At 42.6% G+C, this 71,911-nt stretch overlaps 3 protein-coding genes across 7 annotated transcripts in view; 2 read left to right on the top strand and 1 right to left on the bottom strand.

The window, feature by feature from the left end:
• Window positions 1-3,347: 3,347 nt before the first annotated feature.
• On the bottom strand, window positions 3,348-12,581 carry oxsm (3-oxoacyl-ACP synthase, mitochondrial). Of its 2 annotated transcripts, XM_084081440.1 has the most exons (6): window positions 12,462-12,581; window positions 10,850-11,142; window positions 9,486-9,737; window positions 7,768-8,098; window positions 7,461-7,655; window positions 3,348-3,813 (listed from the first exon to the last, which is right to left on the bottom strand). In XM_084081440.1, exons 2-6 carry the CDS (start codon window positions 11,097-11,099, stop codon window positions 3,369-3,371), a joined length of 1,473 nt encoding a protein of 490 aa, XP_083937566.1. In that variant the 5' UTR covers window positions 11,100-11,142; window positions 12,462-12,581; the 3' UTR covers window positions 3,348-3,368. The 2 variants fall into 2 exon arrangements, with proteins under 2 accessions (XP_083937566.1, XP_083937567.1); XM_084081441.1 differs by lacking the exon at window positions 12,462-12,581 and having other exon boundaries at window positions 10,850-11,157.
• Window positions 12,582-13,770: 1,189 nt separating this feature from the next.
• Window positions 13,771-41,166, top strand: ngly1 (N-glycanase 1). Of its 3 annotated transcripts, XM_084081433.1 has the most exons (13): window positions 13,771-13,979; window positions 17,082-17,196; window positions 19,247-19,441; window positions 20,392-20,451; window positions 21,285-21,447; window positions 23,502-23,721; window positions 27,413-27,534; window positions 30,144-30,289; window positions 32,379-32,489; window positions 33,365-33,550; window positions 36,517-36,702; window positions 37,143-37,320; window positions 39,185-41,166. In XM_084081433.1, the coding sequence occupies exons 1-13, from the start codon at window positions 13,879-13,881 to the stop codon at window positions 39,367-39,369; spliced, it is 1,968 nt and encodes a 655-aa protein (XP_083937559.1). In that variant the 5' UTR covers window positions 13,771-13,878; the 3' UTR covers window positions 39,370-41,166. The 3 variants fall into 3 exon arrangements, with proteins under 3 accessions (XP_083937559.1, XP_083937561.1, XP_083937560.1); XM_084081435.1 differs by lacking the exon at window positions 36,517-36,702; XM_084081434.1 differs by lacking the exon at window positions 20,392-20,451.
• Window positions 41,167-42,951: 1,785 nt separating this feature from the next.
• top2b (DNA topoisomerase II beta) overlaps window positions 42,952-71,911 on the top strand; it is a 70,861-nt gene continuing 41,901 nt past the window's right edge. The window contains exons 1-11 of one of the 2 annotated variants that reach the window (XM_084081419.1): window positions 42,952-43,520; window positions 49,568-49,771; window positions 51,491-51,584; window positions 55,965-56,028; window positions 58,859-59,004; window positions 60,466-60,563; window positions 63,046-63,258; window positions 65,216-65,389; window positions 67,851-67,952; window positions 68,811-68,948; window positions 69,669-69,807. In XM_084081419.1, coding sequence (XP_083937545.1) covers window positions 43,476-43,520; window positions 49,568-49,771; window positions 51,491-51,584; window positions 55,965-56,028; window positions 58,859-59,004; window positions 60,466-60,563; window positions 63,046-63,258; window positions 65,216-65,389; window positions 67,851-67,952; window positions 68,811-68,948; window positions 69,669-69,807 — 1,417 coding nt within the window. In that variant the 5' untranslated portion in view covers window positions 42,952-43,475. Of the gene's footprint in view, window positions 43,521-47,644; window positions 47,672-49,567; window positions 49,772-51,490; window positions 51,585-55,964; window positions 56,029-58,858; window positions 59,005-60,465; window positions 60,564-63,045; window positions 63,259-65,215; window positions 65,390-67,850; window positions 67,953-68,810; window positions 68,949-69,668; window positions 69,808-71,911 lie in introns of those variants that run through there. The other variant, XM_084081420.1, reaches the window with a different exon arrangement.

The raw sequence follows: 71,911 nt of genomic DNA on the forward strand, positions 1-71,911 counted from the left end.
TAGATCTATATTGTGATAGTAATCATTACTATAGAGTGTTTGTTCAGTAACAGTGTTAAATAGCTCTATATTGTGATAGTACTCATTAATATAGAGTGTTTGTTCAGTAACAGTGTTAAATAGCTCTATATTGTGATAGTAATCATTACTATAGAGTGTTTGTTCAGTAACAGTGTTAAATAGCTCTATATTGTGATAGTAAGCATTACTATAGAGTGTGTGTTCACTCAGTAACAGTGTTAAATAGCTCTATATTGTGATAGTATTCATTACTATAGAGTGTTTGTTCAGTAACAGGGGTCAAACTGTCTCTCCAGCTCTTTAATAAACAGAAAATATATTTTCATGTGGGTCTCCAATTGCATCCAGTCAGTACTAGTGAGAATCAATTTTCAGCTTTATAGTGTTGTATCTGCTGCTCATTTGCTTAGTTTTATTACTCTTCCAATTTCACTTGTTTACCCTGATGTCTCCTGTATCTCTCTCCTGACTGTCTGACTTATTGTTTTTCTAAATTTAGTGGTCAGATTGGCAGTTTACTGTCTATGTGACGCCAAATTATTTCACAGCAAGTGGGTATGGATATATATGGGTTATGGAGTTATGTGTATTAGATATATATTATATAAGATATATATAGATAGAGTATAGGAGTATATGTATATACATATCATAGGATTTATATGATATAAAGTTACTTTTGCAATTGTATAATGAATGTTAAATAAGAAGGGGGTAGGAGTAAATACGTTTTTGCTTCTTCCTATGTTGGGGATGATCAATGATCGCATTTAATTTTTTTGTTTACTTCATTTTAATTTTATTCTTTATATCGTGGCTTTCATTGTTATTGTTTGTTTTATTTTACCTGTCTGTTAAAAATAAAGATTGTCAAATCAAATCAAATCAAAATAAACATTGAGGATTTGACAGTTTAGTTCCCTGATAAGCTGATGTGAGGTTCTCTGGTCTACCTTAAGCACACTGAAGTCGAGGACCAAATCAAGATAAAATAGCATAAATATGCTATAAATTCAAATTAGAAGGTCACAGGCTATTGAATAAACTTTCTATCTAATCACCTCTTGAATTGCAGTACTGTCTGTCATCACCTCTGAACTACTTTCTGCTTATAAAGACTCTTCCTGTCCATAGAAACATACCAAGGTCTGGAAAGAATGCATGTTCTGCTCATTGTCTGCTTATTAGAAAAGAGACAGAAATACCACTCAACAGCACCGCCTGCTGGTGACATGTACTGTATACGCATACAGATTTCACACTATAAGCCCATGCAATAAAAACTGTGAATTAAGCAATTGTTTTGATATAATATAACAATATCCCAACTTAACTTACAGGCATAGAGACTGCATCTCATGTGTAAAACATGATAACATTTTCTTTATATTTAAACATTTTATTTTACATACAGACAGACTCATTCACACAAGGTAGCATTTTGCTGGTGGAAAATAGTTCTACATTTAACCTGCAGAAAAAGCAAATTCATCTCCGTCCTGTACCAGTTCTATATACAATATAAACATCATTAAAACGCATTTACATCATATTTAATGGTGGCATTGTGTCAGTTCTTGTAACGAGCATTCAGTCACCTCCTCAGGAATAAAAACATCTTAACATGCGATCAGACACAGAACTGGTACCTGGTAACATATTCTCACAACGTTTATCTGTGGAACCCAGTCAAACGCCTCAACCCCTACAATTACAAGTGTTTGTCAGGGTCGGGGGTCCCCAGTTCAAATACGATTATTTGAGCCTGAAAAGGTAGACATTTGATCAAATCATTTGATCAAATCATTTGATATATCTAGAGACATTAAGCCTTTACGACCGGGAAGGGAACGCATCTGTGTCATTTTACCATGTCTTTTTTGCCATTCAAAAATAGCAGATATACAAGCTCATAGTGCAGCACCGAGTGCCGCGCTATGAGCTTGTAGATCTGCTATTTTTTTTTTAGTCTTGAAAATTTGTGCAAATCTTTGGACATATATGTTTTTAAATCAAATCTTTGCTTCTGGGGGATTCCACAAATGTCTTATAAATCCTGAACAGTTTTTTTGAACACTTATGTTGCTATAATATCAGTGGTTCTCAAACTTTTTCATGTCAAGGACCCCCAACATTATATGTATTTGGCCGCGGACCCCCATCTCAAATTATTTAGTTCCAGGGACCCCCAGAAGCACAGATTTGAGTAAAAAATGTGTATATATTCAAATATTTGCACACATTTTCACGATTTCCCCCCAAAAATAGCCCAAAAAAAACTAAAACATACAGATGGATTCCCCGGTCTTAATGGTTTAAAGCTTTTTTCAAATGTGTGAAGTTAGTTTCTTTCCAGATGGATAATCATGCAGATAGAATATGTTAATTATCCAGAGTACGGTACTTCTTCTTTTTTTTCATATGTAATTTGAATGCAAAAAAAAAAGAAAAAGATAATTTCAAGCAACAGTGCTTAAAGTACTTAAAATGCAAAACAGGGAAACAATAAACACTTTATTTGTTTTAATGAAATGAATAAACATGTGTGTCTTCTAGACTCAAAGGCACATTGCCAATCTATCTTAGGTCACAGAGTTCACTACGTTAATTATGGATATCGGAATCTTTGAGAGAGAAAATACATCCGTTTATCAGCCTTCCTGTTCTCCATGATATCTCATATAGAATATACTGTGAAGCTGTTTACACAACGTTAGGTGGCAGCTACTGAGAAAAAATGCTTTTGGTGTATTTAATATACCAAGATTATATTATTATTTTATTCTCTTTTTGCTCTTTTTTGCACTCTCTTTTTTCAACCCATTAAGACGTAGAACGCATCTGTGTCACTTTATATTTCTTTGGCTATTCAAAAATAGCAGATCTACAAGCTCATAGCGCGGCACCGAGTGCCGCGCTATGAGCTTGTAGATCTGCTATTTTTAAAAAATCTTGAAAAAAAAAAAAGTTTGGATTAAAAAAAAAACAACCGTTAGGATTTAGAAAACATTTTTAAGAATCGCCTCAGGTCTTAATGGGTTAAAAATGTTTTTACGGTTTCTATCATCATTCTGTTATTATCTTGTCTGAAGGAAGCCAAACTAAAATAAGTTTTACTCTTATGTATGTATCTGTACACAAGATGTACAACCTTGAACCTTGAGCAAGACACTTAAAACCCCTAACTCAGTGGCTCTCAAAGTGGGGACCGGGGACCCCCAGGGGTCCTTGAAGGGGTTCCAGGAGGTTCCACCCCCCCCCCCCCCCCCCCCACGCCTGAGCGCTCATCAGAGCCATCTAAGCAGCCATCAGCTGGGTGAAGCAGATTCTTTTTTTCCCCTCCATCATCAGACACTGGCGAGACACAGAGAGGCGTTGGTGCCTCCAAACCCAAACGAGTTGCTGAGAGCGATCCTCCTCCTCCTCTGCTGGGGGTCCTGGGGGTCCTGGGGGGTCCTCCAGGGCTGGGCGGTGCAGGGGACGTAGTTCAGGTCAAAGTCGGGCCCCTCGGTGCGGTCCAGGTTGAGGGTGGGGGGCAGGACGGCGTGGTAACAGGCCAGAGCGGTGATGGCCGCCTCCAGGGCCCCCGCGGCCCCCAGGAGATGACCCGTGGCCCCCTTGGTGGACGACACGGCCAGAGACCCCCCTCCTCCTCCTCCTCCTGGGAGGAACAGTCTCCTGATAGCGGCGTTCTCCGCCGCGTCTCCCAGCGGCGTGGACGTGGCGTGTGCGTTCACGTACGACACGTCTGCCGGAGACACGCCCGCGTCTCTGAGCGCCGCAGACATGCACCTTTAAGAGAGACCAGATTTTGAAGTATTTTTGACTTTACTGGAGTATTTCCAAATTTCAGTACTTTTACTCCACTACATCTCAGAGGCAAATATTGTACTTTTTACTCCACTACAATTATTTGAAAACTTTAGTTACTAGTTACTTTGCAGATATAAATTATTATATAATGCAACATAAATTAACCACTTTAGCCCTATTTTATTCCTCGGCTATTTGAAAATAGCAGATCTACAAGCTCACAACGCGTCGCATCGCGGCGCGTTGTGAGCTTGTAGATCTGCTATTTTTAAACTTTTTAGTACTTTTAATTTTGGTACTTTAAGTACATTTTTGTACCAATACTTTTGTACTTTTACTCAAGTAAATTTAGAATTCCGGACTTTCACTTGTAACATAGTACTTCTACATTGCAGTATTATTGATACTTTTACTTAAGTAAAACATTTGAGTACTTTTTCCACCACTGTCAGACATGCACCTTTAAGAGAGACCAGAGGGTTTATATCAGGACAGAAACCTGTGTTTATTTTCATAAATTTACTTCCTACTTGATAGCGAAACACAGAACTAAAGCTAAGGGTGCAATGGTTGCTCCTACACTGTGGAACGCTCTACCTCTGCCCATAAAAAATGCTGAGTCAGTTGATTGTTCAAAACACATTTTCGTCTTATAATAATAATAATAATAAACTTTATTTGTATAGCACCTTTCATGACATGAAATGCAGCTCAAGGTGCTTTACAGAGCAACAATACAATTATAGTAAAAGTACAACTAATTTAACAATAAAGCAAAAAAAGAAAAAGAAAAGCAAAAGCATAAAACAACATTAAAATAATAGCAAAAGGCAGTGAATCAGGCTTAACAGTGAGGACATGGATAACAACACAGAGATTTAATAATCAACCAAATAAATCAGCTAAAAGTAAGAGTGAAGAAGTGCTACGCTGTCGGTCCGTAGAAGCAGAATGCTGCTTCACCGTATTTTTTATATGTCATTGTAGGCACCTCGAGCAGGTCAGCACTTGAAGACCTGAGGGGCCGGTTTGGAACATATCTCTCTAGGCAGTCATAGAGGTAGGAAGGTGCCAGACCATTTAAAGCTTTTATAAAACTATTAAAATAATTTTAAAATCAATCCTAAAAACAACCGGGAGCCAGTGTAGTGAAGCTAGAACAGGAGTTATGAAGTTTCATGTTGTGCTATTGCTCTTATGTGCCTTGTTGTAACTTGTCTTACTTGACACATGATGTGAACGTCTCCATCAGTAACATGATGTGAACGTCTCCATTCAGTAACATGATGTGAACGTCTCCATTCAGTAACACGATGTGAACGTCTCCATCAGTAACATGATGTGAACGTCTCCATCAGTAACATGATGTGAACGTCTCCATCAGTAACATGATGTGAACGTCTCCATCAGTAACATGATGTGAACGTCTCCATCAGTAACACGATGTGAACGTCTCCATTCAGTAACATGATGTGAACGTCTCCATTCAGTAACACGATGTGAACGTCTCCATCAGTAACATGATGTGAACGTCTCCATTCAGTAACACGATGTGAACGTCTCCATCAGTAACATGATGTGAACGTCTCCATCAGTAACATGATGTGAACGTCTCCATCAGTAACATGATGTGAACGTCTCCATTCAGTAACATGATGTGAACGTCTCCATCAGTAACATGATGTGAACGTCTCCATTCAGTAACACGATGTGAACGTCTCCATCAGTAACATGATGTGAACGTCTCCATCAGTAACATGATGTGAACGTCTCCATTCAGTAACACGATGTGAACGTCTCCATTCAGTAACATGATGTGAACGTCTCCATCAGTAACATGATGTGAACGTCTCCATCAGTAACACAATGTGAACGTCTCCATCAGTAACATGATGTGAACGTCTCCATCAGTAACATGATGTGAACGTCTCCATCAGTAACATGATGTGAACGTCTCCATTCAGTAACATGATGTGAACGTCTCCATTCAGTAACGTGATGTGAACGTCTCCATCAGTAACATGATGTGAACGTCTCCATCAGTAACATGATGTGAACGTCTCCATCAGTAACACGATGTGAACGTCTCCATCAGTAACATGATGTGAACGTCTCCATCAGTAACATGATGTGAACGTCTCCATCAGTAACATGATGTGAACGTCTCCATTCAGTAACATGATGTGAACGTCTCCATCAGTAACATGATGTGAACGTCTCCATCAGTAACATGATGTGAACGTCTCCATCAGTAACATGATGTGAACGTCTCCATCAGTAACACGATGTGAACGTCTCCATCAGTAACACGATGTGAACGTCTCCATCAGTAACATGATGTGAACGTCTCCATCAGTAACGTGATGTGAACGTCTCCATCAGTAACATGATGTGAACGTCTCCATCAGTAACACGATGTGAACGTCTCCATCAGTAACACGATGTGAACGTCTCCATCAGTAACACGATGTGAACGTCTCCATCAGTAACATGATGTGAACGTCTCCATCAGTAACACGATGTGAACGTCTCCATCAGTAACACGATGTGAACGTCTCCATCAGTAACGTGATGTGAACGTCTCCATCAGTAACATGATGTGAACGTCTCCATCAGTAACATGATGTGAACGTCTCCATCAGTAACACGATGTGAACGTCTCCATCAGTAACATGATGTGAACGTCTCCATCAGTAACATGATGTGAACGTCTCCATCAGTAACATGATGTGAACGTCTCCATCAGTAACATGATGTGAACGTCTCCATCAGTAACACGATGTGAACGTCTCCATCAGTAACATGATGTGAACGTCTCCATCAGTAACATGATGTGAACGTCTCCATCAGTAACACGATGTGAACGTCTCCATCAGTAACACGATGTGAACGTCTCCATCAGTAACACGATGTGAACGTCTCCATCAGTAACATGATGTGAACGTCTCCATCAGTAACATGATGTGAACGTCTCCATCAGTAACACAATGTGAACGTCTCCATCAGTAACATGATGTGAACGTCTCCATCAGTAACACGATGTGAACGTCTCCATCAGTAACATGATGTGAACGTCTCCATTCAGTGACATGATGTGAACGTCTCCATCAGTAACATGATGTGAACGTCTCCATCAGTAACACGATGTGAACGTCTCCATCAGTAACATGATGTGAACGTCTCCATCAGTAACATGATGTGAACGTCTCCATTCAGTAACGTGATGTGAACGTCTCCATCAGTAACATGATGTGAACGTCTCCATCAGTAACATGATGTGAACGTCTCCATCAGTAACATGATGTGAACGTCTCCATTCAGTAACGTGATGTGAACGTCTCCATCAGTAACATGATGTGAACGTCTCCATCAGTAACATGATGTGAACGTCTCCATTCAGTAACGTGATGTGAACGTCTCCATCAGTAACATGATGTGAACGTCTCCATCAGTAACATGATGTGAACGTCTCCATCAGTGACATGATGTGAACGTCTCCATTCAGTAACGTGATGTGAACGTACCTGAAGGCTCATCAGTAACATGATGTGAACGTACCTGAAGGCTGATCAGTAACGTGATGTGAACGTACCTGAAGGCTCATCAGTAACATGATGTGAACGTACCTGAAGGCTCCGTCTCCATCGGCGGTGGGGGCGGTGATGTGACTGGCGTCTCCAGACAGGCCGTAGCCCAGGACCTCGGCGTAGATCCTGGCTCCTCTCTGCAGGGCGTGGTCCATCTCCTCCAGGAGGACCACGGCCGCCCCCTCGCCCATCACAAAGCCCTCTCTGTCTGGGTGGAAGGGCCTGGAGGCCAGCCTGCATGGGGGGGGGGGACGGGGGGGGGACACACTCCATCATCATTGTTGTACAAATAATGAATCTATGAAAAACATGATCAGGCTATGATGTCATAAGGTGTGCCTAATACCTGGGGTTATGGTTCCACTTGGTGGCGAGCGCTCTGGCCCGGGCGAAGCCCGCCACGGCCAGCGGCCCCACGCAGGCCTCGGTGCCTCCGGCCACCATGAGGTCGGCGTCGCCGTGGGCGATGAAGCGGGCGGCGTCGCCCACGGCGTGGGCGCCCGTGGTGCAGGCGGTGGACACGGCGTGGTTGGGACCCTTCAGCTTGTGCTTGATGCTGATGTGGCCGGCCGCCATGTTCACCAGGATGCGCGGCACGAAGAACGGGCTGACCTTGTTGTAGCCGCGGCTCTGGAAGGCGGCCGCGGTGCGGGCGATCTCGTCCAGAGACACCATGCCTAGAGGGGTTTGAACCGTGATAAAACACCATGCCTAGAGGGGTTTGAACCGTGATAAAACACCATGTCTATGGGGGTGGGAACCGTGATACAACACCATGCCTAGAGGGGTTTGAACCGTGATAAAACACCATGCCTAGAGGGGTTTGAACCGTGATAAAACACCATGTCTATGGGGGTGTGAACCGTGATACAACACCATGCCTAGAGGGGTTTGAACCGTGATACAACACCATGCCTAGAGGGGTTTGAACCGTGATACAACACCATGCCTAGAGGGGTTTGAACCGTGATAAAACACCATGTCTATGGGGGTGTGAACCGTGATAAAACACCATTTTACCATTTATCTTAGTTGACCATTTAACCCATTAAGACCGGAAACGCATATGTCATTTTTAGATTTATTTGGGCTACTCAAACAAGAAAGAAAATGACTTGAAGTCATATTCTACCAGGTGCTGTGTGTGTGTGTGTGTGTGTTTGTTTTCATAGACCTGATTACTTGTTTTTCGGAATGCTTATTTCTCTCGCCAAACCTGGCAACATAATTTGCGACGCGAAACGCTAATAATGTTTTTTATATAAGTGGTGGCAACATTTTTAGACACCACACAGGTCTTCCCAACAATAGCGAAGATTGAAGTCAGTGTGAACATGGCCAAATAATAACTTAATAGCCAAACTAGGTCTAATGAAGCACGCTAGCATTTAGGCTAACTGTGTTAGCCTGAGGCTGCAGTACAACTTGCACTGTCTGCTCTGCAACTGTTGCAGTGTGAATGAGGGGAGCGGAGAGCGGAGGGCTGTTACTGTGGGGGGCGGGCCGTCTCCCCATTCGTGTGGCCATTGGCTTCAAGGAGTGAAGGACAGCCAGGACAGCCAATGACGCAAATGTGTCGAAAATATGTCTAATGCAAATCTGTAATATGTCGACCTCTGCTCTGACGATTCTTAGACTCAGGCGCTCTTCGAGCACCTGGTAAAAAGCAAATATATACAAGCTCATAGCGTGGCACTCGGTGCCACGCTATGAGCTTGTATATATTTGCTTTAGATCTTGTAGATCTGCTAATTTTAGAAACATTTAGAAATGTACTATGGTCATTGATCTTGATCATTTTATACTTAGATTTTTTTTTATGGTGTAAATAGCTACAACATTAATAATCTACAACAAGCTCACGACATGTCACATTGTGAGCCTGTAGATCTGATATTCCCCTAAAAAGGTTTGAACATTTGAAATGTATTGAAAACGTATGGGAATTCTTTCAACGGATGAATTAATGGGAAACGATTTGAACAATTATGCAAAAAAAAAAACAATATTGTGATTTTCTCAAATAATTGCGATCATCAGGCGATCGCCTTTAACCATACGTACCCATGCCCACTGCCACCCCGGTGGCCAGCTGCTCCTCGGGGGTCCGGGGGTACCAGCCCGAGTCGTCCAGGGCCAGCTGGGCGGCCCCCAGGGCCATGACGGTGGCGGGGGACATGCTGTTGACGTCCCCGCGAGAGACGAACCTGTCCTCCTTAAACTGGCCCTCCTCGTCCCCTCTGGGGACCAGCGCTGCCACCTTACAGGGGACCGCCTGGTACTGGTCTGGGTCAAGGGCCACGATGCCACTCTCTCCTAGAGGGGGTATTGTAAGGATGAGGATGGGACCAGTGGCGTGCACAGACATTTTGAGGGGCAGGTGCTCAAGTAAATTATACTTCTTTTTGTTTACTTGGTCTGCTCTTTTTTCCCTCTACACCTATACCTCTTTGCCAAAAATAGCCGATCTACAAGCCCACAACGCCTCGAAGCGCGAGGCGTTCTGGGCTTGTAGATCTGCTATTTTTGGCTGCTATTTAAAGATCTCCTCAGAAAAGGGATGCTAGGTTTCGAGTGGTTATGGTAAAAAGAAAAATCATATCACATAAAGATTTGGCGGACCCCCTGTAGTAACTCTGAGGACCCCCTAGGGGTCCCGGACCCCCTGTTGAAGACCCTGCTGTAAACTGAAAAAAAGGGCACTTCTGGTCAAGAGGGCAAAGGGCAGGTGCTCCAGCACCACCTAGAGTCTATCTGTGCACGTCCCTGGATGGGACCAGAATCCTTATTATCGTTTAAAAAAAAAACGCTCACAATAATCACATCGCAGAGATTTTAATTGATTTTTCATTCATTCAACCTTTATTTATTTTCTCGGGGATACATTGAGGGCAGAGCCCTCTTTTTCAATTTTTGCTATTGAACATAGGAACATAGAACATTTCTGTTTCCCTTTTTAGCCTTTGTGAACAAAACTTGACAAATCCTTCCTATATTAAAACTGCCTAATGGGAGGGACCTATGACTCACACATAACCCTGTCACATGCCCATATAAGGGCATATACTGATGACATCAGGGAGATAATATTTAATAGGCATAAAAAGGGACGAGGAATGACAGATACAGATATCTCCATATATGGGCATATCGGTCTGGTGGTGTGACGTAGGTGTGAGGATATGTTGAGTATTTTAAATATACAAAGAAATGACTGACAATGACCACTACCAATAATCTAAATAATGTACTATGGTCATAATATTTTTTTTTTTGCTTTTAAAAATGATCTACAAGCTCACAAAGCGTCACATTGCGACACTTGCAGCTTGTAGATCAGCTATTTCAGCTACAATATGTTTTCTGTGATTCTGATGATTGTGTAAAAATGTATTGGCATTGATCTGAAATAAGTGTAACCCTCTCACCCTGGATCAAACGGTTCCACGGAAGCTCGGTCCCCGTCCCAAGAGGGCTGACCAGGCCGATGCCGGTGATGACCACCCTTCTCCTTCTGCCGGGCGGTCCTCCAGAGGAACTGTAGCATCTTCTGGCCCCCAGGCATGAGGAGCCCCCCACACAGGGGGCCCCCTGGCTGCTGGTCAGAAGGGTCCTGATGCTGTGGGACCTCCTGAGCCGGAAGAACTTTGTCCAACGGGACAGAGACGGCGACGACATCTTTGTCACTAACGTCCACCTCTGTCTGGTTCCTGCTGTTCTACTGTAGGTCAGAGGGAGAGGTTCACCAGGTAAGGAGAAAATAATAGATTATTGTCTGGGATGTGTGTTTTCTGAAAAACCTATATTTCTATATCAGTGGTTTTCAAACGTTTTCATGTCAAGGACCCCCCCCAACATTATATGAATTTGGCCGCGAACCCCCATCTCAAAATATGTTGTTCCAGGGACCCCCAACAGAAGCAAAGATTTGAGTAAATGTTCACTTTAAAAGAAAAAAATATATTCAAAGATTTGCACACATTTTCACGATTTTTCAAAAATAGCAGATCTACAAGCTTGTATATCTGCTATTTTTGAATAGCCAAAGTGTAAAATAATGCTTTTTTATCTCAAATCTAATCTTTGTTAAATAGCTCTATATTGTGATAGTAATCATTGCTATAGTGTTTATTCAGTAACGGGGGTCTCTCTGTCTCTCCAGCTCTTAGTTAACACAACATATATACCGTAAATCCTCTAGTAGTGATCCTCTATTCCATTAAGAAACCGTCTCTCTGTAGGATTAAATGTTCCTCTAGTTACTTTGCACCATGTGAATAATAGTCCTGAAACTCAGAGACATGACATCATTTATAGACACTGCAGAGTGAAGGTGGATCTGTAAGTGTGAATGAGCTGCTTATAAAGCCCTCATTATTACACTGCTGGCTCTCCTCGTCATGATGACGTCACCATGATGTCAGTCATGCCCAAATATGGAATTTATATATTCTAGACACAAGCTGATGCAAATGCAGTACTACCTATTTAATGTAAGCACAACCTCAAAACTACACTACACCATTGGTTCTCAAAGTGGGGTACGGGGACCCCCAGGGGTACTTGAGGCGGTTCCAGGGGGTCCCCAGCTAAATGATGGACAGGAACCAAATGGACCCTTATGGGTCTGTAACTCTGAGAGTGTACAAATGGAACCAAATGGACCCTTATGGTTCTAACGGGTCCATTTGGTTCCATTTGTACACTCTCAGAGTTACACTAACATTGATTTTACAATGTGAATTGGGGTCCCAGAGGTATAAATGCCATTAAATGGGGGTCCATAGCCCTAATGCATGTTAAACTGGGGGTCCTTGAAATTAAAATGGTTGAGAATCACTGCTATAGAGCCGTAAAAATCTTCTCTTATGGGGGTCCCTGGCATATCTATTCAAATGGGGGTCCGCGGGCTAATAAGTGTCAATTTGGGGGTCCTTGACATGAACAAGTTTGAGAACCACTGGACTACACAACACTACACAAGTACACAACACAACCCCAGGAATACACAGAAACTGAAACAAATGCAGGACAACCTACCTATAACTCTAAAGTAATAAAAGCTCCATTGAGTTATGACTGTATAGAGTTGTTATGTTAGGAGAAGGTAAATAGAGTAATGAGTGAATAACAACATGAAGTCACATTGCAGCCTACCGGTGTCAGCCAATGATAGGTAGTAGATATGAATGCCTGATTCTTAACAACTTAAAATAAATTAAATCAAATCAATAAAATACACAAAATAAATGTAAAGACAATATATGAAATAAAACCAATGCCAAGATTGTAAATATTCCAAAACAGCATCACATATTGATATTATATTATATATAATTCAACATTACTATTTTATTGCATTGTATGTTATAGTTTAATAATTGTACTGTATTAAATTCATTCATTTATTTTATTTTATTTTAAAACATCGTATTAATTTCTGGTTAACATCGCGTTTCCCAGCCTTTTCGCAGAACCCGTGGAAAGACTGGTTTCTATTCCCAACTAAACAGTGTGATCGTGGCCAGAGCCCGCCTACTACATCCGGTCATTCCCTCGTTCAGATACACTTACGCGACTAATTCCGTATCCGCTCTAGAGCCCAGACCGGATCAGCAACCTGCAGAGTGAATCGGTCCCTGTCTGATAATACTTTCCGGTGTAATATGTGTTCAGGCTTTATGCAGGTCGGCTATGTAATGTTGAGGACCAGTGTTGCCATGTCTGCTTATTATAAGTGACGTTGGGCTTGTTTTTCTGCAAAGTCACTTGTAAATATTATTGTTGGTAGTTGTGGGTTTCTAAAGTGTAGATGTTTATTTGGTCTTGTTTCTAAAGTGTAGATGTTTATTTGGTCTTGTTTCTAAAGTGTAGTTGTTTATTTGGTCTTGTTTTGTTTATTTGGTCTTATGAGACAAACTGTTAATAAAGTCAAGTTAATCAATTAATCAAAATAGTTTTCCTAGACATGGAATCGGGGAACGCATCTCTAGATTTGAGCTATACCATCATTTGTATACTTTGGCTATTAGCATATCTACATTTGTGCAAATCTTTGAACATATATATATATTTTTTTTAAATAACATTTTTACTCAAATCTTTGCTTCTGGGGGGTCCCTGGAACAACATATTTTGATGGGGATCGGCAGCCAAAAACATAATTTCGGGTGGTCCTTGACAAGAAAAAGTTTGAGCACCATTGATATTATAGCACCAACAGTTTTTTGAGGAAAATTAAGACAATTTGTTGAGACATTTGACAGTTCCTAGACCCTGGCTGCTTATTTCTGTCCCACTTACTCCCGACAACCTGGCAACCCTGTCTGAGGACCCCTAAAGTTTTGCAGGCATCTTGCTGGACAGAAAAAGGAGGAAGTAACGATTGTGTCAGCACTAAATGTGATATTTGTCCAGATTAATTCACTCTAAAGTGATTAATTAAGGTTAATTAACCATGGTGGTGTCCCCAGGTGTGTCCATTCTGCTGTCTAACCCTAATGAAGAGTTCCTAGAGTCCTCCAAGCTGTTGATCACCTATGCTGACAACATCCTGAGGTAATAATCACCATGCTAACCATGCTAATGCTAACCAGTGGTGTGGAAAGTAACTAAGTAAGTAAGTAAGTACATTTACTCAAGTACTGTACTTAAGTAACATTTTGAGGTATTTGTACTTTACTTGAGTATTTACAATTTCCAGTACTTTTACTTCTACTCCACTATACATCTCAGAGGCAAATACTGTACTTTTACTCCACAGCATTTTTTTTGAAAACTCTAGTTACTAGTTACTTTGTAGCCCCATTTAGTACCTCTCCCTCCGCTATGTAGCTCCGAGATGAGGTCCTACGTGGATCGGTGCCGTATGGTTGAAAAATGTCCGCACGTTTTCCACTTTACATGTTTCTTACCCCTTTCTGCACATCGTATCCAAAAAGTAAAGGTATTCTGAAATGATCACAGATGTTTGAAATTTTAACTCACCATAAAATCCATCCAACGAGTTGAAAAAAGTGTTTAAATCGCTTCTCTCCTCAGCCGGTTCAATAATATTATGCATTAGAAGATGCAATTCAACATTTGACCAGTAGGGCAATCAGTAATGTTATCTCTATGGGCGCAACTCTTGCGCAATGTCTTAAAAACATGTAACCGGCGGAGGAGAGAGGCGAATAAAGTGCTTTTTTCAACTCGTTGGATAGATTTTATGGTGAGTTAAAATTTCAAACATCTGTGAGCATTTCAGAAAACCTTTACTTTTTGGATACGATGTGCAGAAAGAGTTAGAAAGATGTAAAGTGGAAAATGTGCGGACATTTTTCAACCATACGGCAGAGATAAACATGGAACCTCATCTCGGAGCTATACAGCGGAGGGTGAGGTTCCGATTGGAGCTACAGATACTCCAAACGTGTACACATTGAAAATAAAGGTGCTTACCCCCACGCCCCTAATGCTAACTACTTCTACGGGGTAGTAGTTTAATGTAATAATCCATATATTTCAATAAAGAAGTGTTTTAATGCCGTCTGTGGGCGATTCTGTCGGAAGTTCCCAATGGGCGGTAGTGACGGGTAGTGAGGAGGCGCATCCGGTGAAACCCGGAATTACACTCAATGTAAACTGGAAGTAAACGAGGGTATAAAAATGGCGTTCGGCCACATATGGCATTAAAACATTTCTTTCTTGAAAGATATGGATTATTACATTAAACTACTACCCCGCAGAGAGAGTTAACATTTGGGGCTTTGGGGTAAGCACCTTTATTTTCAATTTGTACATGTTTGGAGTGTCTACGGGGCATAGTGCAGAAATAGCTGTAGTTTACAACCCTCGTAGACGTATTTACGATTCTGACGTCTTCAATCTACGAGAGTTGTAGGGTGCTCGTCCCATGGAGGGGAGCACTTTCTGCACTTTACCCCGTAGACACTCCAAACATGTACAAATTGAAAATAAAAGGTGCTTACCGCAAAGCCCCAAATGTTAACGACCCCTGCGGGGTAGTAGTGATCCCCGTAGAGGTATATCTTTCAATAAAGAAGTCTTTTAATCCAGCTAGTGTCGGAATCTTCACTGTTCTTCTTTTGTTTTAAATGAGTTTGAACTGCGCAACAGCGATTTGGCGGTCGGGAGGTGTATTGATACATTGTGTGTTCAATGCGCAATACCTCCCGACCGCCAAATCTTGTATTTACTTAAATGTATTTACTCAAGTACTGTATTATTAGTTGTATTAGTTACTTTCCACCACTGGTCAAGATGCACTTGAATGTGAATGAAAGGAGGTTTCATGATATTTAGTAAGTTATTTATCTAAAGGGATTTGTGTAAAGCAGTGGTTCTCAAACTTTTTCATGTCAAGGACCCCCAAATTGACACTTATTATTAGCCCGCGGACCCCCATTTCAAACGATATGCCACGGACCCCCTTAAGAGAAGATTGTTTACGGCTCTAGCAGTGATTCTCAACTATTTTGACATGCATTAGGGCTACAGACCCCCATTTAATGGCATTTCTATCACTTGGACCGCGATTTATATTGTAAAATCTATGTCAATGTAACTCTGAGAGTGTACAAATGGAACCAAATGGACCCTAACGGGTCCATTTGGTTCCATTTGTACACTCTCAGAGTTACAGACCCATAAGGGTCCATTTGGTGCCTAATCTATCATTTAGCTGGGGACCCCCTGGAACCCCCCAAGTACCCCTGGGGGTCCGCGGACCCCACTTTGAGAACCAATGGTGTAAAGGAGGCTTAAGTTGTATTTTTTCGTTAAAACAATATCTCCAGATTAATTATTATTATTATTATTATTATTATTCAATAGCTCCAGATTGAGATGTAATAACAATACTTGCTTTGAGTGGGTCTCAAAGTGTGGTCCAGGGACCCTCAGGCCTTGTGGGGTTTCCAAATGGGCCCTTACAGGTCTGTAACTCTGAGAGTGTACACATGGGACCAAATGGACCCCTACGGGTCTGTACCTCTTGGTGCCGCGCTATGAGCTTGTAGATCTGCTATTTTTGAATAGCCCAAAGTATAAAAGAATGGTTATAGCTACAGTATACAAATCTAAAATGACACGGTATGCGTTCAACCGGATTGAATGGGATAAGACGATTGTGAGCCGTCATCATGATTAAACTAATTAATGTCCTCCTACAGACATGATGAGAAGTACAGATCTATTGTTATTGTTCCTACAGACACCCACATGATGAGAAGTACAGATCTATTGTTATTGTTCCTACAGACACCCACATGATGAGAAGTACAGATCTATTGTTATTGTTCCTACAGACACCCTCATGATGAGAAGTACAGATCTATTGTTATTGTTCCTACAGACACCCACATGATGAGAAGTACAGATCTATTGTTATTGTTCCTACAGACACCCTCATGATGAGAAGTACAGATCTATTGTTATTGTTCCTACAGACACCCACATGATGAGAAGTACAGATCTATTCTATTGTTATTGTTCCTACAGACACCCACATGATGAGAAGTACAGATCTATTCTATTGTTATTGTTCCTACAGACACCCACATGATGAGAAGTACAGATCTATTCTATTGTTATTGTTCCTACAGACACCCACATGATGAGAAGTACAGATCTATTCTATTGTTATTGTTCCTACAGACACCCACATGATGAGAAGTACAGATCCATTCGTATCAGCAACTCTACCTTCTCCACCAAACTGCTGCCCATCAGAGGAGCCGTGGAATGTCTCTTTGAGATGGGCTTTGAGGAGGTACAGTTACTGTTGTTTTTATATGAAATAAATGACACATTTCAATACAGGACAAGAGACCAGTGCTGAGGACAAATATTTAAAGGTGATGCAAGTGATTTTTTTTGTATTAAAATAAGTGTTAAATATCTCCATATCACATAGTAATCATTGCTATAGACCAGCGGTGATGATGCAGAGGGCCACTATATTTCCACACTCACTCCAGAGGAACACATTACATATACTGTCAGAGGGCAGACACCTCTTATCTCCGTATTTTAACTTTTTTCGTATATAAATGCCGTACTTCGCCATTCTGTCGCACAAAAGTAGCAAAAATAGCAGATCTACAAGCTCAAAACGCGTCGCACCGCGACGCGTTTTGAGCTTGTAGATCTGCTATTTTTGCAATTGTTTTTATTGGAATCCTGAAAGTAACATTTTAATTTGATTTCAAATGCATTTAGTTATACTTATGTTAACTTTATGAACTTAAATACAAATACATTGGACATAAGAAAGACAATAGAATGTTAATACTAGTCATTAAGCTACTAATATAGACTGAAGTAATTAAAGCGGGTCATGTTTGCATGTTTTTAATAATAACAGCTGAAATCAATAATATGTCACTATTCTGATATTAACCTGCGGGACGCGTTAAGGGAAGGTGGGGGCTGTTATATAGACCAGCCATGATTACTATCACAACATACAGGGGTGCACATAACGGGTGCGCATGCGGCGGGTCAAAATGCATGCTGCGCGGCACATCAGACGAAGGGAAGTGCTTTCGCGTGCCAACAGCTGGGACAGGAATTTACTTCCTGAAGCCACACTCACACTAAAGCACGCGTCGCCCCCATATACACGGCCATTAGGCGGAGGGGGAGGGGACGCATGCTGCACGTGATTGTGTGAGTGTGGCCTCGAATCCTGACACACAGTCAGTCGCGCGATTCGCTGGCTGTGTTACAGGCACTCGTCACCGATGATGAACGCACCGTGATGGTGCAAAATATGCCGTGAACGTCCCAATCTGACGGATAAAAGCAGCACAGGGCACCAACCTTGGGGCGGGCACTAAACGGCGTGAAGATAAAAAAAAACGGGGGAATTTAGAAGCAGGGCGCTACAACATTGAGACGCGTCGGTGAAGCGTCTCCCGTGCACCAAGTAACGTCTCCAGGTGCTCCTCTGAGAACTAGACCAAAAAGGTTATGTGCAACGCTGACAATAATAGATCTTTAACCGTTTAACAAAAATCGTTTTTTTTAACCAAAACTTTAATAACGATGGACGCTGAATATTTACAATGAGCTACTTAAGCTTGTTTTCAGTTGTAACAGTCTAACGGTCAGGACGGTTCATGACATGTTCTGATGCTGTGGATGTTTCAGTTGTAACAGTCTAACGGTCAGGACGGTTCATGACATGTTCTGATGCTGTGGATGTTTCAGTTATAACAGTCTAACGGTCAGGACGGTTCATGACATGTTCTGATGCTGTGGATGTTTCAGTTATAACAGTCTAACGGTCAGGACGGTTCATGACATGTTCTGATGCTGTGGATGTTTCAGTTATAACAGTCTAACGGTCAGGACGGTTCATGACATGTTCTGATGCTGTGGATGTTTCAGTTGTAACAGTCTAACGGTCAGGACGGTACATGACATGTTCTGATGCTGTGGATGTTTCAGTTATAACAGTCTAACGGTCAGGACGGTTCATGACATGTTCTGATGCTGTGGATGTTTCAGTTGTAACAGTCTAACGGTCAGGACGGTACATGACATGTTCTGATGCTGTGGATGTTTCAGTTATAACAGTCTAACGGTCAGGACGGTTCATGACATGTTCTGATGCTGTGGATGTTTCAGTTGTAACAGTCTAACGGTCAGGACGGTACATGACATGTTCTGATGCTGTGGATGCTTCAGTTGTAACAGTCTAAGTCAGGACGGTACATGACATGTTCTGATGCTGTGGATGTTTCAGTTGTAACAGTCTTAACGGTCAGGACGGTTCATGACGTGTTCTGCTGTCTGTGGATGTGTTTGTCTTCCAGGCAGAAACCCACCTGGTGTTCCCCCGGTCAGCCTCCGTAGACCAGCTGAGGCAGATCAGGGAGTCCATCGCAGCAGAGAGATACCAGAGGCTCCATGGAGGGAGGACCCTCCAGCAACGCTCCCCTGCCCAGACCAACCCCTCCCCCGCCGTGATGCCCCCCCCTCCTCCGTCTCCCTCACAAACACCCGCTCTGGTAAACACCCACCATGATATGTCATTGTTGTCTCCGCCAGGAGACTATGTTTTCACTTTCCGTCCCCCCCCCCTCGGCCAAGCTAACATTGGTCAAGCCTCACGTGACAATACGTTGAAAGAGTGTGCTCTGATTGGCTAGTGAGACGCATGACGTATAGCGGCCTATAAATAGATGTTCACTTCGGAGCGCTGCGGTGCGCGTTCCGAAGTGACATCAGTGCCATCAGCCAAGCTAACATTTAGTGGTTACATGTCGCCTTTCCGACAGACGGATAGGACACTTACACAGACAGGACAGATAGGACACTTACAAAGACAGGACGGATAGGACACTTACACAGACAGGACGGATAGGACACTTACACAGACAGGACGGATAGGACACTTACACAGACAGGACGGATAGGACTTAGAACATTCCCAACACAAGTCTGCTGGCGGAGACTTGTGCTCCGAGGAGCACTTTTTCTAGTTTACAGTGTGTTCTGTCTGTCGCTTATTGTTTCAGTTTTGGCTATTGCTGTGTTTGCCGTGTTATGAAGTTTAGGGCGGGGCGGCAGTGGCTCAGCGGTAGAGCAGCCGGCAGTTCGATCCCGGGCTCCCCCAGAGTTAGTGTTGAAGTGTCCTTGAGCAAGGAACCCCTAACATGAGAGAGAGAGTTAGATAGACAGTTAGATTGTTGAGAGAGAGAGAGAGAGAGAGAGAGAGAGAGAGAGAGAGAGAGAGAGAGAGAGAGAGAGAGAGAGAGAGAGAGAGAGAGAGAGAGAGAGAGAGAGAGAGAGAGAGAGAGAGAGAGAGAGAGAGAGAGAGAGAGAGAGAGAGAGAGAGAGAGAGAGAGAGAGAGAGAGAGAGAGAGAGAGAGAGAGAGAGAGAGAGAGAGAGAGAGAGAGAGAGCTGTGCATAATGAATGAAATGTTGATCACATTGAACACGAGCTCATGATTCCAGGAGCGGAGGCGAGCGAGGAGGAGATGGGGAGAGAGAGAGACAGAACAGGAGGTAGAGAAGGTACCACCATGCTTTTTCTGATTTTTGTTCCCTCATGTATCACTGTTGACCCGCCCCGCCCCCCGCCCCGTGATAATTAAAATCTTGACCCGTCCGCCCGCCCCAAGATTCAACCCGCGGGACCTGCGGGGTTGCAACGGCTCGGCCCGCACATCACTACCCAGGGGGGCTTGTTTCCATTGTCTAGATCGGCTATTTTCACTATTTATTGTTATGCAATTTCTTTAAAAAATACATATATATATTTCTGAAATTCTGTTGAATGGCTATTTGAAATGTATTTTCCATTTCTTTAAATATTTGATAATCCAATCCACTTTATTTGTATAGCACATTTCACAACCAGGGTTTACAAAGTGCTGTACAGAAAACCATGCAAAATACACTGTTAAAACATGCTAAAAAAACACAGAAAACACCAGCAAAAAACACACAGAAAACAAATAAGACATAGACCATAGAAACTCTCAAGCGGGGTTAAAATGCCAAGGTATAAAGGTGTGTGAGGCAATTCTTAAAAACGTTTTTCTAAATCCTAACAGTTTTTTGAAAAAAAAAAAAAAAAAAAAAAGTTTTCAAGATTTTTCAAAAATAGCAGATCTACAAGCTCATAGCGCGGCACTCGGTGCCGCGCTATGAGCTTGTAGATCTGCTATCTTTGAATAGCCAAAGAAATCTAAAGTGACAGAGATGCGTTCCAGGTCTTAATGGGTTAGACTTGCATGGTCTTTGAACGTTGAACCTCTTTGTTGCTTTTCATCGTGTTCATAATGGACGGTGTGTTGACCAGCCGTCGTCGTTGTTGTTGTTGTTGTTCCTCCTCTGTCCACCAGGAGAACAGCGTGAACTTCTATGTGAACATGCAGTCCAACTTCCAGCATGTGATGCTTTATGAGAACGCTGAGCTGCAGCAGAAGGCCAGGGAGCGTATCCCCCATCAGAGGCTGTGTGCCAACGCCAAAGAGAGGCTGCTGCAGGCCCAACAGGCTGATCCAGGTACAGCCTAGCCCCTCTCCGGACCCTGTTTACCTTTTTTCTATTTGGTTGCAGAGATTTCTCAAAGGTACCCAGAGCTGCAGTAGTAGCAGCGCCAGGAAGCTGCATTAATCCGCACTTATCGGCGATGCCGTTTAACATTTTGAATAATTTAGTAAAACTTAAGCTCCTCTCTCACACTCTGCTCCACTGCCCATGTCCGCGTTGTGACTGACAAGCTGCGTGTCCTACGTTACTGCCTCTGATTGGCCGAGCTCCTACATGCTTGCGTGACAATCAAAACGTGGGGAGGCGGGACATGGGCAGTGGAGGATAAGGATAAGGATAATTCCTTTTAACAGGTCGTTCATGAAAGTCCTTGCGGTCTTGTTTCCAATGAGAACCTGTGAGCAATTAGGGGTTAAGAGTCTTGCTCAGGGACACATTTCATTTCATCGACACATATGCTGGGCTGGCCTGGAATCGAACCTGTGGCAACCATGGCCTCTGGCTCCCTAGGCGGGCTCACTAACCACGGCATCGCCGATCCGTGCGGATTAATGCAGCTTTCTGGCGTGCTACCACTGCATCTCTGGGTACCTTTGAGAAAACTCTGCAACTTCTAAGCAACGAGATATTAGCCCGAGACCAGACAGTGGTAGCCGCGAGTACGAGAGAGAGTGGTTTGAGCATCAAGGGACCCTCGATACCGCCTTCACAAATATAAAAAAGGCACCTAAAGGGGCTAGGTACAGCCAACTACTTGTTTCTTCAGAATCAAGTCCTGCTACAGTTTGCCATTTTAGCTGGTTGTGTTGTAGACACAACAGCACACCTCTGGACTGACCCAGCATCACATTCCCTGTGCTCACTGCCAGCAGGTCACAGAAGTGCCTCCACTAATCATATGTTTTACACGTTTTAAAAACACTAAAATGAGCTTTAATTTGGTAATGTAAGGTTGAAGCTACTGGGGTTCATACTGGGCTGAACCCTTGCCCAAAGTTGGAGTTACATGTCACTAGACCATACCCGTAGGGGGATATGAGCACCCAAATTGTGCAGTTTGGCTTATGCGCTGTGAACAGACAGTTTATCAGGGATGGAAAGTGACTTTGTGGTGTACACACATGCACATCCCGTTGTGGAGGCACAGAACACACGCAAACACCCGCACATATACACATCTAACAGCCGGAGCCGTCCCCCGTCGCCAACACGCGCAAACACACACACACACACACACACCACGGAGGCGAGAAGCAGGCGGCAACAGTGTTGTATTATACGTTTGAGCAACATCAATCAGTGTAATAATTAACTCCTGTAGTCTACAGCTGTGGTTCTCAAACTTTTTCATGTCAAGGACCCCCCAGAATGATATGCATTTGGCCGCGGACCCCCATCTCAAAATATTTTTTTTCCAGGGAACCCCCCAGAGGCAAAGATTCGAGTTACAAATGTTTGCTTAAAAATATATATGTTTTCAGAAGATTTGCACACTTTTTCACGATTTAAAAAAAATAGCAGATCTACAAGCTCATAGCGCGGCACTCGGTGCCGCGCTATGAGCTTGTAGATCTGCTATTTTTGAGTAGCCAAAGTACAAAATATGGATAAAGGGGTTAAAATGATAGGTTTTTTTTTACCCTCACAGACTGACACACTTTTCTAAGCTTAAACAAATGCTATTTTGTAATGCTACTAAGCTTAAAAAAATGCTATTTTTTTGTCCGTTTATTTTTCAACATTGAAGTGAATGGAGCAGCAACTTTTTGGAAAATGTCATCTCCTGGTTCTTTGTGACGAACGGAAAAACGGAAAAAACCCAAAAAATAAAGAATCATTTTAGATTTTTTTTATTTAATGTATTTATTTGGCAATAGCTAAATTCTCAAAAACGTTTATAAACATTTTTGGCAGGCAATGAGTTAATGAACTAATTTTTACTGCTGGTAGCCCCCCCCCCCCCCCCCCCAAGGACCCCTGGGGGTCCCCGGACCCCACTTGGAGAAACAATGGCCTACAGGGCATTCATCATCATCATCATGATGTTTTTCTATTTGTTCTTTCAGAATGCAGACTGGGCGAGGCAGACTTCCTGGTGCTGGAGCTGCTGGCCTGGTTCAAGCAGGACTTCTTCTCCTGGGTGGACACCCTGCCCTGCACCCACTGTGGAGAGCAGACCCTCAACTCTGGAGCCCTGACCCCCACCGCCGAGGACCAGCGCTGGGGGGCCCCGCGGGTAGAGAGCCACTACTGTCAGACCTGCCAAGTCTGTACCCGCTTCCCCAGGTGTGTGCGTGCGTGTGTGCGTGCGTGTTTGTGTGCGTGTGCGTGTGTGTGTGTGCGTGCGTGCGTGCGTGCGTGTGTGTGTGTGTGTGTGTCCGTGCGTGCGTGTGCGCACGTAATTGACTATCGCAATTATTTGAGATAATCGCAATAATTTTGCATAATTTTCAAAACATTTTTAAATAACTTGTAAGCTTGTAGATCCGCTATTTCTGCTATGTTTAAACTATAAAATGATTAGATATGTCAGTAGTTTCTTTGTATATTTAAGTTATTTGTCACATCTGCCCTGTGGAATGATTTATTACAAAGTCCAAAAGGCAAACAGAAAGTACATTGTGATTCATATGCTCTAAATGCCAAAAACACAATTCAGTCGTTAATGGTCAACTTAAATGTTGTACTGGTGACTGCAGGCACGTGCACACATAGACATGAAAGGGGGCTTTCAGCCCCTGCCCTTTTACCCGACCTTTTGCCCTCTCCAGACTGAAAAAATAAAAAACAAAAACACATTTCAACTTCCCCTAGCGGTAAGGCCGACGGACGCATGTGTTGGATGCAGCTCAAAGTTAACTTTCCTCAGGTATCTATTTTGTCGCCGTACGACCTTCCTAACTCGTATTATTATAGAAAAACGGGCGACAATGGCCAAAACTCAAACGAAAATCGCCGATCGAAAACCGTCCGTTTTCAAGATGTTTTGGCCGTTATCTCTGGAACAGAAGGTCCATTCTGCTCAGTTCAAAGCTTGTTGGGTGCGTGACTTTGAGGACATTAAACACGCAATGACAATGGCAAATGTTTGGGGTTTTCGGGACTAAAAGTGTGGTAATTGTTCGTAACAAATAAAATCCAATAGGTGCCCTTTTGAAGTTCCAGCCCCTGCCTCTCCAATCCATTCTGCACGTCCCTGAGTGACAGCCCGACAAACGCCTTCCTTTGTTTTGGGGTCTAAGAGAGGAGATGAAGGGCTAATTGAAGATAAAAAAAGACATTAATCTGTCTATCCTCTGTAGATGTCCATGCAACCTGTGGTTTTAGATCACTGGTAAACCAGCTTAGTTAGTGTGTTGTTCTGTTGTTATACATGTTGGTCCTCAGATCAGATGTGGACAGACTATAACAGGGGTCTTCAACGTTTTCAGGCCAAGGACCCCCTAGCTGAGAGAGAGATGAAGCAGGGACCCCCTCTATATTGTATACAATTGTGTTTCAGATAAACTTTTGCTGCTGATTCTTTCCCCTCTACACCTAAAACTCTTTGCCAAAAATAGCCGATCTACAAGCTCACAACGCCTCGCAGCGTGAGGCGTTGTGAGCTTGTAGATCTGCTATTTTTTGCTAAAGTTCTCCTCAGAAAAGGGATGCTAGGGTTCAAGTGGTTAATGTAAAAAGAAAATCCTATCACACAAAGATTTGGCGGACCCCCTGTAGTAACTCTGAGGACCCCCTAGGGGTCCCGGACCCCCTGTTGAAGACCCCTGGACTATAACATGGTACAATTGGATGAGGTTTTGTAATGTTGCCAAGCAGAGACAGAGACTGGCTTACAAGTGACCTGTGCCTCAGTTACTGTGGTTATGTATTAATTTAGGCATGGCCAAATGGAGACATTTTCTTAACCGGTTGCCGTTAGGCCTTACCGATTAATTGATCATTAACCGTTAAGGAAATGTGTTCCCAAAAAAAAAAGCGCTATTTACCAATAAAAAAAATTAAAATACACCGTTTTTCCCCCCGCATAATATAATGCGCTATTTACACATTAAACATAATGTACCTTGCATGCACGGGTGCTGTGGTTAAAGTGCCTGACTAGCTGACCTGCTGCAGCGATAACCCCATGCGAAAACAGGCTAAATCTCAGTGTACTGTATGTGCAAAACACGGAACTGAGTCGCAGTTCATCCGTTGGGGGCGATTAGCAGCCACAACGTTGGCTGCGTTGTTGTGAAAACACATTTTTTAATGTTGGTTGTGCTCGGGTGTTGTGCTCTGAAAACAGCCGATCTACAAGCTCACAACGCGTCGCAGCGTCGATTAAAATAAAAAAAGTCAAGAATAGCAGATGGACCGTCACCAGCTCAAAACACGTCACATGTTGAGGTTGTACATCTGCTATTTTTGCTACTTTTTTTTTGACACTGTAGTATGACCAAGTAGGACATTAATTTACAAAAAACATAAAGTTAAAATATAGAGATAAGAGGTTTCTGCCCGACGGAACATATATTTTATTTGTATGTATCATCTTGGTTTGGTTCTTGACTCTTAACCTTTAGCTCTGCTGTGTTTTAATTCTCACTGCTGTTGCTGTTGCCTACAGTATGACACCTGACTGTTATCTCCCATGTTGACCTCCAGTATGTTTAGTAGGGTACCAGGTACCTGACGATCCCATTCAGAGGGCTACGATTCCATTATATTGCGATTATTGTGATGCATTGCGATTAATTTACTTCCATGATCTTTTATTGATAATAAAAACAAATGGAAGAGATGTGTCACTGTCAGCTGGAAGGTTATATTTGCCAACACCAACAATTGCAGAAAACCAACAATAAAATAATACTGACTGATAACAAAGCCTTCTGTATTCTGATCTCCCTCCAAAAAAAAGAAGAAAAAAAAAAAAAGTATATATATAAGTTTTTATTTTTTTTAACCCATTGATACCTGGAACGCTTCTGTGTCACTTTAGATGTCTTTGGCTATTCAAAAATAGCAGATATACAAGCTCATAGTGCGGCACCGAGTGCCGCACTATGAGCTTGTAGATCTGCTATTTTTGAAAAATCGTGAAAATATATTTTTCATATTTTTTTCCGAAACACTGTTAGGATTTAGATTTTTTTTTAAGAATCGCCTATCGTTTTTTGACATTTTTGAATCGATTCATAATCGTCCATGTCAGAATCGCGATTAATCTCTGAATGGATTTTATTTTCCACCCCTAATGTTTAGTGTTCATGTGAACACGTTGGTTCTCCTGTTCCTCCAGTGTGTTTAGTGTTCATGTGAACACGTTGGTTCTCCTGTTCCTCCAGTATGTTTAGTGTTCATGTGAACACGTTGGTTCTCCTGTTCCTCCAGTGTGTTTAGTGTTCATGTGAACACGTTGGTTCTCCTGTTCCTCCAGTATGTTTAGTGTTCATGTGAACACGTTGGTTCTCCTGTTCCTCCAGTGTGTTTAGTGTTCATGTGAACACGTTGGTTCTCCTGTTCCTCCAGTATGTTTAGTGTTCATGTGAACACGTTGGTTCTCCTGTTCCTCCAGTATGTTTAGTGTTCATGTGAACATGTTGGTTCTAATGTTCCTCCAGTGTGTTTAGTGTTCATGTGAACATGTTGGTTCTAATGTTCCTCCAGTGTGTTTAGTGTTCATGTGAACATGTTGGTTCTAATGTTCCTCCAGTGTGTTTAGTGTTCATGTGAACATGTTGGTTCTACTGTTCCTCCAGTGTGTTTAGTGTTCATGTGAACATGTTGGTTCTAATGTTCCTCCAGTGTGTTTAGTGTTCATGTGAACATGTTGGTTCTAATGTTCCTCCAGTGTGTTTAGTGTTCATGTGAACATGTTGGTTCTACTGTTCCTCCAGTGTGTTTAGTGTTCATGTGAACATGTTGGTTCTAATGTTCCTCCAGTGTGTTTAGTGTTCATGTGAACATGTTGGTTCTAATGTTCCTTCAGATACAACAACCCAGAGAAGCTGTTGGAGACCAGGAGAGGTCGTTGTGGGGAATGGGCCAACTGTTTCACCCTGTGCTGTAGATCTCTGGGCCTGGAGGCTCGCTACATCTGGGACAGTACAGGTACACACTATATATATATATATATATATGTATCTATATGACCATATGTACAGGTACAGACACAAGGAAACACGTATGCACGTAACAGGTGCTAGATTAAAAACGATTACTAGAGAAAATAATGTATCTCTGCCCCCCCCCCCCAATCATATTTGAACTGGGGACCCCCACCCCCTAGCACTTGAAGTTTAGGAGTTAACCCATTGAGACCTGAAGCCAATTCTACACGTCTCCTAAATCTCAACAGTTTTCTGAAAAACGTATGTTTCTATATCAGTGGTGCTCAATCTTTTTCATGTCAAGGACCCCCAAAATGATATGTTTTTGGCCGCGGACCCCCATCAAAATATTTTGTTCCAGGGACCCCCAGAAGCAAAGATTTGAGTTAAAAATGTTCGCTTTAAAAATATATATATTCAAAGATTTGCACACATTTTCACGATTTTTCAAAAATAGCAGATCTACAAGCTCATAGCGCGGCACTCGTGCCGCGCTATGAGCTTGTAGATCTGCTATTTTTGAATAGCCCAAAGTGTAAAATAATGCTTTTTAGCTCAAATCTAAAAATGACACAGTTCCAGGTCTTAATGGGTTAAGGCATATTACATTTAGTTTGACTCCAATTCCACAGATAGATATTGTGATATTTTTCCCTGTAATATTTGATAATTTGGCCAATGTTTAACCATTTTGATAGTATAGTTTGTTGATTACTTTTGACACAGTAATGCTCTGTTTTCAGCATTTTGGTGTGAATGTGTATTTTCATCACGATGCGTTGTGAGCTTGTCGAGCTGCTAGTTTCTTCTGACACTGTGAATGAAGTATGAAATAGGGCTTAAGTGGTAAACAATAATTTTGTCACTGAAAGATAATTGTAATGTATTTCAGTACAGTACATATCTCTGCTCACATCAACACATAGATACTTAGATAAATGATATGAACGGCAGTGTGAAAGGTGAGGTCTGTGGTGTGTTGTTTCAGACCATGTGTGATGGAGGTGTGTAGTTGTGTGTTGTGTCGTTTCAGACCATGTGTAGACAGAGGTGTGTTGTGTTGTGTTTCAGATCATGTATGTACAGAGGTGTGTTGTGTTAGGATAAAGGATAATTCCTTTTAACAGGTTGTTCATGAAAGTCCTTGCGGTCTTGTTTCCAATGAGAACCTGTGAGCAATTAGGGGTTAAGAGTCTTGCTCAGGGGCACATTTCATTTCATCGACACATATGCTGACCTGGCCTGGAATCGAACCTGGGGCAACCAGGGCCTCTGGCTCCTTAGGCGGGTTCACTAACCATTCAGCTATGGCCGCCCCCTGTTTCAGATCATGTATGGACAGAGGTGTACTCTGTGTTGTGTTGTGTTTCAGATCATGTGTGGACAGAGTGTGTACTCTTGTGTTGTGTTGTGTTTCAGATCATGTATGGACAGAGGTGTACCCTTGTGTTGTGTTGTGTTTCAGATCATGTATGGACAGAGGTGTACTCTGTGTTGTGTTGTGTTTCAGATCATGTATGGACAGAGGTGTACTCTGTGTTGTGTTGTGTTTCAGATCATGCATGGACAGAGTTGTACTCTTGTGTTGTGTTTCAGATCATGTATGGACAGAGTTGTACTCTTGTGTTGTGTTTCAGATCATGTATGGACAGAGGTGTACTCTGTGTTGTGTTTCAGATCATGTATGGACAGAGGTGTACTCTTGTGTTGTGTTGTGTTTCAGATCATGTATGGACAGAGTTGTACTCTTGTGTTGTGTTTCAGATCATGTATGGACAGAGGTGTACTCTTGTGTTGTGTTTCAGATCATGTATGGACAGAGGTGTACTCTTGTGTTGTGTTTCAGATCATGTATGGACAGAGGTGTACTCTTGTGTTGTGTTTCAGATCATGTATGGACAGAGGTGTACTCTGTGTTGTGTTTCAGATCATGTATGGACAGAGGTGTACTCTTGTGTTGTGTTTCAGATCATGTATGGACAGAGGTGTACTCTTGTGTTGTGTTGTGTTTCAGATCATGTATGGACAGAGTTGTACTCTTGTGTTGTGTTTCAGATCATGTATGGACAGAGTTGTGTTGTGTTTCAGATCATGTATGGACAGAGTTGTGTTGTGTTTCAGATCATGTATGGACAGAGGTGTACTCTTGTGTTGTGTTGTGTTTCAGACCATGTATGGACAGAGGTGTACTCTTGTGTTGTGTTGTGTTTCAGACCATGTATGGACAGAGGTGTACTCTTGTGTTGTGTTGTGTTTCAGATCATGTATGGACAGAGGTGTACTCTGTGTTGTGTTGTGTTTCAGATCATGTATGGACAGAGGTGTACTCTGTGTTGTGTTTCAGATCATGTATGGACAGAGGTGTACTCTTGTGTTGTGTTGTGTTTCAGATCATGTATGGACAGAGGTGTACTCTGTGTTGTGTTGTGTTTCAGATCATGTATGGACAGAGGTGTACTCTGTGTTGTGTTGTGTTTCAGATCATGTATGGACAGAGGTGTACTCTGTGTTGTGTTGTGTTTCAGATCATGTATGGACAGAGGTGTACTCGGTGTTGTGTTTCAGATCATGTGTGGACAGAGGTGTACTCTGTGTTGTGTTGTGTTTCAGATCATGTATGGACAGAGGTGTACTCGGTGTCTCAGCGCCGCTGGCTCCACTGTGACTCCTGTGAGAACGTGTGTGACAAACCTCTGCTGTACGAGGTGGGCTGGGGGAAGAAACTCTGTTACATCCTGGCCTTCTCCAAGGACCAGGTGAGGAACATGTTCCAGTCTCTATAGATGGTATAGATACAGGTATACATAAAGAAAGAACATGTTCCAGTCTCTATAGATGGTACAGATAGCTAAAGAAAGTAGCACTGTGTTTTCAGTCATTTCTACGCTATGAACGGTGAACACAAACGGTGGGTCTCATTCAACAACATTATCTTACATTTATCTTCTATTTTCTCAATATTCTGACAATGTCACTCACTTTTTGTCTGTATAGTTGATGACATTACAGTGACATTATATGAAAAACAGCAATGATAATAATAATAATAATAATAAACTTTATTTGTATAGCACCTTTCATGACATGAAATGCAGCTCAAAGTGCTTTACAGAGCAATAATACGATTACAGTAAAAAAGTACAACTAATTTAACAATAAAGCAAAAACAGAAAAGCAAAAGCATAAAACAACATTAAAATAATAGCAAAAAGGAATCAGGCAAAACCGTGAGACCTCTTACTTCATAAATGTATCTTTTTCTTTCAAGTCCAGTCTTACCGTTCCACGCTGGAACATAAGAGCACTAAGGCGTCACTCTATCTTTTCCTATGAACCCGGAGCGCACGGAGTCATTACTGGTGAACGTAATCTGGGACTTCACCAGCCAATCTAACAGGACATCATGGGCAAAACATTAACATTTATGATGCATTAAATTCCATGTCAGTAGAGGGAAACGCAGTCAATGAAATTAAAAGAAGCTTAACACATGCGTTATTATCCAAGTGTTTTCATAGTCTTAATTGGGATCAGTGGACAAATAATACAGTGTTTCTTTAGCAGGCAAAAATAGAATGTTCCAATCACTATAATTAGTCTGAAATAAGCTCTAAAATGCCAGGTGATTGATGAGTCACAGTGTTAAAGTAGGACAATGAAGTCCTCACTCTGGATCATGCTCCTCCAGTGATTTGTTGAATTATCACTAGAGGAGGTCATCTGGGAGCTTATTCAATAATAGCATGATGATCCTTGTGTTGGACAAACATTTTGTGGACTGAGAACATGAGTTTTTCTTTTCTTTGTTAGGTTGATCTCTGAGCACTCGTAAAATGTTCTAAGAAGGGCAAAAAATAAGAAAACATTAGTGAATGTATCCCAGAAATCAGCGGGTGCTGACCAAATGAGAAAAAATGGTGTATAATACAAATAATGAAGCAATCATGAACAAATATTCATGCCCTTGACCATGAAAAAAGTTTGAGAACCACTGATATTATAGCAACATACCGGTACGTCTTTTTCAAAGAGACCTTTAGGATTTAGAAGACATTTGTAGAATCCCCAGGAGCAAAGATTTTAGTTAAAAATGTTCTCTTTAAAAAACATATATATATTCAAAGATTTGAAAAAACAATATCACCATTTTCAAAAGCAAATATTAGGTCGAGCTTGTAGATCTTGAATAGCCCAAAGTAAACTATAAAGAAAACATCACATGGATGCACCTGGGATGTACAGTATCATCAGTGTTGTAGCCTGGGGTCATAGGGTGTTTGGGGTCTCGCAACAACATACACCCTCGCCCAGGTGACCCAGCCAGGGTTGATCAAGCCCCGACTTACGTCCCAGTAGTTACCCACGGTCAGTCCTATAGGGAAAGACAGGGCCACTCAGTCCGCTTCTCCGGAAGTACTCTGCTGGGACTCGGGGAGGCTCTGGCACGTGGAGGGACTAGGCTCTGTGGGTTGTCTCCTGGCCGGGCTCCTCCTTTGTCTCACCAGGTCCAGGACCTGAGCGCTGCGCCAGATCCTCTGCACCGCCCCGATCCAAACATTTCCTTCTGGCGTGATGGTTCCTTGGGCCGATACCACTAGATTGGGCCGTCTAATGGTATTAGCTCCACTTGTGGTTTGCTTGAATGGCCCTCCTAAAAGCCTCACCGCGGGTTTGTTGGGCTTCTTCCTCACGGAAGACACGGGCTGGGGCGCTAACCCATACTGCCACTATTCATGTGTTTTCTCTCATTAAGGTAGTAGACGTCACATGGAGGTATTCATGTGTTTTCTCTCATTAAGGTAGTAGACGTCACATGGAGGTATTCATGTGTTTTCTCTCATTAAGGTAGTAGACGTCACATGGAGGTATTCGTGTAATCATACAGATGTGGTGACACGGCGGACAAAGGTTCAAGAGCCGTGGCTGAGGCACACCGTCAGTGGGCTCAGTGCAACGGTACGTACAGTGTGTACAGTGTGTATGTATGTATGTATGATGCTTGTGTCCGCGGACAAATACATATCATTTTGGCTTTTTGTAGATTTGTAGAATCGGCCTGGGGTGTTAAAGGGTAAGACCACTGTGGTAGAGGTTTGGGTTGTGTAGTTACCTTGCCATGGTGCAACTCCAAAAGTTGACAAGAAATCAAAAATAATTGCTCCATTGATTAGAAATTGATAATTCAAAATATGCTCCTCATTGACTTACATTGTACGCAGCTCTCAAAGTCACTCTTTAAGCACATAAACAAACGCAAACAAAGTTGATTCAGACAATATAGAACATCACCAAACCCAGTGCTGTTGGTTTTTTTAATTGGCATGTTAACCGGATCTTCAAATGGTAAAATCAGCAGGAAGTTGACATTTTTATAAAAGAAACAACAACAGTAGCGGGTTTAGTGATGTTCTATATTGTCTGAATCAACTTTCAAAGACTTTTAGAGTTGTTTCACTTTACAAAGTAAGTTTATGAGGAGCATATTTTGAATTATCAATTTCTAAACAATGGAGAAATTATTTTTGATTTCTTGTCCATCCAGATTTGGAGTTGCATCATGGCAAGGTAACTACACAACCCAAACCTCTACCACAGTGGTCTTACCCTTTAACGCAGCCTCGATCTGTGATGTATTCAACAGCAGTCTGAACATACGTTTAGAACTAACTGTGTGTGTGTGTGTGTGTGTGTGTGTGTGTGTGTGTGTGTGTGTGTGTGTGTGTGTGTGTGTGTGTGTGTGTGTGTGTGTGTGTGTGTGTGTGTGTGTGTGTGTGTGTGTGTGTGTGTGTGTGTGTGTGTGTGTGTGTGTGTGCGTGTGTGTTGTGTTGTAGAGGCAGAGTTCTCTGGGTCCTGAGAGGAAGGAGGAGCTGATGGAGAGACTGATGGTGGAGCTGGTAGAGTTCATCTCTCCTAAGAAGCCCAAACCCGGGGATCTGAGCGGACGCAGCTCTGGATCCCTGGCCTGGAGGGCCGCCAGAGGAGAGACCGGCACCGATGATGACCCCCCCCCCACACCGGTACGTACGCTCAGTACGATGCATCCCCCCCCCACCATGGGGACATGCAGGACTCATATAGCCGTAATGTCAGTACGCATGAAACCGGGTAAGAGTAGAGACATTACGTGTCTTCTCCTCCGCGTCATCAGCGCCCATACCCTAGGTCAGTGGTTCTCAACCTGGGGGTCGCCAAATAGTTTAGGTGGGTCGCCAGATTTTTTGGTGAATTTGAAAAAAAAAAAAAAAAAAAAAAAAATTATGTTATCATTAATTCATGTTTTATCAGTTAATTTACTCAATTTACCCACTTTTTGGAAAAATTATCAAATAACCTATTATAATTAAATAACCTTCGTGCGCGCGAACGGGACCGCGCGCGTGCACGCGGGGGGTCGCGGGAAATAATATCATTATTTTGGGGGTCGCGGCCTGAAAAGGTTGAGAACCCCTGCCCTAGGTGGGGTTGGTGAAAGGGCCTACTCTGTGTGGAGTTTACATGTTCTCCCTGTGTCTCTCAGGGTAGTTGATACCCTCACAAAAACATGCAGTAATCCTGGTCTCTATACTGCCTCCCCCATGACAGCCGGGGCGCCTGATGGAGGGGAAGGGAACTGGTTGGAATAACGTGTTCCTTCCATGCGCTACGTCCTACCAGGGAAACTTCTCCCCTGTCGGGTGATAAGAAGGTCAGTTGGCTCTCATGCACTGAAGGAGGCATGAGCTCGGCCCTGGCCTCCCTAGGCTGGTGAGGGGAGTGTAGTGCCCAGGATCACTTAGAAAATTGGCACCGGGTGAAAAATAAGGGTTACAAAATCGTGGGATAAAAAAATGTGTAAAAAAAAAAGAGTAGAGACGATAAGATGAAATGAAATAAATAAATACACTGAGGTATGGGAATTGTTTTTTTTGCAAACTTGTACACTTGGGAGTGAAAGTGGTTAAATGTGGTTAACCTTAGAGATGTACCAATACCATTTTGTACACTCTCAGAGTTATGGGGGTCCTTCAAATTAGAAAGTTTGTAATAGTTAAAGTGCAGCTCCAAGTTAGTGAAATAATACAGTAAATTGGACAGTAAGAATATAAAACAGTAGTAGAGCAACATTATTTAAAAGATATTACTGTAAATTAAATCTCTCATCAGAAGCTGGAACGCAGAAAACAAAGCCAAGCGTCTCATTCCAGACGGAGGCTACAAGGTGGACAGCGTCCAAATAAAGTTATAAACACGTAATCTGTCCTTCTGGAATAGTTTTCCACCGTCTTGTGGTTTCCTAGACCTCTCTCTCTCTTATCAGCCGCGGTTTCAGAGCCTTTTGTTTATTTTAAAAGCAATTTGTGGACGTTTTTGAAAGCCCAGCCATTAAAGTGAAACATAAAGGAGTTTATATATTTATATACACTCACACAGAGAAGCCCAACTCCCTTCAGCCTGTTAGAAGGGCTCGGTGCTCAACAGTGGGACCAGATGAATATAACATTAATACAGACTAAACCCAAATAAAACACTGGAGCACTCCCCTGGGTCTCTGCACCTTTTTGTAGTGACTTTTCTCACCCACTGAAAAACAATCAGTCCAGTGTGCTCAGACTCTATTTTTATATGTTTGAGTTTATATTGAGTTTATATAGGTATGTGTAGAATGCAAAGTCGTGTTTTCCCCCTTTAATGTGCTGCTTGTTTTGATGTTAATGTGATAGCTTTAGTGGCAGCCAGAAACATTGGTTTAGTTGATACATATGTCGGATAAATCCAACAGGATAATGACATCACCGTGTGTGTGTGTGTGTGTGTGTGTGTGTGTGTGTGTGTGTGTGTGTGTGTGTGTGTGTGTGTGTGTGTGTGTGTGTGTGTGTGTGTGTGTGTGTGTGTGTGTGTGTGTGTGTGTGTGTGACAGAGAAGGGAGGTTCAACAGTCTGTTTAATGTCAGCCCAGCACTGTTCTAGAAGAATCACTGTGGTCCCATTAGAATGAAGCACTAGAAGAATCACTGAGCCTCCCATTAGAATTAGAATGAAGCACTTGGAACTAATGAAGGTGTCAGATCCAGGCTGACTGTGTGCCCCCCCCCCCCCCCAGTCACTCTGAAGAAACAGCAATTAGTCCTAAACAGATAGTGATTTTTTCCCCGTGTAACACTGGGCACTTTAAACGTCTCATCTCTAAGCCAGCCTACACGTAGGACCGGAGAGAAAATCAGTGTACAGAAACCGGGGCTCAATATGCATGCAGCTTAATGAGGACATAGGCAAAATAAAACAATTTAAATTCAAAGTGCATTACAGAAACGGAGGTAGGTCTCCCGACAACACTATTGTGCACAATCTGACAGCAATCAGCGCTGACACTGACTCAGAGAGGTATATATTTTAATAGCTCCATAAAGAACCTCTCACTCCGCTATACAGCTCCGAGATGAGGTTCTATGTCGTTCTCATCCAGGATCGGTGGAACGTCCGCTAAGGCTCCGCCGTTTACCCTTTTGTATACGTCGTATCCCAAAACTAATGGTAGAGTCCAAACCGCACGGATGTTTAAGGTTTGGTCGGGGGCATAATATTTTAGGTCGGGAGCGAAACTACCCGTTTAAATGTCTTATTTAGTCAGCCTGTGGCCATGTTTCCCATTGAACCCGGAAAACCCCCCCTACGTCCGCTGCCAGTACTGCTCCCGGTTTGGCTACAATGGGAAACATGGAAACTGACGCTGAGCTCTCGTTCTCTGCCATTTCGCTTGATGAGGAGGAAATATGACCCAGGGTTTTCTTTTTTTATATATCTGTGCCAACAAAATGAGGGACATCTTTTTAAAAACTAACGGATTACTTATTTGAAAACGTAACTAGTAACAAAGTACTCCAACTGCTAATCTAACGCGTTGGGTTACTCCGTTACCCAAAAAAGTATTCCGTTACAGTAACGGCGGTAGTTTTACCGCCGTTACCCCCAACACTGAATATGTGTGTGTTGTATTTGCCCCCCAGGTGTCACAGTGTGTGTTCGTCCCCACGGCCGTGGAGCAGAGCCAGAGGCTGTTCCACCTTCGTTACAGCTGCTCCCTGGACCGCTACGTCCGGGTGTCTAACCACAACGAGGAGGTGCAGGGCTGGGAGAGAGGAGTGTGGAGGCAGGAGTCTGTCTTCAGGAAGGAGGAGAGGGACTGGCAGATGGTTGGTTTATTAAACACTGTAACTCTGAGAGTTTTATGAATGGAACCAAATGGACCCGTACGGGCAGTAGGGCAGTCACCATTACACATTTAACCCATTAAGACCTGAAGCCGATTCTACATGTCTCCTAAATCTCAACAGTTTTCTGAGAAACCTATGTTTCTGTATCAGTGGTGCTCAATCTTTTTCATGTCAAGGACCCCCAAAATTATATGTATTTGGCCGCGGACCCCCATCAAAATATGTTGTTCCAGTAACCCCCCAGAAGCAAAGATTTGAGTTTATGTTCCATGTGTCCAGGTGTACCTGGCTACATGTTTATGTATGTTATGTTCCATGTGTCTCCAGGTGTACCTGGCTACATGTTTATGTATGTTATGTTCCGTGTGTCCAGGTGTACCTGGCTACATGTTTATGTATGTTATGTTCCTTGTGTCCAGGTGTACCTGGCCCGGACGGAGGGCTCCTCCACAGGGAGCATCATCTGGAGGATGGACTTCTCTCCTGTTGGGATGAAGGTCAGCAGCGTGTCGGTCAGAGCCTCCTGCCAGACCTTCCACTCTGGGAAGGTCACCTGGTGTCTGAGGGCGGGGTCTACCGTCACAGAGTTCTCTGCAGGTACCATATGGTTCCATGATGTAGAACATATTCATTAACTCACTGACTGGCACAAACAGAACATGGTTTTGCTACGCCCAGTGCCAGTGAAAACCAGCCTCTTCCTCACCTTTACAAGTAGTCACAGGATATTCATCTCCAGTGTGATCGAGCCCCCCGATCGTAGCTAAACACGGGGGGTTTCAACGCGCTTCCGCGAAAAATGTCATCGCAACCCCCCCCCGTTCACTTGTTATTAACACATTTACTGCCAATCCCAAGATATCTCGGGACATTAAATCCACCCGTTACCCGCTGATACCGAGATATCTCGGGATCGTCTTTTTATGTGGTTTGATAACGAAAAAAAATGTTTTGGTACCATCCTTGATTTTTTTTTCCCCATGACGCTTCCGACCCATTCTATGAGAAAATGTCCGACAACCTTTTCCGGTTCGTTTTTTATCTTGAAAAAACAGTTTTTCCCTGGTTTTGGCTACAGATCATGGTTTTCACACGGTTTAAAAAACGAATGGTAAGCTCCGGTTGTATTTTCTTTTCTTTGATGGACGAACGGTTATCCTCTTTGTGTTTAAAAACGATCTGATAGCCGATCGGAGGCTAAGCTAATCTAAGATGGCCGGTGGGGAAGGCCGGAAATCACGTCGCAGCCAAACGGATATGACGTTTGCAGCCTGTTTTAGCCGCTGATATCACAGAAGAAGAAGAAGAAAGAAAAGTCTAAACATTATGAGGGCTCGTACGTCCGTCGTTGCTGTTTATAAACACCATCCGATTGCGGATTTTAATGGATATAAAATGTTTGTGAACGGTTCAAAAGGCTATAAAACTCAAAACGCTGGCAGTGGGTGAGTACCTTATGAATAAACTCTAGCGGTGAATGTGTTAATCTCTCAAGAACAGATTCAGAGCTACGCTACTGAATCTGTTGAGAGCCCTGTTCAGAACGTGTGCGCGTTAGCTTACAAGTGGGCGTGCCTTCAGATCAGGAAGCAGGCCGTGCTTTACCCAATCAAATGTAGTGGCCGGGATTTACTGTCTCTGCGCTCCCTTCCCACTGAAAACAGTTAGCGAACAGCGCCATCTAGTGGAAAACACTGAAAACGCAAAAAGTCGTCCTTGGCAGTGAATTATTTGAACACTGCTTTACCATTATTTGAATATTCTAAACGGTAAACAATAAGACGGTAGTTGCGGCCTTAATGGGTTGACAGTGATGGAATGTGTTTGTTTAGTCTACTGATAGTTTTCCTTTCTCTCTCACAGATAGGAGAACACACACGTTTCTAATGGTTTTCCTCTCTTTCTCTTTCTTTCTCTCTCTCTCTCACATGGTAGAACACACACGTTCCCTATTATCTAATGGTTTTCCTCTCTCTCACATGGTAGAACACACACGTTCCCTATTATCTAATGGTTTTCCTCTCTCTCACATGGTAGAACACACACGTTTCCCTAGTATCTAATGGTTTTCCTCTCTCTCTCTCTCTCTCTCTGTCTCTCTCTCAGATGGTAGAACACACACGTTCTCTGGTATCTAATGGTTTTCTCTCTCTCTCTCTCTCTCTCTCTCTCTCTCTCTCAGATGGTAGAACACACACGTTCTCTGGTATCTAATGGTTTTCTCTCTCTCTCTCTCTCTCTCTCTCTCTCTCTCTCTCTGTCTCTCTCTCTCAGATGGTAGAACACACACGTTCTCTGGTATCTAATGGGTTTCTCTCTCTCTCTCTCTCTCTCTCTCTCTCTCTCTCTCTCTCAGATGGTAGAACACACACGTTCTCTAGTATCTAATGGTTTTCCTCTCTCTCTCTGTCTCTCTCTCTGTCTCTGTCTCTCTCTGTCTCTCTCTCTCTCTCTCTCTCAGATGGTAGAACACACACGTTCTCTGGTCTCTCTGGATCTCCTGATCTCCTCATTGAAGCTCGGCTCAGTGGGGGGGAAGGAGAGTCGTCATGGCAACACGCTCAGCTGTTCAGACAGAGTTTGAAGGAGACTTCGCCGCCGGCGGAGCCGTCGTTTGAAGTCCTGGTACACCTGGAGGACCCCTGACCACACGTTGTGACACCCTGGTACACCTGGAGGACCCCTGACCACACGTTGTGACACCCTCCTACACCCTACAGCAGTGGTTCTCAAAGTTTTTCATGTCAAGGACCCCCAGAATTACATGTATTTGGCCGCGAACCCAAATACTCAAATATGTTGTTTCAGGGACCCCCCCCCCCCCCAGAAGCAAAGATTTGAGTTACAAATGTCCACTTAAAAATATATATATTCAAAGATTTGCTAAAAAATATCACGATATTTCAAAAATAGCAGATCTACAAGCTTGTGCCGTGCTATGAGCTTGTAGATCTGCTATTTTTGAATAGCCAAATACATCTAAAGTGACACAGATGCGTGTTCCAGGTCCCTGGAACCCTGCTTTGAGAACCACTGGTGGTAATGGTTGATTGGTGCTTATGGTCAGAGCAATGGTCATAATTCACAGCACTGCAGTTAATAAATGATAAATAAATCAGTACTTTAGTTTACATTACTACTACAGTTTATCATGAGTGTTGGTGAACCGTGAACAGATTTATTATGCACTATTAGATAGTTTTGTTTTGTTTGTTTTTTTCCTCTTTAAAAGGACCAGTTCACCCATTTTCAATCTTATTTCCACATACCTATTAGGTCCTCCTCACTAATGCTCGTTAGGCTGTGGACAAGGTTCAGGAGGAACCTGCCTACCAGTGATGTCATCGGTTTGGTCATTTGAACAAGACGTCAGGCTTTTTTGTTTTTGTTTTTTTACGAATGCAAGAGCGTTGTCCTCTCTGTCAGCATGCTGCCTTTACATGAAGAGAGAAGCTGTAGTTTGTATTCGCTTGGAATCCCCCGTCGATGATGTCACTGGTAGGCAGTTTTTCTGAGCTGTCCGTAGCCCACCAATGAGACGCAGAGTGAGTCAGACGGGAAAACCTTTCCGTCTTGAACATGGGTGAACTGCGCCTTTAAAAGTCTCCAAAAACCTGAGATTTTGACCGAATGTCAAATTGTCTCTGATAGAATGATGTATGAATGCAGTGTATAAATAATAACCTCAAAGAAACCATCCATTCAATGTGAGTGTTGTGATAATATTAGCATCCGTTGTGAGACGTTGTGTATTTGTCATGCATGTAAAGAAAAAAAACACTATTATTTCCCCTTAAAACCCATTGAGGCCTGAGATTCCGATTCTGCAAAATGTCTTCTAAATGCTAAACGGTTTTCTGAAAAAACGTATGTTTCTATGTCGTGGTTTTAATTTTTTCATGTCAAGGACCCCCAAAATGACCCCCAAAATTATATTGAGATGGGGGGCCACGGACCCCCATCTCAAGATCTTTTGTTACAGGGACCCCCCAGAAGCAAAGATTTGAGTTACAAATGTTCGCTTTAAAAATATACATATTCAAAGATTTGCACATTATTTTCACGATTTTTCAAAAATAGCAGATCCACAAGCTCGTAGCGCGGCACTACGAGCTTGTAGATCTGCTATTTTTGAATAGCCAAAGTGTAAAATAATGCTTTTTTTCTTTTAGCTCAAATCAAAAAGTGACACAGATGCGTTCCAGGTCTTAATGGGTTGAGGAGAGGAGACGGTCAGTGGATGCTTCCTCCTCCACTAGTACAGTATAGAGGTCAGATAAATCATTTGATTTGTAGACCTTTATTATAATTTGAATGCGTTCATTTGGCAATGCAATGTCACCACTGGAGACTCTCATAAACCGATGTTAGAATTCTCTTGGGTTTAGTGGTTTACGGTAATGCCTGTACAATTGGTATAATAAAGATCTATATATTTCTTCATTTCTGTGGTTGATAAATAACCACTTGTGCCCTAATATCATACCTTGTATGTTCTTATGATGTCGCCACCTTGCGAAAATAGTCGATCTATAAGCTCTTAACGCGTCTCAAGCTTGTAGATTGGCTGTGTTTGCATTGTTTTTTTTACCATTCTTGTCTATAATGTCCTAGATAGGGACGCCATGGGTTCAAAGTGGCTGAAATTCTACTTCACTTAAAGGACAACTTTGTTTTTTTTACAACCAAGGTTTGTGTTTTAGATTGTAATTAAAGTAAATAAAAGATGAGTGTTACATTCATTTAATTTGCTGCTTTCTATAGTTTTAGCAATTTTCGCGATCTTTTTTTACAGTGGGCGGGGGCTTTCTGTCCGGTGGCTAAATATGTCTTTTTTTACACAACCCGGTGTTTTCTTTATTATTATTTACAGTAGCTCTTCTAGCCCCCAATAACTCACATCTGGTCATTTATTGTGTAAAAAAAGACATATTTAGCCACCGGACAGAATGCCTCTGCCCACTGTAAAAAATATCGCGAAAATTGCTAAAACTATAGAAAGCAGCAAATTAAATGAATGTAACACTCATCTTTTATTTACTTTAATTACAAGCTAAAATATAAACCTTGGTTGTAAAAAAACAAAGTTGTACTTTAGATTTTGGTTTTAATCTTGATTTCTGGAAGATTAAAAAGCATTTATCTTTTTTTAAATGCAATTTTCCAAATTTCATATTTAATGTCTCATATGTATGGAAGCATGCTGTATGGAGCATAATGCTAGATCAGAGCAGCACATACGGTACTGTACAACATGTCTACCATCAGGGGTCTTTAACCGGGGGTCTGGGACCCCTGAGGGGTCCTCAGAGTTACTACAGGGCGTCCGCCATATCTTTGTGTGATGGGGAACATTTGCCGAAAATAGATCTACAAGCTCACAACGCCTCGCGTTGTGAGCTTGTAGATCTGCTGTTTTCGGAGAGTTTGTGTAGAGGGGGAAAGATCAGACCAAGTCAGCTAAGGGGGTCCCTGCTCCATCTCTCTCAGCTAGGCGGGTCCCTGCTTCATCTCTCTCTCTGCAAAGGGGTCCCTGCTTCATCTCTCTCAGCTAAGGGGTCCCTGCTTCATCTCTCAGCTAAGGGGTCCCTGCTTCATCTCTCAGCTAGCTAGCTGAGAACTCTCTCTGCAAAGGGGTCCCTGCTTCATCTCTCTCTCAGCTAAGGGGTCCCTGCTTCATCTCTCTCTCAGCTAAGGGGTCCCTGCTTCATCTCTCTGCTAAGGGGTCCCGGCCTGCTTCATCTCTCAGCTAAGGGGTCCCTGCTTCATCTCTGTCTCAGCTAAGGGGTCCCTGCTTCATCTCTCTCTCAGCTAAGGGGTCCCTGCTTCATCTCTGTCTCAGCTAAGGGGTCCCTGCTTCATCTCTCTCTCAGCTAAGGGGTCCCTGCTTCATCTCTCTTTCAGCTAAGGGGTCCCTGCTTCATCTCTGTCTCAGCTAAGGGGTCCCTGCTTCATCTCTCTCTCAGCTAAGGGGTCCCCGACTTCAAAGACCCCTGGTCTACAATGGCTTTGGTTTGGGTTTGTCTCTGACGCCCTCTGTCGGTCCACAGACGGTAGGTACACCCCCTCGCGGTGGGTTATATCTTCTCTCGGCCCCCCCATTGGCCTAAATGCCGGCATCTCTTTGAAAGCTGCGACGTGATTGGCCGGCGTCTAGCAAAAGCGTCGATGTGATTGGTCCGTTTCCCGCTCGCGAGGCGGAGCAGCGGCACGAGCGACGCCGCTCGAGCGATGGACGGAGGAGCCGGACGGGGAACAGGAGGCTGAAGCACCGACCGTTAGCCGGGTTTTTAATTATCAATGAAACACATTTAAATACCAAGCATTCGGGGGAAAAACCAGCTACGACACATTTGTCATTAATTGTACTTTTTATATCATAAACGTCGCTGCAGCGTCGAGTCTTTGTATTGGTTTTGTACAGTATTTATAGCGGCTAACCGGTTAGCATCAGGCTAGCATCTTATTGTGTGAGGAGCACTAGGCCTCAACAGAAGCCCCGCCGCTCCGTTTTAACAATAGCCGCCTCACAGCGCTCCCTCCACGGCCTTGTTTCCTCACTAAGGCCCGCCGCCAGGGGAGGAACAATATGAAAAGTAAACGCTTTCTGGCGGCTTTTTAAGCGACTGAAAACGCTGTGGGGCTTTTAATTTATTTATATTCAGCGTGTATTGACGTTATAAAGAAGGACAGACGTTGGTTCATCCTCCTCCTCATCCTCACACAGAGGCTTCTTCATCACAAAGAGAAACATGTCTAATGGAGCAGGGAGCGGGGGGGCGGGGCTGACCTGGGTGGTAAGTTAATTTATTTACTATTTATTTACTTCTTGTGTACATTCATTGTCTGTTTGTCTGACTAATAAACGCCTCTGAACCAGCCTGACACCGGTTTAACTTTATAAAGCAGTGTAACACACCGCATCATAGACTAGAGAGCGTTGGTTCTCAAAGTGGGGGTCCGGGGACCCCCGCAGGGGTACTTGAGGGGGTTCCAGGGGGTCCCCAGCTAAATGATGGACAGGAACCAAATGGACCCTTATGGGTCTGTAACTCTGAGAGTGTACAAATGGAACCAAATAGACCCTAACGGGTCCATTTGGTTCCATTTGTACACTCTCAGAGTTAAATTAACATTGATTTTACAATATGAATTGGGGTCCCAGAGGTATAAATGCCATTAAATGGGGGTCCGTAGCCTAATGCATGTCAAACTGGGGGTCCTTGAAATTGAAATGGTTGAGAATCACTGCTAGAGAGCCGTAAACACTTTCTCTTATTGGGGTCCCTGGCTTATCTTTTCAAATGGGGGTCCGGGGGCTAATTCGTGTAACTTTGGGGGTCCTTGACATGAAAAAGTTTACGAACCACTGGACTAGAGCGTTGGTTTTCAACCTTTTTTTTGTGTGTCAAGGACCCCCAAATTGACACATATTAGCCCAGGGACCCCCCCCCCCCTTTGAAAAGATATGCCAGGGACTCAACCATTTTGATTTCTTGGGGGGGGGGGTTCCCAATCTACACTGTATCATCATCATTAGTGTTCATGTAACTCTGAGAGTGTACAAATATGGAACCAAATGGACCCATTTGTACACTCTCAGAGTTACATACATGCAAGGGGTCAATTTGGCTCCTAACTATTAATTTGGCTGGGGACCCCCTGGAACCCCCTCAAGGACCTCTGGTTGAGAACCACTGGACTAGAGTTAAAGGCCCAGACAGACAGACAGACAGACAGACAGACAGTGATTGTTCTTCTGGGGGGGGGGGGGGGGTTTACATTCTTAAAGCAGTGTGATGATGATGATGTAGAATGTAAATATGAATATATCTCAGCCTAGACCCGGCCGTAACTTAAAGCTCCTCCAAGAGAGCCAGCTCCCTTGGAGGAGGCGTGGGTTCGTATCCCACTCCTCCTCCTGACACTAATCTAACGTTTGTGCAACACCGAGCTGGACTCGAACCCTGGTCTCTCTCTCCAGCCCTGCAGACCGGCACAGATAACCAACCAGCAACATCTTAAAGACAGCCAAGAGTTGCTTGTTACCTGCTGGTCTGCAGAGCAGGAGACCCGGGTTCGAAACCAGCTCGGTGTGTGCAAAAAAAGTTACAATAATGCGATTAATACGACTTGGAGTGTTGGGAGAGTTATTAAAGTGTAATAGTGTTATTATAGAGCTATTAGAGTGTAATAAAGTGTTATTAGAGTGTAATAAAGTGTTATTGCAGAGTTGGTCCAGTGTAATAGGGTTATTGAGTGTTAGAACGTAAGAATATTGGTTTTACTCCAATGTTTACAAACATTAGCTGCCAACAACGCTATAAAACCTGCCAGGTCTGCAGAATACCTGTAAATAAGTTCCAGTGTGTGTGAATAATAAATGTGATATCTAGTGTTAGATTCACTCACAGAAACGCATTGTCTCCCTGGCTGTGTTTTTATGTTTTTGGTGATGATAGGGCTTGTTTTACGTTCTGTATCACTGATTGAGGCTTTTTAAGCTTTAAATCCCCCCCCAGATCTAGTCTAGTCTTTAGTGGTTAGGCTAAGGGGACCCCCAGCGGTCCTTGAGGGGGTTCCACGGGGGTCCCCCAGCTAAATTATAGATAGTTCATAGGAACCAAATGGAGCCTTACAGGTCTGTAACTCTGCAGAGTGAATGTGCAAATGGAACCAAATGGTAATAACTGTATTAAGGCTGGGTCTATAATGCATTATAATGCACTTACTATATGGCTTTATAACACTTATACTTAATTACCTAACAATCTATGACAAGCTTAATGAAGTGTTATAAGGGTTGGTCATAATGCATTATAAGCTCAGTGGACTGGGCACAGTGTAACTACCAGTGGTGGGAAGTAACTAAGTACATTTACTTAAGTACGATGTTGAGGTATTTGTACTTTACTTGAGTATTTCCAATTTCCAATACTTTTACTTCTACTCCACTACATCTCAGAGGCAAATATTGTACTTTCAGATATAAATTATGATATTATAAAACACACATTAACCACTTTAGCCCTGTTTTATACCTAGGCTATTTGAAAATAGCCGATCTACAAGCTCACAACGCGTCGCGATGTGAGCTTGTAGATCGGCTATTTTCAAATATTTAGTACTTTTACTTTTGGTACTTTAAGTACATTTTGATGCCAATACTTTTGTACTTAACTTTTTTTTTAACCACTTTTTTACTCAAGTCAATTTTGAATCCTGGACTTTTACTTGTAACAAAGTATTTCTATGTTGCAGTATTGGTACTTTTACTTAAGTAAAGAATTTGAGTACTTTTTCCACCACTGATAACTACCAGAACTGAAGTCAGAGTTATGCAGTGTCTTTGTTATAAGTTGTGATGCTTAATTGTGAACATTCATAAGGAGTGCTATGAAGGCATTATAATGGTAAACACCACCACACTACTGTAGTGTGTTTCTATGTCAGTGACAATGGCACAGCGGGTGGGGGGGGGGGCTGTCAGCTGGAGGTCAAGGGGGTCGAGCAGGGTTTCTCCTGCATCTGTTTGGGTTCTTTTGAGCGTCTTCATAATGGACTAGAACAGACGTGCTGCGTTTGAATGAAGTGTTCTGTCATTAAAGGCCTAGTGGGTTAAGTACAGACTGTAACTGTTCCATTTATGTGCTTTAACCCATTGAGACCTGAAGCCGATTCTACATGTCTCCTCCTAAATCTCAACAGTATTCTCAAAAACGTATGTTTCTATATCAGTGGTGCTCAATCTTTTTCATGTCAAGGACCCCCCCAAAATGATATGTATTTGGCCGCGGACCCCCATCAAAATATTTTGTTCCAGGGACCCCCCCAAGAAGCAAAGATTTGAGTTAAAAATGTTCGCTTTAAAAATATATATATTCAGAAGATTTGCACGCATTTTCACGGTTTTTCAAAAATAGCAGATCTACAAGCTCGTAGCGCGGCACGCTACGAGCTTGTAGATCTGCTATTTTTGAATGGCCAAAGTGTAAAATAATGCTTTTTTTTTATAGCTCAAATCAAAAAATGACACAGTTCCAGGTCTTAATGGGTTAAAAAGTTCTCGCACTGAAAGAATGTGTTTTTAATTGTGAGATGGTTTGTTGGGCTGTAGAGAGAACATGCAGAGAAACTCCACAGAGAATAGAGACGGTGTTGTGTAGTAAATAGACCACACTGTTTTGGAATATGACTTTTAGTAATACGTTTCTAGTAGTAGAGCAGCAAGCCAGCAATAACGTAACAGTGCATGGAATTAAACTCCAAACAAAGGCATAAACTGATTTAATTAGCCCCCCCAAAAAACTATAATTACAAGACTTACACTGTACTTACCCCCCAGGCTACCGCAAACTATATGTAGCTAATACACTTTGACTGGTATTGTTATTTGGGTTGTTATTTAGTTTGCATGAAGAGTAGTGTCAGTTGTAATAATAATTATAATAATAAAGCATAACACTTACACAGTGCTATTCAAAATACCAAAAGCCACTTTGCAAAAAACAAAATAAAACCACTTTATTAAGACAAAAAGCCAAAGATAAAAACTCAGCTGAAAGTTAAAATAATAGGAAAAGTGTTAAAAAAGGTCATTTGAATTTAAGTGGGGAAGGCTGGCATGTCTGAAGAGGTGTGTTTTTAACAGTTTTATGATTATTTACCCCCCAGAAAAAAAGTCAGTTTAGTGTGTTGACTGAAGCGTGACCCCACCCACCGTGCGTGTGTGTGTGTGTGTGTGTGTGTGTGTGTGTGTGTGTGTGTCTGTGTGTGTGGTTTTACGTGTGTGTGGTTGTCCCAGAATAACACCATCATCTCTCCATCTACTGTTCAAACCGTTGAAGGGAGTGTCTGTCTTCCTTTTCGGCTGCAAACAAACACCCATAATCTGCTGTCAACGACAATAATAATAACAAGCCGAGTCTGATCACAGATGGAGGTGGGGGTAAGATGTCTAAAACATAGAGTGTGATCACTGATGGAGGTGGGGGTAAGATGCCTAAAACATAGATAAGATGTCTAAAACATAGAGTCTGATCACAGATGGAGGTGAGGTAAGATGCCTAAAACATAGAGTCTGATCACAGATGGAGGTGAGGTAAGATGCCTAAAACATAGAGTCTGATCACAGATGGAGGTGAGGTAAGATGCCTAAAACATAGAGTCTGATCACTGATGGAGGTGAGGTAAGATGTCTAAAACATAGAGACTGATCACTGATGGAGGTGAGGTAAGATGTCTAAAACATAGAGTGTGATCACTGATGGAGGTGAGGTAAGATGTCTAAAACATAGAGTGTGATCACTGATGGAGGTGAGGTAAGATGTCTAAAACATAGAGTGTGATCACTGATGGAGGTGAGGTAAGATGTCTAAAACATAGTGTGATCACTGATGGAGGTGAGGTAAGATGTCTAAAACATAGAGTCTGATCACTGATGGAGGTGAGGTAAGATGTCTAAAACATAGAGTCTGATCACAGATGGAGGTGAGGTAAGATGTCTAAAACATAGTGTGATCACTGATGGAGGTGAGGTAATATGTCTAAAACATAGAGTCTGATCACTGATGGAGGTGAGGTAAGATGTCTAAAACATAGTGTGATCACTGATGGAGGTGAGGTAAGATGTCTAAAACATAGAGTCTGATCACAGATGGAGGTGAGGTAAGATGTCTAAAACATAGTGTGATCACTGATGGAGGTGAGGTAAGATGTCTAAAACATAGAGTCTGATCACTGATGGAGGTGGGGTAAGATGTCTAAAACATAGAGTGTGATCACTGATGGAGGTGAGGTAAGATGTCTAAAACATAGAGTGTGATCACTGATGGAGGTGGGGGGTAAGATGTCTAAAACATAGAGTGTGATCACTGATGGAGGTGGGGTAAGATGTCTAAAACATAGAGTGTGATCACTGATGGAGGTGGGGGGTAAGATGTCTAAAACATAGAGTGTGATCACAGATGGAGGTGAGGTAAGATGTCTAAAACATAGAGTGTGATCACTGATGGAGGTGGGGTAAGATGTCTAAAACATAGAGTGTGATCACAGATGGAGGTGAGGTAAGATGTCTAAAACATAGAGTGTGATCACTGATGGAGGTGGGGGGTAAGATGTCTAAAACATAGTGTGATCACAGATGGAGGTGAGGTAAGATGTCTAAAACATAGCCATAGCTCTGATCAACAGTCCGTGGCAAGTTTCGGGGCAAATGCAGTGATCCTGTGCTTACCCCGGATGAACTTCCTGAGCTTTTGTCAATTATATAGTAGTAAGATAATCAGTTGTTCCATATATATATTCCATTTCACAGTCTGTTCAACAGGAAACACACACATATATAAAACACAACATATCAGACACTACATAATAGAGTCCACAGAGTACACAACAAACCACACATCAGCCAGTGGTGGAAAGTAACTAAGTACATTTACTTAAGTACTGTACATAAGTACAATTTTGAGTTATTTGTTCTCTACTTGAACTTGAACTTGAGTGCAGCAATGGCTGAGTGGACAAACTCTTTACCATCTCTATCATCCAAGATGGCATGATTGAAAAGGTACGGTTGCGGGTAGGATCAGTGTCATTCACTATTGTGAGTTGAGCTAAACCACAACGTGTGCGGGCTTTATCCTTCATATCAGAACGTGTTGCTGTGGGAAGGACAATGATCTTGTGAGCAATGTGGGTAAATACTGAAAAGTGTGTTTCTGTTAGACACACGGGTCAATAATATTGAAGAAACACGGGGAACAACAACAACAAACAACGCAGCAAAAAGTCTCAAGGCTTTGTGAGTTTTTAACAAAGTTATGCGCATGTATTCTAATAACAGACCCTCTTTGAAAAAAACAATGCCGCCAAAAAGGAGGAAGCTAACGGGCGGGGGGACGGACCCAAGGCGGACGCCGGCGGAGGGAAGAAAGGCGGCGCCTCCAAGAAGATGTCCGTGGAGCGCGTTTACCAGAAGAAGACCCAGCTAGAACACATCCTCCTCCGTCCAGACACCTACATCGGCTCTGTGGAGCCCGTCACCCAGGTACCATAGAACACATACCTTTCTGACACCCAGGTATGATAGAACACGCCCCCTTTCTGACACCCAGGTACTGCAGAACACACCCCCTTTCTGACATCCAGGTACGATAGAACACACCCCCTTCTGTTAGGAACCGCTGGTCTTCAACAAGGACCAGACGGTGTTAGGAACCACTGGGCAAGGTGGTCTCCACTGTGTTTAATCTTTTACATTAGGAGAGGATAACACTTTGTTCAACCCCCCCAAAGAGGGGAGTTCAGGGTGTCCCAGCATGCAGCACAGAATAATAAGAGTAAAAAGTGCCCAGTAGACAATAAAAAATGGCAATAAATGTACTAAACCATACAGTAATAATGAGCAGACACACTAAAAGACAATACACACTCATATATGCCTGCACATACACACAATATAAACAATTATTACATCATTGTTTGTTTGTTCATAATATGGAAATAGACACACATGATGCTATGAGATGGACTATGTCATATACAGACATGCAAAAGTGTCACTTTTCAGCTACAGTCACCTTTTTGAACCCAAATAGGGCAATTGTGTGACACCTGACCCGAAAGAAAACAACATGTTGTCACCTTTTTCACCTCGGGGCTGTTTGCATGCCTGAATATATTGAGGGGAAGATTACATCATTATTTTCACAGTTTTTCAGTGCAGTGCTGACTGTGTTCTGTGTATTTACTCATCGTGGATGAGAAATTAATCTCAGTTTCCAACTGATATATATGGTTAAAACGTATAGATTATGACCACTAGAGTGGATTAAAAGAGATGGCATATGCTATGTCCCCACCATTCATGATCAAATTGTAAGTAATCCTTATTTACTTGTACGTTATGTATATTGTTGTTGTATATACACAGTATATTATGTTAGTTTGAATGGGGGCTAATGAAGCGATATTCTGTGTGCAGACATTATTACTTTGATTTACTTGACGTTAGGTTAGAGAACTTACATACGTGTGAAATGAGTCACACTTTACAACTGTGTCACAAGAGTGCATGCTTACATACACACACACACACACACGCACACACGCACACACGCACACACACTGCACACTCCTTGTGCACTGTGTGATTTCACAAATGTCAACGAGGTCATTGGACCTCGTTGACATTAATTGTCTGCCTTTTGAAAATAACACTGAAAAATACATAGTAAAAAAAAAGTGCTCAGGAGCCGAGATACAGCCTTTTTCAGTAATAAGTTAAACAAGAAGTGAATGGAGCAGCAAATATTCAAATGATGATATCTTGGGTTCTGAACGTTTTTTTCCCAAAAGAAAACACCTCATTGGCACGTTGCGCCATTGCGGTAAAACACGTGAAAAAAAATCACGTTTTTTAAGTCAGTGGCAGTATTGGTTAATTACGTCAATTACGTCAGAGGCAGTGAATGAGTTAAGGATCAATCAATAGATTGTGATTGAGTTTGTATCAGTGGAACGTCTTATACTTGAAGTTCCTACTTATCTTATCTGTGTCACAATGAAAACTCATTTGTCAAGGTTTATAAAAATAAATAAATAAATACCATGAAATTATTTTTACATTCATTTTTTTTATTGCCAATTATTTGTGGCCCTACTTGCCATACCCTCACCACTCCACTAGGGGGTTGGGAATATGTTCTTCATACGTTCTTTATCCTCTGAGTTAAATGTCTTCTCTGTCCTCTGTCCTCCTGTGCAGCAACTGTGGGTGTTTGATGATGAAGACGTAGGGATGAACCTGAGGGAGATCACCTACGTTCCTGGACTCTACAAGATCTTTGATGAGATCCTTGGTGAGTTATTTAAACCCATTCGGGGCAGCAGTGGCTCAGGGGCCGGATGGAAGCCGTGAGGTTTCCAGTTCGATCCCGGGCTCCCCCAGAGTTAGTGTAGAAGTGTCCTTGAGCAAGACACTGAACCCCTATTTGCTCCTGATGAGCAGGTTGGTGTCTTGCATGGTTTCCTCCACCATCGGTGTATGAATGTGTGTGTGTGTGTGTGTGTGTGTGTGTGAATGTAATGCACAATCTATGTATAGCGCTTTGGATAAAAGCGCTATATAAACCATTTACAATTTACCATTCAATCCGGGTGCCGTGCCGTGCCGCGCTATGAGCTTGTAGATCTGCTATTTTTTTTTTAATCATGAAAATGTGTGCAAATCTTTGAATATATATTGTTTTAAAGCGAACATTTGTAACTCAAATCTTTGCTTCTGGGGGGTCCCTGGAACAACATATTTTGAGATGGGGGTCGGCGGCCAAATACATATCATTTTGGGGGTCCTTGACATGAAATAATGTTAGCACCACTGATATAGAAACATAGGTTTATCAGAAAACTGTTGGGATTTAGAAGATATTTGTAGAATCGGCTTCAGGTCTTAATGGGCTAATCCCCGACATCAGTTTCCGTCCGTCCGTGTACTTAGGCAGTGCCTCATTTCTGAACTCTGAAAAATCCCCCAAAACGTGTTCTCTGGACTTGTATCTCTGTCTCTCAAGAAGCATTTATAATACTTGACCATCTATTGTTGTAGGAACGGTGGTGGGCTTGGTCTAAAGCCTGGACATTGTGTTATAACCGTCTTACATTTACACGTCTGGCTTTAAGAGAAAAAGAAGCTCTTTTGAAAGTCTTACATTTCCACTCATGGGTTTAAAAGGGTCTTTAAAAAGTCCTACGTTTAAAGTGCTGATACCTGCAGATAGCCTGTCTGTCTAGACAGAGTTTACTTATTTATTACTTTGTCCTTGTGACTGTTATTGTTGGCAGAGTCACTATCTGAGCATTTCTGAGGCATGAAAAGCCTGTGTGTCTGTCTGTCTGTCTGTCTGTCTGTCTGTCTGTGTGTGTGTGTGCCTGTCTGTCTGTCTGTCTGTCTGTCTGTCTGTCTGTCTGTCTGTCTGTCTGTCTGTCTGTCTGTCTGTCTGTCTATCCCCTCATTACACACACAGGAGTCTCATAGAATCGTGGAAAAAAACATAATCAGATCGCGGTAATCCGTTCCATAATTGCAGCCAGTTGAAAAAAAGCATGTTTCACCACAAAATACATGGTAAAAAAAAGAAGTACACAGGAGCCGAGATACAGGATTTTTAAGTAATATATTAAGTTAACCAGCGAGTGAATGGAGCAGTCAATCTTTGGATAGCAATATCTCTGGTTCTGTGTGGATTTTTTCAAAATAAATATCGCTGGCTCAGGAGATTAAATAAACGCTTTCAACCTGATGTCCCTACTCTGGGTATGTCATCAGAAAACGTGTTGTGAGCTTGTACATCAGCTATTTTAGCTATCGGAACATTTTTGAAAGTATGAAATATGGACTCAGGTGGTAAACCTCACATCACAGACAGATAGAGTTTTTACAACGTTAACTACATCAGGGGCAAAATAATAATAATAACCCTGTTACTTACAACATTAACCACTCAGGAAGCAGCGGCGTCCACAAACAGACTGATTGTTCATAATGTGAACCAGTTTGTTGCTTTGATAAGTGTGCAACGTCTCATCTCATCGCAAATGTTGTTGGAACTCAAACCAACGGGGGATTTAATGACGGCAGATCCAATAGGTTTTTTTTTCCATAACGATGCTCCTGCTAATAAGGTGCCGCGGGTGTAATTACCCTGGAGTTGATATTGTCGCGGATCATATTGCACTTAACCCATTAAGACCGGGAACGCATCTGTGTCATTTTTAGATCTTAACCATTTTAACCATTCGTTTATACTGTGGCTATTCAAAAATAGCAGATCTACAAGCTCATAGCGCGGCACCGAGTGCCGCGCTATGAGCTTGTAGATCTGCTATTTTTGAAAAATCTTGAAAATGTGTGCAAATCTTTGAATATATATATATTTTTTTAAAGCAACATTTTTTTTTTTACTCAAATATTTGCTTCTGGGGGTCCCTGGAACAATTTTTTTTGAGAGGGGGGTCCGCGGACAAATACATATATAATATTTTGCGGGTCCTTGTTTGAGAACCACTGATATTACAGCAACATAAGTGTTTCAGAAAACAGTTAGGATTTAGAAGACATTTGTAGAATCCCCCAGAAGCAAAAGACGTTACAAATGTTTGCTTTGAAAAATATATATATATTCAAAGATTTGTACACATTTATATTAAATTAAAAATAATTTAAAAAAGCAGATCTACAAGCTCATAGCACTATGTGCTTGTAGATCTGCTATTTTTGATATAAGATAATGGTTAAAGTGGTTACAATTTTAAATGACACGTGATGCGTTCCCGGTCTAAAAGTGTTAAAGCCACGAGGGGGTTTGTGTTCATAACTGTGTTCCTCTCTGTAGCATCTTGGCACGTTTATTCTAAGTGTTTGTAGGAGTAATTCTCTCTCTCTCTGTGTGTGAGTGAAGATGATGACTGTGTCCTTTATAATTACACACTAGATCTCAGGAGACTCCAGAGGGAACGTTGTCACCTTCCAAATCTGTCACATTTACAACCCCCCCCCTCCCCCCCCCCCCTCCCCCAAAGCAAACAGGCCCGCCGTGTCCGATTGGATTCCACCGTTAACCATGACTAGAGCCGCGTTTATTTATCCCATTAAGACCTGGAACGCATCTGTGTCACTTTTTCATTTGAGCTAAAAAAAAAACAACAACATTATTTTACACTTTTGGCTATTCAAAAATAGCAGATCTACAAGTTCATAGCGCGGCACTCGGTGCCGCGCTATGAACTTGTAGATCTGCTATTTTTTTAAACGTCGTGAAAATGTGTGCAAATCTTTGAATATATATTGTTTTAAAGCGAGCGTTTGTAACTCAAATCTTTGCGTCTGGGTGGGGGGGGTCCCTGGAACTAAACATATTTTGAGATGGGGGTCGGCGGCCAAATACATATAGTTTTGGGGGTCCTTGACATGAAAAAGTGTGAGAAACCACTGATATAGAAACATAGTTTTTTTTTAGAATACTGTTGGGATTTAGAAGACATTTGTAGAGTCGGCTTCAGGTCTGAATGGTTTATTATAGAGAGAAGTGTTTGTGTTTGGAAAAGAAGGGATTGTCAGGTCAACCTAAGTTTATCTCCTTCAGAAGTGTGTGGCTTATTTTCTATAAGCCCTGAAGCATAAAAAGACCCATTTATGCTTATCTTTATATTTATACTAAATATAGCCCACAATGTGTTGCATCTGTGACTGACACATCGTGGGCTTGTAGATCTGCTATCTTTGTCGTGCGACGCCATCAAACGAAGGACCGTAAATGATGCATAACGTGATTGGTGCACAATTTGTAACCAGGACGACTTTTTTTTCGATATTGGAAACTCGATAAAATGACTTGAGGATCTGTTCCCTCTCTTAATCCATTCAAACCGGGAACGCGCCTGTGTCATTTTAGATTTCTTTGACTATTAAAAAATTGCAGATTTACAAGCTCATAGCGCGGCACAGCTTGTAGATCTGCTATTTTTGAAAAATCTTGAAATTTTTTTTATTTTTAATTTTTTGATTTTTTTTTTTTACTTTTAGGATTTAGACATTTTTTAAGAATCGCCTCAGGTCTTAATGGGTTAATCCATTCAAACCGTGAATGCACCTGTGTCGGGCTATGAGCTTGTAGATCTGTCTGTTGTTTTTTTAAACCGTGAAAATTTGTGCAAATCTTTGATTATATATCTTCTTTTAAAGAGAACATTTTTAACTCCAGTATTTGCTTCTGGGGGGGGCCCTGGAGCGGCCTATTTTGAGAGCGGGGGTCTGCGGCCAAATACATATCATGTTTGTCGTTTGGTTTCTATATCAGTGGTTCTCCAATTTTTCCCATGGCAAGGACCCCCAAAAATATTTTTTTTTCTCAAGATATGTTGTTCTGTGACCCACTAAAAGCAAAGATTTGAGTTAAAAATGTTCGCTTTAAAAACATATTCAAAGATTTGCACAAATTGTCAAGATTTTTCATAAATAGCAGATCTACAAGCTCGTAGCGCGGCACCGAGTGCCGCGCTACGAGCTTGTAGATCTGCTATTTTTGAATTGCCAAAGTGTAAAACATGGATTCTCTCCCGTTTTAATGGCTTAAACAACTAAATATGTGGCTATGTACTTGACTGTATGATTGTAGAGAATTACAGAGTCTTTTCACTATATTCTAGGTTGTGATTGTAACGTTTGTGTTTTTATCCTCCAGTCAATGCAGCCGACAACAAACAGAGGGACAAGAACATGTCCACCATAAAGATCAACATTGACCCGTGAGTATATTATACATTATATTATTATTATTATTATTATTGATTGACATTTTTATTAGGCAAACAATTTAAAACATCACAATTACATTTATAATACTTTGTCTGAAAGGTCCGTCCAAAAAAGTCCTTGAGGACTTGTTTCCGTTGAGGTCCTTGGTATTCACGGAAATCGCAAGCTGCGTTCATGATTTGAGCCTTTTTGTTCAAAACGGACCAATCCTGCAAACTTTGGAAGCCAACCTTAACCAATGAGGATGGAATATGGGGAATTGGACAGATCTGTGTTGATCACATGACTATAGAGATACTGTGTACCGATTTGCATGACGTTTGGATAAAATCTGTAGGAGTAATTGCGACCGTAGGTCGCACTTACTATAGAAACCTGCTCCAGGTGTCCGTCCTGTCCGTCCGTCACTCCGTCACTCCGTCACACACGTCCGTCACACTTTTGCCCTGCTCATATCTCCGCACCCGTTGCCCCGATCCATGCCACATTTTGCACACACACTCCTTACCTGCCAAACTACACCCTCCAAGGACCCCCGGAGCTCCAGGGACCCCCAGCGGCCTCGGGGACCCCCAAGTGTAGAAAATGAGCACATGTGGACAAATTACCAAATGACCACCCCAACGGGGCTGCTCACGGGGCATTCCCGGGGACCACCCACTCCTGGTGCTCCAGAACGGATGCAAAAGGGGTGGCGCCCCCAGTGGAGGACCCCCTGCCACTGCAGCTCACATAAAATATGTGACCTACGGTCGCTTATCTCCCGATTAGGGAGTCTTACTGGTGTTAAAAAATGGGTTTTGCACAAATCGGCCTCCTGGTGGCGCTATAACAGGCCCATGTGAAAACATTGGGGCAGAGGTTCTGAATTGGCATCCAGGGAGTGTGTGTGCACAGTTTCGGAGCGACCGGGCCGACGGTGCCGGAGATTAGCTGCTAACACACAGACAGGACGGACGGAGGGTAAAACATACTCTCTCGCCATGCGTTTGGCCTGGCGGAGACAAAAAGGGGGTGGGGGGTCGTCTGAGTCCGTTGAAGCCTGGGTTAGTTGAAGCCTGTGGTTTAAGACGGGCAGTGACAGACAGACAGACAGACAGACAGGCCCTCCAGAGGACAGGCAGTAAATGACAGACAGACAGACAGACAGACAGGCCCTCTAGACCTGATGCATCACAGAGCAGAGTGTTAATGAGTCTGTGCTGTGATGCAGCAGAACTCACTTGACATGCAGTTCACCTCCAACAGGCTGCAAACTGTGCCTCCTCACGTGACTGCTGAAACACACTGTACCTCCTCACGTGACTGCTGAAACACACTGTACCTCCTCACGTGACTGCTGAAACACACTGTACCTCCTCACGTGACTGCTGAAACACACTGTACCTCCTCACGTGACTGCTGAAACACACTGTACCTCCTCACGTGACTGCTGAAACACCTCCTTGTTCTTGTTACACTCCACTACGCCCGTCACTGATGTTAACATGCTTTTATTTAGAGCCCGACCCATGCCAGAGGTGTCGGTAGTACTGATAGTGATTTTGGATGGTCGTAGAACACAGATTTACAGATGTTTGATCCATAGTTTTGTCAAAAAGTGCAACGATTGGGGGGCCAGTGGCCAAGCGGTTAAGGCGCGTTACGTTACATTACATTACGTACCACATAGGCTTTAAGGGTGTCACGATGCTCGATACGTATCGAAATCAAATCGAAAATGACGTACGGTACAGCGTATCGAAATCAAAAGCCGTATCGCGATTCAAGTGTTAATAAAAACAGAAATACTCCCGTGCATATGCGCACATCCGATTGCACGTCCGGGTGAAGCCATGCTCGAGCCGTTGTTGTGTTTTTCCGTGCATCGTGCATGCGTGCTTACGACAGGGGAGAACAAAAAGACGACAGAACAAACACACACACACCACAGAGGAGTTTGGAGGAGACAGAGAGAGAGACCGCTGTAGTGTTGTGTCTGTACTACTACTTTACATTTCACCATGGACACTGCTGAAGCCAGCGATGGTAATGATGATACACAAACGGAAGAATTGGAAAACCCTCACGCTTCCTTTAAGTCAAAAGTCTGGCAATATTTTGTCTTCCCAGTGAATTATGAGGCACCCGACGCGTTGTTGACAAAACGGCTACCGTTTGTCCATTATGCTCCACATTGATAGTTGCTCCGTCTTCTCTTTTTCCCCTCTACACCTATATACCTCTCGGCCAAAAATAGCAGATCTACAAGCTCACAACGCCTCGCAACGTGAGGCGTTGTGAGCTTGTAGATCTGCTAGTTTTGGCTAAAGTTCACCTCAGAAAAGGGATGGGGTTAAGGTAAAAACAAAAACAAAACCCTGTTGAAGACCCCTGGCTTTGCTTATTATTCACATTTCTTGTTTGTTAAAGCTCTTACCTGTTCAAACAATGTAAACATACTTTAAGATGTTTAAGAACATGTAGCCAAATAACAGTTGTCTTTGGATCCTTTTTTCTTACATGTTCAACTTTGTATTTAGATTTTATTTAGATAGAGCTTCACAAGAACGTTGTTGTTAACTCATCTTAACACATTGGCTGCCAGAATTATGTATTTATTTTCTACAGTAGACTGCCAGACTTTTTCAATGAAAAAATAAAAGTACTCAGAGCCGAGATACAGAATTTTTAAGTTTTAATTTAACAAGGAAGTGGATGGGAGTCTAATGTGTTAATGGGTTAAAGTCAGTGACCCAGATGTGTCTGTGAGGAGATCCCACAGCTTCTGTAAATCACCCGTTGTCCTCCTTCCTCTCCTCCTCCTCCTGCTCTCCTCAGGGAGTCCAACACCATCTCCATCTGGAACAACGGTAAAGGCATCCCCGTGGTGGAGCACAAGGATGAGAAGATGTACGTCCCAGCTCTGATCTTCGGACACCTCCTGACCTCCAGCAACTATGATGATGATGAGAAGAAGGTCACAGGTAAGAAGAACCCATATATTCAACCTTATCTTCATGTAGTAATCAGGGGGGGTGCACATATAACCTTTTTTTGGTCTAGTCCTCAGAAGAGCACCACTCCTACATTTGACCGTGTCCGTCCATCCGTCCGTCCGTCCGTATGTTTGAGCGCGGCTGATTGGTCAAGCTTCACGTGACACGTGACAACATATTGTCACGTGTCACGTGAAGCTAATTCAAAGGCACCACTCTCTTCACACTGGGTGTGATTTTTGAGGCGGTGTAACCGCCCCCTATAGACAAATCCACAGACGCGCTGCCTGTAGCTGCCTGTAGGCGGCCATTGCTGCGGTGTCGTGTCCGCGGAGCGTGACAAAGCAGCAATGGCTGCGCGCAGGGCAGCGCTCCGTGGATTCGTCTATAAGTGAGGTGTGGACACTGACCAATCCTGCACCGTGATTGGCCAATAGTCTACAACGCAGTCTACACCACTAACCCTTCCACAGTCAATGCAAATCTATACTTTTTTTGCATTGAGCCAATCACATTACAGCTAGTGGTGAGGACCACTAGCTGTTATGTGATTGGCTGACTTTGCTGTGATTGGCTAGCGAAACACATGACACATGTGCAGTCCTATGAATAGCAGTATGGACTTAAAAAAAAAACACATTTATGTTTTTTTTAAGTGAGTCATGTTGTGATGACCACACACCGCCCACTTCACACAAAAAACCCGACCCGCGCATCACTAGCGTCTACTGTACCATCGAAAATGTGTGCAAATCTTTGAATATATATATTTTTTTTTTGGGAGGTCCTTGACATGAAAAAGGTTTGAGAACCACTGATATATTGCAATTGCACAGTTCAAATGTTCGCTTTAAAAACTAACATCTATATATATTCAACGATTTAAAAACAAATAGCAGATCTACAAGATGCCGCGCTATGAGCTTGTAGATCTGCTATTTTTTTGAATAGCTGGTCTCAATGGCTTAACACATTGCCTGCCAGAGTTTTTTCAGATTTTTAGCTGTTGCCTGCCAGGGTTTTGCCATGTTTTTGGTACCTGTTCGCGTAGCCACAGATTTTTTTCCTCCAGTATGATTGATCCCCAGATGGTTTCTAATCACAGATGAGATTCAGGTGTGGTTTCACAAATGTCAACGAGGTCATTTTGACCTCGTTGACATGTTTGGTTGATGTTTCAATATAGCTCAAAAGCAGTAGTTTTAAACCAAAAAACAAAGTGAATTGTTTGTCCGTTTGAATTTTAACATTGAAGTGAATGGAGCAGCAAATCTTCGAACATTTTTAGCTCCTAATCTGTTCATAATTCGACAAGGGTTGAAATTATAAAAAAATGCAAAAAAAAAAAAAAAACAGACAGACAACAGCTGATAATTAAAAGACGTATATATACGTCTTTGGCAGCTAATGTGTTAATAATGCATTAATTTAACTCTTTGTCGCCCCCAGGTGGCAGGAACGGCTACGGCGCTAAACTCTGTAACATCTTCAGTACAAAGTTCACCGTGGAGACGGCCTGTAAAGAATATAAACACAGCTTCAAACAGGTCAGTCTCTCTCTCTATCTATCTCTATGTCTCTATGTCTCTCTATCTAAAGAATATAAACACAGCTTCAAACAGGTGAGTCTCTCTCTCTCTCTCTCTCTCTCTATCTCTATGTCTCTCTATCTAAAGAATATAAACACAGCTTCAAACAGGTGAGTCTGAACATTAAGTCTGAACTCATTTTAGCTGGGGACCCCCTGAAACCCTTCTCACGGACCCTGGACCTTTGAGAACCACTGCCCTAGTAGTGACTGTTGTCACATTAGATGAAAGTAACAACAGGTACAGAGGTTATCTGGAGCATAATGTCAGACTAGCAGGTATTTGGGGATGGATGATAAACTATGTATTTGGGACAAACAGAAACAATAGTATCCATCTGCAGTCTCACTAAACTGGCTACATTATTTCTCTGCTTTGATCACCTCTCTCTCTATCTCTATCTCTATCTCTATCTCTATCTATCTCTATCTCTATCTCTATCTCTCTCTCTATCTCTATCTCTATCTCTATCTCTATCTCTATCTCTATCTCTATCTCTATCTCTATCTCTATCTCTATCTCTATCTCTATCTCTATCTCTATCTCTCGCTCTCGCTCTCGCTCTCTCTCTCTAAAAAAGGCAGATCTATATATTTTTTAATAGCTAAAGAAATCTTAAAATGACACAGACTTTTTCCCTGGTCTTAAGAATGGATTAAAAGAGTTCAGAGTTTCAAGCATGGCGAATCTTCATCTAACTCAACTATAAGTTGGTTTTGGCAATAAATGGCTGAATAATGAATATTGTAATATGAATATTATATTCTTTATTGACAACAGAAGTGTATGGCAGAGGGTCGTATAGCTGTGTGTTCTCAGTGGCTCAGAGTCATGTAATAAAGTCGTTGTTCTCTCTGTCCTTTAGACCAGTGGTTCTCAAACTTTTTCATGTCAAGGACCCCCAAATGGACACTTATTAGCCCGCGGACCCCCATTTGAAAAGATACATTTTAAGGACCCCAGTTTGACATTCATTAGGGCTACGGACCCCCATTTAATGGCATTTCTATCTCTGGGACCCCAATTCATGTTGTAAAATCAATGTTATCTTAACTCTGAGAGTGTACAAATGGAACCAAATGGACCCGTTAGGGTCCATTTGGTTCCATTTGTACACTCTCAGAGTTACAGACACATAAGGGTCCATTTGGTTCCATTTGTACACTCTCAGAGTTACAGACACATAAGGGTCCATTTGGTTCCTATCCATCATTTAGCTGGGGGCCCCCTGGAACCCATTCAAGTACCCCTGGGGGTCCCCGGACCCCACTTTGAGAACCAATGCTTTAGACCTGGCAGAACAACATGTAATAAAGTCTGTGTCCTTTAGACCTGACAGAACAACATGTAATAAAGTCTGTCCTTTAGACCTGACAGAACAACATGTAATAAAGTCTGTCCTTTAGACCTGACAGAACAACATGTAATAAAGTCTGTCCTTTAGACCTGACAGAACAACATGTAATAAAGTCTGTGTCCTTTAGACCTGACAGAACAACATGTAATAAAGTCTGTGTCCTTTAGACCTGACAGAACAACATGTAATAAAGTCTGTGTCCTTTAGACCTGACAGAACAACATGTAATAAAGTCTGTCCTTTAGACCTGACAGAACAACATGTAATAAAGTCTGTGTTCTTTAGACCTGACAGAACAACATGTAATAAAGTCTGTGTCCTTTAGACCTGACAGAACAACATGTAATAAAGTCTGTGTCCTTTAGACCTGACAGAACAACATGTAATAAAGTCTGTGTTCTTTAGACCTGACAGAACAACATGTAATAAAGTCTGTGTCCTTTAGACCTGACAGAACAACATGTAATAAAGTCTGTGTCCTTTAGACCTGACAGAACAACATGTAATAAAGTCTGTGTCCTTTAGACCTGACAGAACAACATGTAATAAAGTCTGTGTCCTTTAGACCTGACAGAACAACATGTAATAAAGTCTGTGTTCTTTAGACCTGACAGAACAACATGTAATAAAGTCTGTGTCCTTTAGACCTGACAGAACAACATGTAATAAAGTCTGTGTCCTTTAGACCTGACAGAACAACATGTAATAAAGTCTGTGTTCTTTAGACCTGACAGAACAACATGTAATAAAGTCTGTCCTTTAGACCTGACAGAACAACATGTAATAAAGTCTGTGTTCTTTAGACCTGACAGAACAACATGTAATAAAGTCTGTCCTTTAGACCTGACAGAACAACATGTAATAAAGTCTCTCTGTCCTTTAGACCTGACAGAACAACATGTAATAAAGTCTGTGTCCTTTAGACCTGACAGAACAACATGTAATAAAGTCTGTGTCCTTTAGACCTGACAGAACAACATGTAATAAAGTCTGTGTCCTTTAGACCTGACAGAACAACATGTAATAAAGTCTGTGTCCTTTAGACCTGACAGAACAACATGTAATAAAGTCTCTGTCCTTTAGACCTGGCAGAACAACATGACCAAGACGACCGACCCCAGGGTCAAGTTCTTTGACGGGGACGACTTCACGTGCGTCACGTTCCAGCCGGACCTGTCCAAGTTCAACATGGAGAAGCTGGACAAGGACATCGTGGCTCTGCTGACGCGCAGAGCCTACGACATCGCCGGCTCCTGCAAGGGCGTCAAAGTCATGCTCAATGGCAAGAAGCTACCTGTAAGACTCATTTATGTACAGTATACCTGTAAGACTCATTTATATACAGTATACCTGTAAGACTCATTTATATACAGTACTTTAACCACATTAACAGGGGTGCACATAACTGGTGCGCAGGGTGCGCATGCGCACCCACAATAAAACATGCGCACCACATCAGACGACGCGAGGCGCTTTTGCGTACCAACAGCTGGGACAGGAATTTCCAAGCTTTTATTTTTTAGCAAAACTAAAAAATAAAAGCCTGGAGATCGAGGCTAGGAACTTACTTTCTGAAGCCACACTCACACAATCACTTTAAAGCATGCGTCGGCCCCATGTACAGCCATTAGGCGCAGGGGGAGAGGACACATGCTGCACGTGATTGTGTGAGTGTCTCACATGGCCTCGCATTGCCTCGCTGCGTGCACGCAGCCAGCAGCGGCTGTTAGAGGCACTCGTCACCGATGATGAACGCGCCATAATGGTGCAAAATATGCCGTGAACGTCCCAATCTGGCGGATAAAAGCAGTGCAGCACAGGACACCAACCTTTGGGGGCTTCACCAAACGGTGTGAGAGGAAAATAAACGGCGAAAATCGTATATGGATCTTTTTCTAAACGGATATTTTAGTCCTCTGTTTAAAAAAAAATAATTCCTGTCCACACGTAAACGCAGAAACGCACTGATCAGCTGGAAGTTTCAATTTTATATCAGATTTTATACTTTCATTTATTTTATATATGAGGGGCCAAATATATTTTTTTAATCACATGTTAAGGCCCAATACTGCAATAGCTGCATTATTTTAATAGCATATGTGAACAAAGATAAACGAAAACAACATTATTAGGGCGCAACTGCAGCGAAAACAGATGAGTTTTACTTCATCAACTCATTCCATGGGCAGCCGGAACGCTCCTCCCAAAACACCCCGCCCCCACGCACCTTTTGAGCGGCCCACCCGCGGCCGCTCCATGGTCGCTGGATTTTGACCCGGGGCGATTGTGTTTTAGGACGACAGACCCCACAGAGAAAGAGGGTTTTCGTCACAGTGAATGAGCTACTTTTTCCACCACTGTCTCTTAATTATGACATTATTTTGCCATAAATGAGCGTGCCTTGTTTCATAGACTGTAAGTGTTGCTCTCTCTCTCTCTCTCTCCATTTATTATTATAATGACCATAAGTGGTCCGGTGTTTATGTATTATTATTTATTATTATAATTACCATGTGTGAATGCACGTCATCGTTTCTCAAAATCTACGGATTACATGTCCACACAGATCCACTGAAACGCATGTTTTGGAAAACCTTCACTTATTTATCCGTCCCACAAAAACACTGTTTGCGTGTGGCTGAAAGGCCCAAACCCACACAAAAATGTGCGTTTAGAAAAAGATCCATATACGTGTAGCCTAGTCCTTAGAAAACTGCCGTTGGCTCTGTACTTGGATGGACGCTTTGTTCCGTCCCCAACAAATGTCTTTGCCAGAAATAGCCGATCTACAAGCTCGTAGATCAGCTATTCTTTTTGCTAATGCTCCCCCCAAAATATGGATGCTGGGGTTCAAGTGGTAGTGTAAGTGATATATTTTTAAATATATATTTTTTCCGCGAACTGGGATCCCCTCATTGCACGCACAGGGGTCTCGTAGAATTGGGGGGAAAAAATAATCCAATCGCGGTGAAAATAGCATGTTTTTGCCCAAAATACATAGTAAAACACAGGAGCCGAGATGCAGAATATTTCCCAAGGAATTTCCCAGGAAGTGAATGGAGCATCACGTTATCTCCTGGTTCTGAGTGAAAAATGTGTCAATGGCACTATGGACCAAGTACCAATTGACTCGAAAACGCGTCAATTGGTACTTGCAGTAAAATAGTTAATAAACAGAAAATACATTTTCAGGTGTTTTGTTTTTTTGACACTTTCGTCCAAAATGCACATGTTTGGCCCCTCCCCCCTGCAGGTGACCGGCTTCCGCAGCTACGTGGACCTCTACGTGAAGGACAAGCTGGACGAGACGGGCGTGGCCCTGAAGGTGGTCAACGAGTCGGTCAACGACCGGTGGGAGGTGTGTCTGACCATGAGCGAGAAGGGCTTCCAGCAGATCAGCTTCGTCAACAGCATCGCCACCACCAAGGTCTGAGCGACACAATGACATGATGTTATTTATGTGTGCTACAACTGCTGTTAACACATTGACTGCCAGAGTTTATTGTCTCCGCCAGGCCGAAGGCATGTTTTACCCTCCGTCCGTGTGTGTCCCCGTGTGTCCGTCCTGTCCGTGTGTTACCACCAAATCTCCGGCGCCGTTGGCCCGGTCGCTGCGAAACTGTGCACACACACTCCCTGGATGCCAATTCAGAACCTCTGGCTCAATTTTTTCACATGGGCCTGTTATAGCGCCACCAGGAGGCCGATTTGTGCAAAACCCATTCTTTCACATTACTCCTACAGTTTTTATCCAAACGTCATGTAAATCGGTACACAGTATCATAATAGTCATGTGATCAACACGGATCTGTCCCATTTCCCATATTCCATCCTCATTGGTTAGGTTGCCATCCAAAGTTTGCAGGATTGGTCCGTTTTGAACAAACTGCCTCAAATCATGAACACAGCTTGCGGTTTCCGTGAAATTTCACACACACATTCCCACTAGGCCGAGGAAGAAATGACACCCTTTTCACATTGGCCTGTTATAGCGCCACCAGCAGGTCTAATTTAGCAAAACACATTTTTGTAACAAAATGCCTCAAATCATGAATGCAGTGTCTGATTGCCGTGAAAGGCCTAAGAAGAAATGGCAGCCTTTTCACATTGGCCTGTTATAGAGGCTAGAATAATGTACCTGACCTGGCGGAGACCTGTGCTCCGAGGAGCACTTTTTCTAGTTCATAATGGACTTTATGTCCCCCTTGCCAGCGTGTTTTTTTTTTGTTATTTTGTTATTTAAATGCATTTAAGTTTCTCAGGCCATGGTTTTAAACACATACGAGGATCGACCACCAGAGAGCAGCAATAAAAACCATGTAAAACGTGTGTTAGTTCACAGCGTTGGTCCCACATGTCTGTCCATTTGTAAACAACGGACCAATCATAGAGCCCTGGGCTGGGCTGACATATTGATTATGTGTGATTGATCAGATAGTATTGATCACATAGTGTGCTGTAACATAACGTGTTGCTCCTACAGGGTGGCAGACATATTGATTAGGTGATTGATCACATAGTGTACTGTAACAGAGTGTGTTTCCTGACTCTGCCACAGGGGGGCAGACATATTGATCACATAGTGTACTGTAACAGAGTGTGTTTCCTGACTCCTCCACAGGGGGGCAGACATATTGATCACATAGTGTACTGTAACAGAGTGTGTTTCCTGACTCCTCCACAGGGGGGCAGACATATTGATCACATAGTGCAGTGGTTTTCAACCTTTTTTGCGTCAAGGACCCCCAAATTGACACACATTAGCCCAGGGACCCCCATTTGAAAAGCTATGCCAGGGACCCCCAATAAGAGACGATTTTTACGTCTCTAGCTGTGATTCTCAACCATTTTAATTTCAAGGACCCCCAGTTTAACATGCATTAGGGCTACGGACCCCCATTTAATGGCATTTCTATCTCTGGGACCCCAATTTGTATTATAAAATCAATGTTAATTTAACTCTGAGAGTGTACAAATGGAACCAAATGGACCGTTAGGGTCCATTTGGTTCCATTTGTACACTCTCAGAGTTACAGACCCATAAGGGTCCATTTGGTTCCTATCTATCATTTAGCTGGGGACCCCCTGGAACTCCCTCAAGGACCACTGGTGGTCCCCGGACCACTGGTTGAAAACCACTGATTTAGTGTATTGTAACAGTGTGTTTCCTAACTTCTCCACAGGGGGGCAGACATATTGATTAGGTGATTGATCACATAGTGTACTGTAACAGAGTGTGTTTCCTGACTTCTCCACAGGGGGGCAGACATATTGATCACATAGTGTACTGTAACAGAGTGTGTTTCCTGACTCCTCCACAGGGGGGCAGACATATTGATCACATAGTGTACTGTAACACAGTGTGTTTCCTAACTTCTCCACAGGGGGGCAGACATATTGATTACGTAGTGTACTGTAACAGAGTTTGTTTCCTAACTTCTCCACAGGGGGGCAGACATATTGATCACATAGTGTACTGTAACAGAGTTTGTTTCCTAACTTCTCCACAGGGGGGCAGACATATTGATCACATAGTGTACTGTAACAGAGTTTGTTTCCTAACTTCTCCACAGGGGGGCAGACATATTGATCACATAGTGTACTGTAACAGAGTTTGTTTCCTAACTTCTCCACAGGGGGGCAGACATATTGATCACATAGTGTACTGTAACAGAGTTTGTTTCCTAACTTCTCCACAGGGGGGCAGACATATTGATCACATAGTGTACTGTAACAGAGTTTGTTTCCTAACTTCTCCACAGGGGGGCAGACATATTGATCACATAGTGTACTGTAACAGAGTTTGTTTCCTAACTTCTCCACAGGGGGGCAGACATATTGATCACATAGTGTACTGTAACAGAGTGTGTTTCCTGACTCCTCCACAGGGGGGCAGACATATTGATTACGTGGTGGACCAGATCGTGCAGAAACTCATCGAGGTGGTGAAGAAGAAGAACAAGGCGGGAGTGTCGGTCAAACCCTTCCAGGTAACGTTATTTTAAACGTATTTAAATACGTTCACATACAGTATAAAGTCTATGTTTCTGTGTACGTTCAAAGGTGCTGCTGGCCATAAAGGGCCCAAAAATACATCAACAACAACTTCAACAAACACAACGAGCCAATGAGTGCTTTTTGTCTTCATTATGATCGCTTCTTCTGTCTGTTGATTCCATTTCACTTTGTCTGTTAATCCTTTAACCCATTGAGACCTGGAGCCGATTCTACATGTCTCCTAAATCCCAACAGTTTTCTGAAAAACGTATGTTTCTATATCAGTGGTGCTCAATCTTTTTCATGTCAAGGACCCCCAAAATTATATGTATTTGGCCGCGGACCCCCATCAAAATATTTTGTTTCAGAGACCCCCAGGAGCAACGATTTGAGTTAAAAATGTTCGTTTTAAAAATATATATATTCAAAAATGTGCACACATTTTCACGATTTTTCAAAAATAGCAGATCTACAAGCTCGTAGCGCGGCACTCGGTGCCGCGCTATGAGCTTGTAGATCTGCTATTTTTGAATAGCCCAAAGTGTAAAATAATGCTTTTTAGCTCAAATCTAAAAATGACCCAGTTCCAGGTCTTAATGGGTTAAATGGACTGCGTTTTTCATAGAGACTTTTTAAAGGTCTAGGGAAGAGCTAACATCACACAATGTATTTCACATTGTACGGCATTTCACACCATTTTCTTGCTCAAGGACACTTCGGCATGAGCTGGATATCAAACCAGCAACCTTCTCTGATATCGTCGGGTTTAGTGGAAGTCGTGCAATGCCCCTTTGAGCTGGGTTTCATGTAGATAACAGTAGATAGATACATGTCCATGTGTTCTCCTCCAGGTGAAGAACCACATCTGGGTGTTTGTCAACGCTCTGATAGAGAACCCCAGCTTTGACTCCCAGACCAAGGAGAACATGACTCTGCAGACCAAGAGCTTTGGGTCCAAGTGCCCTCTGTCAGAGAAGTTCATCAGAGCGGTGAGTTTTATTCTATATATATGTATATGTACCAGTGATTGTGTGAATGAATGTCATTCATTCATCATTGAAGTGATTTCATTTTATTCTATATTCCAGTGATTCTGATAAATAATCAGTGGTATTTTTAACCCATTCAATACGGGAACGCATCTGTGTCATTTCAGATTTCTTTGGCTATTATAAAATAGCAGATCTACAAGCTCATAGCGCGGCACCGAGTGCCGCGCCACGAGCTTGTAGATCTGCTATTTTTGAAAAATGGTGTAAATCTTTGAAATATATATTTTTCAAAGCGAACATTTGTAACTCAAATATTGTCTTCTGGAGGTCCCTGGAACAACATGTTTTACAAATGTTCGCCTTAAAAAAGATATATTCAAAGATTTGCACAAATTGACATTCTTCAAAAATAGCAGATCTACAAGCTCATAGAGCGGCACTCGGTGCCGCGCTATGAGCTTGTATATCTGCTATTTTTGAATAGCCAAAGAAAATCTGAAAATGACACAGTTTTAATGACTTAAGTCTGAGAGTGTACAATTGGAACCAAATGTACATTTGGTTCCATGTATCTGTCTTATCTCTTTCCCGAGTTTCATATGGTTTAAAAAATGTATAATTTAAGGTCTTTCTGGATGTTTTTGGCATTGAAATAATGAACGGTCAGACACAGTCATTAAGAGATTCCGTCTCATCCCCGCTCCGCTCCGCACGCAGGCCACCAACTGCGGCATCGTGGAGAGCATCCTCAACTGGGTGAAGTTCAAAGCCCAGACGCAGCTCAACAAGAAGTGCTCGTCGGTGAAGCACAGCAAGATCAAGGGGATCCCCAAACTAGACGACGCCAACGACGCTGGTGAGAAGGATTTATACATCATTGGTTCTCAAAGTGGGGTCCGGGGACCCCCAGGGGTCCTTGAGGGAGTTCCAGGGGTTACCCAGCTAAATGATGGATAGTAACCAAATGGACCCTTATGGGTCTGTAACTCTGAGAGTGTACAAATGGAACCAAATGGACCCTTATGGGTCCATTTGGTTCCATTTGTACACTCTCTGAGTTAAATCGACATCGATTTTACAATATAAATGGGGGTCCCAGAGATAGAAATGCCGTTAAATGGAGGTCCGTATAGCCTAATGCATGTCAAACTGGGGGTCCTAGAAATTAAAATGGTTGAGAATCACTGCTAGAGACGTAAAAATCGTCTCTTATGGGGGTGCCTGGCTTATCTTTTCAAATGGGGGTCCACGGGCTAATAAGTGTCAATTTGGGGGTCCTTGACCCTTCTATTTATAACCTCACAGAGGAGCCCTGACAACCTGCTGGGTTATACACAGGGGTGCACATAACTGGTGCGCAGGTGCGCATGCGCACCCAAAATAAAAAATGCGCACCACATCAGGCGACGTGAGGCGCTTTTGCGCACCAACAGCTGGGACAGGAATTTCCAAGCTTTTAATTTTTAGCAAAACTAAAAAATAAAAGCCTGGAGATCGAGGCTAGGAATTTACTTCCTGAAGCCACACTCACACAATCACTCTAAAGCACCCGTCGGCCCCATGTACAGCCATTAGGCACAGGGGTAGAGATATGACTCGCGTCGCCTCGCATCGCCTCGCATTGCCTCGCTGCGTGCACGCAGCCAGCAGCGGCTGTTAGAGGCACTCGTCACCGATGATGAACGCACCGTAATGGTGCAAAATATGCCGTGAACGTCCCAATCTGGCGGATAAAATCAGCGCAGCAGCACAGGGCACCAACCTTGGGGACTTTATCTAACAGCGTGAGAAAAAAAAACGGACCCCCCCCCCCGTTGACAAAACTGTCCGGGCTGAACCCCCCCCCCCCCCCCCCCGTTGACAAAACTGTCCGGGCTGAACCCCCCCCCGCCCGTTGACAAAACGGGACGGGCGCCATGCGCACCAAGTCACATGTCCAGGTGCTCTTCTGCGTACCAGACCTAAAAACTTATGTGCACCCCTGGTTATACATGAACGAGGGCTGGTGAATTAATATTCCAATTTCGAATATTCCTCTACTATGGGGAAAATATGTATATTCGAATATGAAAATTAATATTCGTATATATTAACACATTGGGTGCCAGAATTTTATAATAACAGATTACGTTCGGTGCCAGAAATCTCACCAGCAGTTAAGCTGCGTGGCGCTGTTTAAGCTGTCGACTCCAAGACGAGAAATCCATGTGAAAAAAAGCATGCGTTCATTTTGCACGATGGTCCTGGCTAACGCCTGGAACGATAACATCTCTCACGCGAGTAACAATGGCGGAGCGATGAGTCGAAAATGAGTCATTTTCCCCAGCGTAAAAAGTTTACGGGTTTTTGAGAAGGAGATAGAACGGAAGCGGATGGGAGCCATGTTTTTTGACACGGTGATCCATCTGTCCTTTCCTTCTCAGAATCACCGTGGGTGATTCCAGAGCTGCTCCAGCCCCTCCCGTGTGGAAAAAAAACAAAAAAAACAAAAAAGACTGAAAACACGGTTCAGACCGTGTTCGGCACCAAAGCGCTACTCTGTGAAAACCCGGTTCAGATCGTGTTTGGCACCCGATGTGTTATAAAATGTTTATTTGACACACAAAAAACAATGTATCAATTCACAAAACCAAACAAAATATATATATTTTTTGATCCGAGCACTCGATATGATAATAATAATAATAATAATAATAATATTAGAATATATTTGAATATCTGCACATTTTTAAGACCAATATTCGAATATAATTTCTGAGGTACGTTGTCAGCCCTAACATGAACCCGGTTCTATTTATAACCTCACAGAGGGAGGCGGGTTAGATTTATTCTCTTGGATCTCAGCCCTGATCTCAGACATGATGATAACACACGCACTGTGTAACTGGGATGAAATGATGATAAGAGTTTTAATTTAGGATCAATGGCATGATGATGAAACACAGGCTCTGGTGCTGGAA

The sequence above is a fragment of the Gymnoscopelus microlampas genome, assembly GCF_963454915.1.
Source record: "Gymnoscopelus microlampas genome assembly, chromosome: 15".
In the NCBI taxonomy this organism is placed as follows: domain Eukaryota; kingdom Metazoa; phylum Chordata; class Actinopteri; order Myctophiformes; family Myctophidae; genus Gymnoscopelus; species Gymnoscopelus microlampas.

Bases quoted from the DNA above. Each gene is read 5' to 3' on its own strand.
- oxsm (XM_084081440.1), bottom strand. From the start codon at position 11,099: ATGTCGTCGCCGTCTCTGTCCCGTTGGACAAAGTTCTTCCGGCTCAGG. The intron at 7,656-7,767 runs GTATTAGGCACA...CCCCCCATGCAG, and splicing joins AAGTGGAACCATAACCCCAG to GCTGGCCTCCAGGCCCTTCC. The intron at 3,814-7,460 runs GTACGTTCACAT...TCTCTCTTAAAG, and splicing joins GATGGAGACGGAGCCTTCAG to GTGCATGTCTGCGGCGCTCA.
- ngly1 (XM_084081433.1), top strand. From the start codon at position 13,879: ATGGTGGTGTCCCCAGGTGTGTCCATTCTGCTGTCTAACCCTAATGAA. The intron at 13,980-17,081 runs GTAATAATCACC...TTGTTCCTACAG, and splicing joins TATGCTGACAACATCCTGAG to ACACCCACATGATGAGAAGT. The intron at 27,535-30,143 runs GTACACACTATA...GTTGTGTTTCAG, and splicing joins CTACATCTGGGACAGTACAG to ATCATGTATGGACAGAGGTG.